The sequence below is a fragment of the Elephas maximus genome, chromosome 20, assembly GCF_024166365.1.
Source record: "Elephas maximus indicus isolate mEleMax1 chromosome 20, mEleMax1 primary haplotype, whole genome shotgun sequence".
Taxonomy (NCBI): Eukaryota; Metazoa; Chordata; class Mammalia; order Proboscidea; family Elephantidae; genus Elephas; species Elephas maximus.
Genome location: NC_064838.1, coordinates 43,145,396 through 43,216,290, shown reverse-complemented (window position 1 = coordinate 43,216,290; position 70,895 = coordinate 43,145,396). Strand labels below are relative to the sequence as shown.

Sequence of the window (70,895 nt, the reverse complement as noted above, 5' to 3'; positions counted from 1 at the left end):
TACCTTTTTTTTTTTTTAACTTAAATACAAAACTTTGGGTTCTCCTTATGAATACGTATAGATGCAATCAAAGTAAACAAGTAGAATTCTGCATCCTAAACTTCTTTCCTAATTTTTTTAATTTTGGAATAATTACAGAGCCACAGGAAGTTGCAAAGATAATGTAGAGAGGTCTCGTGTCACCTTCACGCAGTTCCTCCCAATAGTAATATCTTATGTAACTATAAAAACCAAACCAAATCTGTTACTGTGGAGTCGATCCTGATTCATGGCAACTGCGTGTATTACAGAGCGGAGCTGCTCCGTAGGGTTTTCTTGGCTATAGCCTTTACAGGAGCAGATTGCCAAGCATTTCTTCTGCAGTGCCTCTGGGTGCATTTGAACCACCAATCTTTAGATTAATAGTTGAGCGCAAACTGTTTGCACCACCCAGGGACCTTTTTATGTAACTGTAGTGCAATATCAAAATCAGGAAATTAACAGTGCTGTGATATGTGTGTGTAATCCTGTATCATTTTATCATATGTACAGTTGTGTAATCACCATTGCCTCAAGATACAGAACTAAGCCATTACCTCAAAGATCACCCTCTTGTCATCCCTTTATAATCATACCCACCTTCCTCCCCCAACATTTCTAACCCCTGGAAACCACTAATCTATTCTCTACATCTATAATTTTGTCATTTCAAGAATGTTACATACATGGAATTGTATAGTATGTGAACTTTTGATATTGGCTTTTTTCATTCAGCATAATGCCCTTGAGATCCACCCAAGTTATTGTGTGTATCAGTAGTTTGTTCCTTTTTATTGCTGGTATGGATGTAACACAGCTTGCTTAAATATTTACCTATTGTCTTAGGTTGAGTTCTCCAGAGAAGTAAAACCACTGAAGAGTATAAATATATAGAGAGACAGATTTATATTAAGGAAATGGCTCGCACGGTTGTAGAGGATGGAACATTCCGTCTGTGGATCAGGCTGGAGGTTTCTCCCGATTCACATAGCCACAGGGGCTGGTGAACCCAAGATTGGCAAGTCAGACATCAGGGCTCTGGCTCACAGGCTTCGAAGACTGATGAATCCCAAGATCTGCGGGCGAGAAGGCAGGTGAGCTGCTAGCTCAAATCTCAAGAACCCGAGGTCAGATGAACAGGAGCCAGCGGCAGAATCCAGTACAAGCGAAAGCCCCCAGCCTTGCCAGAAAGTCCATTTATATTCAATGCAAGCCACACCTCCAAAGAAACTCCATTTCAACTGATTGGCTGCTAACAGCAGATCCCATCATGGAGGTGATCACATTATATCAAATCTCATCATGGAAGTGATCACATCATCACACAACGGCCAAACCACTGAGAATCATGGCCCAGCCAAGTTGACACACAGCCTTAATGATTACACCTATCATAGGTAAATATTTACCTATTATAGGACATTTGTTGCCAATTTTTGGCTATTAAAAATAAATCTCCTATGAATAATTGTGTGTACAGGTTTTGTGTGTGGTTGTAAGTTTTAATTTCTCTGGGATAAATACCCAGCAGTGCAATTAAGAAACTGTCAAACTATGTCCCAGAGTGGCTGCACTGTTTTACATTCTCATAGCAACATATGAGAGATCCAGGTTTCTCCAAATCCTCGCCAGGTTTGATATCAACACTATCTTTTTGTGTTCTTTTACTTCCAACCTATCTATATTAGAAGTGAATGTCCTGTAGATAGCTTATAGTTGGGTCATGTTTTTTTGTCCACTCTGCTAATCTCTGTCTTTTAATTGGTGTATGAAACCATTTATATTTAGTATAATTGTTGATATGTTAGGGTTTAACATATTGCCTTGCTATTTTTGTTTTTTATTTGTTATTTGTATGTTATTTAACACAGCACCTTTTATTTTTTTTTATTTCCTCTGTTTTTAATTTCTGTTTTCTTTTTCCTGCCTTTCTGTGGGTTACTTGAACTTTTTTAAAAAATCCATTTTGATTTATGTATATTGTTTTTCAATGTATCTCTTTGTATAACTTTTAAAGTGGTTATTCTAGGTATTATAGAACATAACTTATTACTGTTTACTGATGCTGACATTTTATCAATTGGAGCGAAGCATAGAAACCTAAGTCCCTTTATGTCCCTATACTCTTTCAATTTATAATATGACTGTCAAATATTTCCACTACATACAATAACTGTCAAACATAATTTAGAGAACTCAAGAGGAGATGAAAAGTCTATTGTATGTACCCATATTTTGCTTAGTGTGTTCTTTCTTCCTTCCTGATGTTCTAAGATTCTTCTTTTATCATTTCCTTTCTTTTTAGTCATTTTTTTAGGGTTGGTCTGTTGACAAATCTCTTGGTTTTCTTTCTTCTGAGAATATCGTATTTCTCCTCTATTCCTGAAGAATATTTTCACTGGATATAGGATTGTGGAAGCCCTGGTGGTGCAGTGGTTAAGAGCTACTGCTGCTAATCAAAAGGTCAGCAGTTCAGATCCACTAGCTGCTCCTTGGAGACCCTATGGGGCAGTTCTACTCCATTGTGTAGGGTCACTATGAGTTGGAATCAACTCGATGGCAACAGGTTTGGATTTTTTTTTTAATAGGATTCTGGGTTGACTGCTGTTTTAGCCCTTGAAAAATGTTGTACCACTTCCTTCTGGTTTCCAGGGTTTCTGATGAGAAATCTGCTGTCATTTGAATTGTTATTCCCTTTTTATAGGTAGTGTGCTGTTGCTTTCTTGTTGCTTTTGAGTCTTTTTCTTGTTCATTAGTTTTCAGAAGTGTGTTTTGGCATGGATTTCTTTGGTTTCATCCTTTTTGGGATTCACTCAATGTTTTGAATTTGTAGATTTATGCTTTTTGCCAAATTTGGGCAGTTTTTAGCCATTATTTCTTTGAAAAAAATTTTCAGCTCCACTTACATTTTTTTTTTCAGAACTCTGATAGTAAATGTTAGATCTTTTGTTATAGTCCCTTAGGTCCTTGCGGTCCTGTTCTTTTTTTTAGTCAATTTTCTCTTTGTTGTTCAGACTAAGTAATTTCTATTGTTTTATCTTTAAGTACACTAATTCTTTCCTCTACCCCTTCCATTTGGCTGTTGAACCCATCCATTGAGTTTTTTATTTCATTGCATTTTCAGTTCTAAAATTTCCGTTTCGTTTTTCTGTATAGCTTCTATTTCCTTGCTGAGACTTTCTATTTTTTCTTTTGTTTCAGTCATGTTTTGTGTTGAAGCATTTTTGTGATGGGTGCTTTAAACTTTTTGTCAAATAATTCTAACATCTGTTTTTTTTCCTGTAAAATAGAAGTGTTGGTAAAATGAAAGTCCATTGTATTTGGCCTCATTCTCTTTTCACGTATAAGAACACTGAGGATCTACCAGGTAAGAGACTTGATGAATCAGGTCATGAAGAGCAGGGTCAATGAGCACTCAGCCCAGGGTACATGTGACAGCTTTATGGTTTATCCCCCATTCTCTACACCTGTGGTCCAAGATGACTGCTTGTGCTCCAGGATCACTTCTACTGTCTTAGTCATCTAGTGCTGCTATAACAGAAATACCACAAGTGAATGGCTTTAACAAAGAGAAGTTTATTCTCTCACAGTCCAACGGACTAGAAGTCTGAATTCCAGTGCTGGGCCCAGGGGAAGGCTTTCTCTTTCTGTTGGCTCTGGAGGAAGATCCTCGTCATCAGTCTTCCCTTGGTCTGGGAGCATCTCAGTGCAGGAACCTCAGGTCCAAAGGACGTGCTCTGCTCCTGGTGCTGCTTTCTTGGTGGTATGAGGACCCCATATCTCTCTGCTCACTTCTCTCGTTTATATCTCAAAAGAGATTGGCTTAAGACACTATCTAATCTTGTAGATCTCATCAATATAATTGTAGCTAATCCATCTTATTAGATCATAGTGATAGAATTTACAACACACAGGGAAATCACATCAGATGACAAAATGGTAGACAATCATACAATACTGGGAATCATGACCTAGCCAAGTTGACAGATACTTTGGGGAGACACGATTCAATCCATGACATCTATGTTCTAGCCAGTGGGAAGGTGTTCTAGCCAGTGGGAAGGTGTTCTAGCCAGTGGGAAGGTGTTCTAGCCAGTGGGAAGGGAAAGCATATCCCTTCTTTCTAAGAGCACAATTTGAAGTTGCACATATCATTTCTGCCCATACTCCATTGGCCAGCATGTAGACACATGGCCACACCTGACTGCAAGGAAGGCTGGGAAATGTAGTCTTTATTCTAGGAGCCCATGCACCTAGCGAAAAACCTAGGGTTCTATTTCTTGAGAGAGAATTTGAAAACGAATATTGGAGGATAATTAATAGGTTTTGGTTCATCTAATATATTCCTTATTTTGCTTCAATCACTTTCTATAGGTGACAAGTGCAGCACTTATCGTTATTGTATATTATACATTGGTTCAATTCAGAACACATCCAACACGTAATCTGTGTGAGCCTTGGCTTAGGCTAAAGAGAAATATGTATATGTGTAAGACTGAATGTCACAGAGAGGCCAGAAAAGGAAAAAAAAAAATCATTTATTGAAGATTTACCATGTCCCAGGCTAGGAGCTTTGCATACATTATGTCTTTTCATCTTCACAACTCTGTATGTCCATTGTACAGTCAAGGAAACTGAGTCTCAGAGAGATGAAATGAGTCTTGAGTCAGGTCACCTGGGGAACAGACTTTGAGATGGAGGTTTTAGCGAAGAAGGTTTATTAGGGAGTAGACTCAGGATCAACACTGATGGGAAAGTGAGTGAAGCAGGACTGAGTAGCAAGAAAAACTGAGCTGTGATGGCCCTTAACTCCTAATTGTCTTAACTCCTAATTAAGAGGTTGGGCTTTGTACCCCCTTATCAGCCAGTCATAGGATGTGGGATGTCCCCCAACCCCCCTGAGGAGCATATACTTGGGTGAGGCAGTTCTCATCATTTGAAATAATTCCCAGGGACTCAGCTGTGAACCATCAGTCTCTGTGGGAGTAAGTGGGGTCCTGGAGTGGGGATCTGGACTGCACATACTGTGTCCAGTACAAGATGGTTTACCCAAGCCTGTCTCCAAAATTCATGCTCCTTCTAATTTTTCTTCCTGGCTCCTGAGGGACTGCCCAGAGGTGGCTGGCACTGGCAGGGAAGAGCCTGGGGGACTGAGTTCTCCCATGCATGATGCTACTGAGGAAGGTAGAGACAAGGCCCCCTCAAATGTCTCATGGCCACCAGTGCCCTGGGCCCTGCCCGCTGTTCCCCTCACCTCCCATCACACCCCAGTTCACTGCCTTCATGATGCTCCAGCCTCTGGGCTGTGCCCAAGCTGTCCCTTCACCAGATCACCCCTCCTTGGCCTTCATATGGCTGGCTGCTCTGTGCCATTTGGGCCTTGCTTAAATATCACCCTCTCAGAGAAGCCCCCTGACCAAAGCATCCAAAGTTTCCCCTGCCCCAGCCCCTCTATCCTACCCCCTCTCGAATGTCTTCCTGGCAGTCAGGACTCTCTCACATAAAAAAAAAAATTCTTCATTAATTAAGTCCCTAGAATATCAGCTCCAGGTAGACAGGGACCTTGTCTGTCTTGCTCATGCTCTGTCCCTAGCACCTGTCCCAGTGCCTGGTAGGTAGTAGGTTACCAGCAAATATGAATGAGATAGTAGAATGAATGAATGAAAAAGATATAAATGACCCCAATCCAGGGCATAAAGAACTCAGGCTGTGCAAGGGACCTCCCAGACCTGGGGTCCTTGAGAAAGGGCAATTCCTTCCTTTGGTCAAGGGGTGAGTCAGTGTGGGCATCAGGGTGGATGCTGACTTTCGTCTCAGTTTCCCCAACTATGAGCCAAGGGAATGGCGCTGACTTCCCACCTTGTAAGAAAAGTTTGTGGAAGAGACCTGTCTCGTCTGGAAAGTGTGTGCAGAGGGAAGAACCCAGCTCCCAGAAATGAACTGACCTAGACTCAGCTCCCACCTCCAATCCTTCTCTCTGTGGCCCCTGGGCATGTTTCCTAGCCTCCCTGAAGCCCAGTTTCTGTATCTGTAAATGGTTTAATAATGACACAGCTCACTGTGGTGCAAATGAAGTGGACTGAGATAACACGTGGGTAACAGGCTTCACAGAGATTAAGAGGGCACTGCCACTTCCAGGTTTTCGTTTGTTTGTTTTTGAGAATCTTGGCATATTAAAAAATGAAGACATACCTCAACAGGTCTATATTTTAAATGTGTACCTTTAACAAATTAGTACTTTAAACACAAACGTCACACAAATAATGTACCACAATTGTGCTAATAACAAAACACTTCTAAGATTTATTAATAAAGTGTTAATTTAGTGCGTTACAGACAGATTGGTCTGGCTGTGGGACACATCTGTTAAATTTTATAATGAGCAGCTTATTCTTCTAATCTTATAATGCACCTCCTTGTATAAAAGGGTCTAAACTTTTGATGGCTTGAGTCTGGTCCTCCCCATGGGCTCACAGGTACAGAGTGGGTGTTGTACAGACAAGGGAACTTCTCTCGGTTCTCTTCTCCACCTCCTTCCCTCACAACTGGCAAAGCCTCTGCCTGGGCCAGTGGCCGGGCAGGAAAGCTGCTCTGCAGAGTGGAGTGGAGGGGAGCCAGGCCCCGCTTGGGTAGCATCACCATGGCAACACTCTCCTGTTCTGTTCCTTGCTAAGACCTGGGCATCTGTGGCCATGGCGACTGGTCCCGCCACAGGCACATCTGCATAGCAACCAGAGAGAGTGCCGCGCATGCAGCCGGCCCGCTTCAGGAGAGCAGGTACACTTAGAGCTTTTACAAATCATTAAGGAGAAGATGGGCGCCTGGATAAAAAACAACAAAGGACAGGAACAAAAGAGGAATGCACAAGTAGCTAATAAATATATGACAAGTGCCCAACATCACCAGCGATCACAGAAATGCAAATACAACAAGATACTTAAAAAAAAGGGGGGGGGGGTACCCAGCCAGTGCAGTTGGCATAAGAGGAGGAAAACAAAAAGATAAGGCCCAGTGTTGGGGGTGGGAGGGTGTGAGGAAAATGGGGACTTTCATACCCTGCTGGTGTGAGTGCCCATTTGTAGAACATTTCTGGCAGGGCAATTTGGCAATATGTATCAAACGCCTTTAAAATGTGCATACCTTTTGAACCAGCAGTTTCAGTTCTAGTCATTTATTTCAAGGTAATAATTAAGCAAGTAAAGATCTAGGTACAAGTGGGTTCCCTGTAGGGGCAATTATAATAGCAAAAATTTAGAAACAACCACAATGGGGCGGAGGGAGAAAAAAGAACTGATTAAATCAACTATTTTGCATTCATACAATGGAATGTTATGTAGCCATTAAGAAATATTGTAGAAGATTATTTAGCAGTATAGAAAGATATTTATAATCACGTGCATTAAGTGGAAAAACACCATATTATAAAGCAGGTGTATAACTCATGGCCAGTCCGGGAAACAGATTGTTACTCAGGGCTCTCCTCCCAACTCCCTGAGCCTTGAGCACCCACTGATCCCAGAGGAGGGATGTGTAGGAGCCGGAAAACACTATCCACCATTCCTGAAAAGACCTTCCAGAAGTTTCTGTGTGGGTAAGAGCATGTTTGAATGTACATCATGGAAGGCAGCACAGTGCAGAGGATGCACTGGAGTCCAGGTTGGACCCTAACACCACCACTACCTGTGTTACTTGGGGACACCCCTTCTTTGTGAGCTTCTCATCAGCACACTGGCTACCGTATCCAGGCCACCTGTTCCCAGACCAGTCACAATCTCCCAGTTGGAACAAGGGGATAAACCATGAAGAATCAAAGCCATTTTATTCTTTATTTTTTCCAGATTTGGGACATTACTTGCATGAGAAAATCAACTTCAGGGCAGGGCATTTTTGATGAAGAACCATTCCATGGAGTGAAGGTAGAAAGATTGCTGGGAATAAGCCTGACTGTCTTCATGTGGAGAAGCCTAGCACTGTAACAGCCAGTTGGAGAAGCACAAGGAAAACCAGGAGCGACATGTGAGAGATGTAGCATTCACTCAGAAAGGAAGCTTCAACTCATAAGAGAGTCTGGGGAGATAGTAACATTGCGGAAGAGAGTCTTGTGCACTCTGATCTTCCTACTTGCCTGGTCATTGTACATAAGGAGACATTTCATAAGCATACCCAGCACGCTCAAAGACTGCAACATAATTAAATTTAAACAGTCATCAGAAAAGCAAAAGGAGTGAGAAACCATGAGGAAATAATGAGGGTGAGAAAGTCTCAGAGCATTCTTTATTCACCAAAAATAACTCAAATAGAAAATAATCCCGGTAGATTTCATGGACTCTGTTCGATACATATGCATGTAGCCACTGTATATGCGTACAACAACAACAACCCACTGCCGTCGAGTCCATTCTGACTCATAGTGACCCTACAGGACAGAGTAGAACTGCCCCATAGAGTTTCCAAGAAGCGCCTGGCAGATTTGAACCGCCAACCCTTTGGTTAGCAGCCATAGCACTTAACCACTACGCCACCACATGAGACGATTCATAGGGAGGAAAAATGTTACATACAAGGAATGTGGGTAAGTATGGAACCACATTATATCCCTCAGCGAGCGACTGATGGAGTCCATATAAAAGATATGGAAACACTATCTGGAGAAATCCTTGGGATGCAATCATAGTGGGAAGTCTTTTGTGCTACCTATGATTTGCCTTTCCTGGTGGAATGTCCTGCCTCCTTTCCCAGCTTCTGCTAGCTCATGGACTGTCTTTTTCGTCTGTCTATATCTTTATTGAGCTCTTGTATCTACTTTGTACTCTTGTTTTCTACTGGCAATAATTTACAACAATGTTCAGTAATGTTCAGTACCTGTAGTCTGCTGCTCAGGAGCGATATTTTTTCTGTTGAATGATATTTGTCTACCATTTTTTTTTTCTGTGACAATTCTCATTTTCATTTGTTGTAGTATCTTTATATATATCTGGTACCCAATTATTTTTGAAAACTCATCTCTGCATAAGGAAGTTTTTCCCGGACTAGCTGTTTATAGGAGACTCATATGTAATGTAGGAGTGGCAAAGATTGTATCCAGAGTGGGCTGCAATCAGTGTGTGTGCATGCTTTCTTGTTGGCTCCTCCATAGCTGACTCACCTGTGCACTCACCTGCTTGTCTGCCACTGGACAGAATCTCTTTTTTACCTAGCTACATGGCTTGTTCCAAATATGAGCACCTATAGAGTATCGTTCCATTGTTTTTCAGAAACAATCTGAGTACAGGGAAGATAATGCATCTTTTTCCTTCATTACCCCTTTCAAGACCCAATTATTTTCTTCTTTGAATTTTTTATCGATACTGTGTGTTTTCACTAATGAAGACGTGTTGATTAAAGGACCAATTCAGAATTTTCGTTATGCATTATGGATTTTGATACCCATTATCTGGGATCCCATGTGTCCCAGTGGCTCCTGGATGATGTAAATCCTGCTGCTATGAATCAATGATAACATCGGGGTTTTTTAAATTTTTTTAATTTTGTTTCTTGAAAATTTGTAAAACATGAGGTAAAATATGAAGGCACCTGGCAATGACTGCACATCCATTTTATTCTAGTCTTTTTTCCTAGCCTTTTTATTATTTTTCATGAAACTTTCAAAACGTACAATGCATTCTTCCGTGGTACACATGCAGTACTTACAGCCCAAATAAAAAAAAAAGCCAAGGGACTTTTTATCTCAGGAAAATTACTGCTACAATGCTTTCTTCATTATTGCAAAAGTAGTATTTAGAGGTAAAATAAATAAAACTAAAGGAATTTGAATCCCATAAAAATTACCACTAGTATGTATTCTTCATTATAACAAAAGCAGTACTAACAGCTAAGAAGAAGAAACAGCTGCCCTGGAATACTACAGAACTGTTCACAGTGGTGCATTTCACCTTCTACACTTGGAAGCAATGAGTGGGCCCTAAGACTGAATGCAGGGTAAGAATAACTTCTAGGAGTTCCCATCTCTTGAAAAGTACTGCCGCAGGGCATTATTCCTCATTACAATGCATTATTTATGGTTCAGAAGCTAGAAAAGAAGGAGGCCAGTAACACCTTGGAAACAACGAATGGCATAAAGGAGAAAATGGCCACTATGACCGAATGAAGACTGGCAATCGCTTATTCTCATGAAAAGTACATCCTCACAAGAACATAGTAACTGGGAAACGTAGTGAGGGGGCTTATCTCACAGAAAGATGAATTTGTCAAAAGTTTAGAAAATTCACACATCTGAGATGAATCACCTAAGACAAAGCTCAACCTGCTCAAAAATGAGACTCTCACTCAGGATTTTTTAGTTTCATACATTTCTAAAGTCTCCTACCTTGAGGCTAAAAGCGTTAAAATCAGGCTACCCCCTTTCCAAAGAACTCCAGACACATAAAAAGTGGGTGGGTTACCCAATGTCCCACTGGTCGTGAAAGGGAAAGAAAATGCTCTCAGGGAAGACCAGTAAGGGAAGGGGAGGAAGCTAAGCAAAGGTGTGAGATCAGACAAAAGCCTGACCCTGCGGGAAACTCAGAAGTGTACTTATGCCCCAGAGTCTATTTCACTGGAGGCGAAGGAGCTGAGCCTTCAAATTCCTGCACCCTTCTGTCATTGGCTAAGGGCCGCCTGGGGGCCCATAAACTCCCAGGCACTTCCTGCTTTTTGCACATATTGGCAAAGCAGCTCCATAGCTGAGAAGTTGTCTTCCAAGAAGACTCATAGATGCAGGCTGCTGAAAGCAAAAGCACACAAGAGCTGGGGAGGGAGCTTGGGAAGGGCCAAGGGGATCTGGGAGAGTCTGGGCAGTGTCCTACTCTGTCATTCAAGTCCAGAACAAACACCATATCCTCTGCCTGTGTGCCCTGGCTGGAATGACCGCTGACCACAGCATAGGTGTTCTCACCATCACTGAGGTCAAATCTGTTAGCACGGATGATGTTGGAGTGGATGGTGTCCCTGAGGGTGGGTTCCCACTTGGAGAGGTGTTATTTGGGGGGTTATCTAGAACTCTGGGAATGCCCTCCCTTGGAGAATAAAGTCCAAAGAAAGCCACCAAGTTCATTTTTATCCTAAGTGACAGAGTAGAGTTCACATCAAAAGGGCTGTGATTCCCAAACACTGCACTTTTAGGCATCACACACTCTGTCTCCGTGGATGGGACAGTTTTGAAGATGGGGCACAAATGGACAGCCTCTGTCAGATCGGACAGACTCAAACATATCCTTGAACCTGGTTATGTCTGCATCCCTCACCAGGGCATTACTAAATGTAAATAAAAGGCAAAGTTGCTGGAAGATTCCACCGCAAATGGAATGACTGGTAGACTTTCTATCTCCCCTCAAAGATCGTGAGCACGTGAAGGTAGGGGCTTGGTCAGATTTCCCTCTGTACCACCAGAGACCAGCACTTTGCTGTCCATGAGGTCAAGCTGTTTTCAGAAAAGCAAGATAAGGGGGCATCTGTCTGCAGGTCCCCATCTCCAAAGCTAGAGGTTTGCATGATGCCTTATGAGCCAAATTGGGTCCAGGAAGCAGCTTGAAGCCCTTGGTTGCCTCCCTCCCTGGTCTGGGGGCTTTGGTAGAATGTAGGCCTTCCCCAGTGAATGTTACAGGGAGGGCTGTGGACAGGGAGACAGCTGGCCCCCTTTCCCTGGTGCTGGGGGGGGAGGCTCTATTTTCACCTGCCACTCTCCTCCATTCATTCTAGAAATTTCTACCAAGCCCCTTGTATATGCCAGGTGCTAGGGACACTGCAGCAAACAAAATAGGCATTTCCTCTACAGAGGGCGTGATATTAACCACTCTGTATGCCTCAGTGTCTTCAAGTGTAAAATGGAGGTAATAACAGTTCGTATTTCATATGGTTGCTCTGAGGGTAAAGCGAGTTAAAATACACAGAGGGCTTAGAACTAACTTCTTGGCACATAGTAAGTGCTAAATAAGTCTGGCTATTATTAGCTCATGAAGCTTATGTTCTAGTGGGTGAGACAGACGATATAAACAAGTCAATGAGTAAATAGGATCATTTCAGAGAGGGTAAGTGCTACATGAAGTAAACAAGAGTGGGGTAGAATGGTTGGGGAAGGAGGGTGCTTTGGCTGGGTCAGGCCTCTGTCTACAGAACAGACTAGCAGATGCTGCTCACGCCCTGATGCCATTTTGATATCACACTCAACCAGGTGGTTGGGGGGGAGGTGCCCCTGGGGGCACAGCTTCTGTGGGAGCCAAGAATGTGTGTGTTCCTTGGCCCTTGTCACTCTACCTCCTTGTGTCCTGGGGCTCAGAACAGGAGGAAGGTAGTATGGAGTGGGATGAAGAGCACTCTTCAAGGATGGGGATGGGCTAGAGGGGACAGACCTATGGGGCCTGGGGCCAAGAAAGTAGTTCTGCCTGGTCTAGATCTGAAACTCTCTGCCCCTTCCCTCCTCCCCTCTCCCCCTCCCTCCTCTCCCAGCACAACTCTTTCCTCACAGAGAGACCTGCTTTGTCTGCTGAGGCCGGCTGCAGTGTTTGCTGACTTGACTCCCACAGTTGCTAGGTGATGAGAACTGGGGGGTGCCCAGGGAGTGGGGAGCAGGGCGGGGCCTGGCTGAGCCCCCTATTTGGGGGAGACACACGAACCTCCTACACAGCCCTGTAGACACATGGTGACAGACCCGCACTCTCAGTGAACAGAGCCAGCTCATCACAGACACACCCCCACACTCACTCACAGGCCTCTACCTGTGGAAACACACCCACACCCATCAGACTGCACCAAAACAACTACATGCGCGTACACAAACACACACACCCCCGCACGAATGCAGACAGACAGGAGAAGCACTGTGGTACGGAAGAGCTGATTCACACAGCCTCACACAGGTGGTGCCCCCCACCCTTCCTGGTTACACCAGCCCCCCAGGGGAAGAAGGGCCTTTCCGTACTGTCTTGGCAGGTCCAGGGCAGGGGAGACTGGGGCTCCCAGGGACTACCTCTGCAGCCCTGTGCTCAGCCTGTGCCCACCAGGTACATTCCCATCCCCTGTACCCCCACCCCAGCCCCTCCTACCCTGCTCATCTAACCTGCAGGGCCCACCTTCAGCCTGGAACCCGGGCTGTACCCAGAGTCTTATCCCCATAGCGGGAGCACCACCAGCCAGCTCATCACTACCCCACCCACTCAGTTAGGTACACCTTAAGCAGGCATTCTCCGGGTGTTTGGGACACAGCCATTGAAGGACGGCCTTGTCTACCCTCGTGGTGTCTACAGTCTAGTAACAGATGACACAACTCCTTTGTAACGGGAGGGCTGGACCTAGTGGGAGGTACCCAGGAAGGTGGCATTTGACTGGGGGGCCACAGTAGAAGTGGGAGCCCTTCAAGCAGGTGCAGAGGCCTCAGGACTAGAGAGTGTGGAGTCTGAGGGAGGCAGCAGGGCTAGATTGGTGCATGTGGACCGTGGGCAGGGAGAGGATGTGATAAGGGAGGGCTGGGGCAGCCGGGAGGGGAGCTAATCTAGAGGTGTGTCCTTATCCTAAACTCAGTGGGAGCTGCAAAAGGATTTACACAGGGGAGTGGTTTCTTGGCAGTGGGGAGTGGTCTAGAGGAGGCTGGGAAGCAGAGCCCACAGCTTTGGTGCAGGAGAAGGAGTGTGGCCAAGATGGGGGAGGGGGCGGGGTAGAAGGAGTGGGATGATTTGGGATACATGCTGAGTTAGAGGGGCGGGAGGTGACAGGGCGGGTACTAAGTGGGCTCCTGGGTTTCTAGATGGTAGGTGGGGGCCTTGCACTACCACAGGGATCTTGGAGGAACAGAGGCATGGGGCCAGGGTGACCCCAGACTCCTTCCTGCCACTGCACCTGTTCCCACGCCTCTCCACCTGCAAGACCACCTTCTTCTATGTTCTGGGCAAATCTAGACTCTCCCTGTGTGCCTTCAGTAGGCCCCACGAAGTGGCCCCTCCAGGCAAGCCCTGGGTGGGGCAGTGCTCAGACAGAGGGGACAGTGGGCATGGCTCAGGGGCCTCAGTCAGTGCCATGTGGGAAGGAAGGACCCCTCACCCAGCCTAAGAGTGAGGCAGCCTTCCCAGGGAGGAGGCACAAGGCTTGAGGACTGACCAGTTAGCCCAGTCAAGCATGGGAGAGGCATAGGGGAAGAGTGCTGTAGCCCAGGGGTCCGCCAAATGGAGAAGCAACTCTCCAGGGGTGTGCAGGCCAAGCCACTGGAATAAGAGAATGCGCTAGAACTTCTATGCATACCCACGGGGTGTGGGAAGAAATTCCAGAACTTGTATTCATATTTTCTGAAAAGAAAGAAACCTCACGTTGTTAAAACCGGGCATAAAGACTGACGCAGACGCCCTCATGTGGCCTGTGTCACAATGGTCAGCCCATTCCCGTCACCATTAGGCAGGAGAGCTGGGAGGCAGAGGGCTGGCTCCACAGGTTCATTCTCTTTCAGCATATTGCTTGGCTAAGTGGATTTGTGGATTATAGTCTCTGGTTTTAATTAAGCTAACCCTAACAAAATGAACAAGTGGCTTAAAGTTCCCTGCAAAGGAAACGTGGATTGAAGATAATGGAAGTAAGAGCTTAGAACAAGAAAGAATAAAGCTGACACTTTCTTCACTCCTGGAAGGAGCACCTCACCAGACACTTCCACCCCGACAGGAAGTCAGGCAAAATAATGACAGAATTATCTAGAAGTCCATTTGAAGTGTGAGTTTGCATGGCAATCATGAACGATGGCCTGATGAGGAAGACGGCCCTGGTGCACGAACAGGTGGAAGAGAAAGTGCAGAACAGAGCTATCGATGGCCCATGCATGACAAAAAAGAAAATCAGAGGAAGAGGCATCTGTGTTAATATAGACGTAAGACCGAGACGGATGTATACCACACCAGGCTTCTCTTTGGGGGACAGGGCTGTCGCTGTCAACACTGAATGCCTTAGGTGATAGGAATTATTACAGTGCATGTCTATTATAGCTACAGTCAGAAGAACAGAAGAACAGCAAAGAATTTTTAAGCAGCTGGGTTTTTTTTTTTTAACTTTTTATTTTAAAATAATTTTAGTTATGGAAGGATTATAAGGACGGTACAGAGAGTTCCTGGACACCTTTCACCAAGCTTCTCCTAATGTTCCCATTTTTCGTAACCACAGTGCATTTACCAAAACTACGAGATGAACATTGGTAAACACTGTGAACTAAACTACAGGCTTTGTTCAGAGTTTATCAGGTTTCCGCTAGTGGTCTTTTTCTATCCCAGGCTCCAACCCAGGATCCCAATGGCGTTGGGTTGTCATGTGTCCTAGTGTCCTCCAATCTGTCACAGTTTCTCAGTTTTCCCATGTCTTTGATACCTTAGCACTTGTAAGGAGTACTGATCAGGTATTTTGTAGGATGTCCCTCTGTTTGGGTTTATCTGATGTTGTCTCCTGATTACTCTGGGGTTACAGGTTTTTGAGGGGAAGGACTACAGAGGTGAGGTGCCTTCCCATCACAGCATGCCAGGGATGCATGATACCAACATGGTTGCCCATTGGTACTGTTAACCTTGCTCACAGGCTAGTGTGATGTCTTCCGGGTTTCTCCACTGGGAAGTCTTAGCTGGCTTTGAAGCAGTGCAAGGCTTCACGGGGCAAGGGGGTGAGGAGAACAGGAGAGGCAGGGAGGACCAGCTCACCACCACCTTATCTGGGGAGCTTGGCCTTATCTCCCAGGCTACAGGGAGTCTGAGGCAGGGAGGGATGTGGTGGGGTTATAGGTGAGGTTTTAAAATGTCTATGGTGTCCACGTGGAGAGAGGGTGGAAGGCGGCAAGAGTGGAAGCAGAGGGCAGCTAGCAGTCTAGAGCAGTGAGGTCCAGCTGATGGGGTGGAGTAGGCGAGAGGAGAAGAAAGAATTCAAGAGCAAGGGGGGAAATAAGATGGAGGAGCTTGGTGACATCAAGGGCCTCTCTGAGTGCTGCTTCTCTCATGTGAAGAAACAAAGTCAAGGCCTAGAAGCTGCACTTTTGAGGATACCCACCTGCCCTCTTACCCAGCCCACACTCCCCTAAGTGTTGGGGATCTTCCTAAGGCTGTGTAGAAATAGAGCATCACACAGCAGCCGACTGCAGCTGGAATGAGGACAAGGCAGAGAGCCAGCCTGGTGTGTACACTCCTGTTTTGAGCAGGACTATAGCGCCTCAGGGTCACCATGAGTCACTATGAGTTGGAATCGACTCGAAGGCACTGGGTTTGTTTTGGGTTTGGTTTTTTTGACAGCGCCTCAGGATCAATGTTTGACAGGGGAAGATAGGGGGCTCAGGGAGGCAAGACGCTGGTTCGGAACAGCAGCCAGTTGTGGCAGATCCAGGCCAGGATCATGGTGGAGTCCAAACCTGAGTCTTTTCCCAACACCCTGCAGGCCTTTTCCTCAGTCCCAGCCATGCAAAGGTGGAGGGGACTACCCTCCTCTGCTCTGCCCCTCTAGCCCCCGTCAAGCCCAGCCCTGCACCCTCCCTCTTCAAAGGAAGTGTCTGCTGGCCCAGTGTAGGGAATGTGTGTGATGGGTGAGGAAAGCTAGAAGGAGCACTCTTTTCCAGTTATCTTTTGCTGTGTATCAAACCACTGCATTTTATTCCACTATCCCATTCCAAGTTGGGAATTCAGACAGAGCACAGCTGGATAGTTTATCCCTACTCCACAGGGTCTGTGGCCTCAGAGGGCAGTGACTCAAGTTGCCGGAAGGCTGGAATCATCTGGAGGCATCTTCACTCACAAGTGTAGTACCTGGGCTGGGCGACTGGAAGGCTGGTTGTTGATGGAGCAGCTACTCCCAGCCTCTCCACGTGGCTTGGGCTTCCTCACAGCATGGCAGCGAGTTCCAAGAGACCCTCTAGAGAAGGAATGTCCCAAGAGACTGAAGCAGAATCTCCTGACCTGGCCTCATCCCTACCACCACATCCGATCGCTGATAAGCACATCTGTAAGGCCAGCCCATATACAAAGCCAGGGGTGGGGCTGCAGGAGTTAGACACCACTTCTTGACAGGGGAGGGATGCAGTCACATTACAGAAGAGCGTGTGGGATAGAAGATGTTGCTGTGACCACTTTTGGGAAGTTTAATCTGCTCTAGTCCTTTAGCCCGTGTGACTGATGTGATTCCAAGGTCCCTGCTCTCAAGGTCACAGAGCTGTGATATCTCTCCATGCCCCCAACACCTCTTTCTTGTACAGTGTTCGCCCGATCCATAACTTGAATTCCAACCTCAGTTTCCTCACTGGATGCTCTATTCCCCAAAGCTTTGGAGACCAGGCCCTGGCCCTGGTTGGTGTTCTGTATTCAAGTTAGGCCGTGCCCACCACCTTGCACAGGCTGTCTCTGCCCTGTGAAGCTCGGGCACCAGCCTGACAGCAGGCACTTCTCCAATTCTGCACCTGGTGCTGCACTGCCTCCCCCTAGACCCAGCCCTGCACCTTGTCCCTCCCTGAGCTTCCCCTCCTCCTTCAGCTGGAAGCATGTGACCACACTGCGGGGCCCAGCCCTGCCTGAGGCCTAAAGCTCAAGGGAGGCCCTGGGACTCTCACTCTGATATCTCACTGGGCTCTGCCCCAGCCCAGTGCCAAGCCCTGCCATAAGCCCCAGTCCCGTGACTTGCCTGAGGTCCAGTGTCCCTGAGACTCCCAGGACAAAGGTTTCCAGTCCTGTCAGGATGCTGGAAGCTAAGGCTGCTGCCACCCATCCACACCATCCCTCAGCAAGTACAGGCACTGTTAGAGGCGCTGGGGGCACCCCAGTGGGCAAACCCACCCAACATGTCCCTGCCCTGGGGTACACGGTCCAAGGGGAGGGGCTGAATGATGCAGACAACCAAATCCATAGGCACATGTCAAGCAAAGAGCAGTGTGGTAATAAAAAAAACAGTGTAACTATGAAGCCAGATGCTGGCCCCAGCAGGGTGTGGGGCACTGCAGGCTGAGACGGGGGCAGGCATGAGGGAGGTGAATTTGGGGCCCTTGGATCAATGTGTGGGGCCCTGGTGGTACAGTGGTTACGAGCTACAGAGTGCTATGGCTGCTAACCAAAATGTCAGCAGTTCAAATCCACCAGCTACTCCTTGGAAACCCTATGGGTCAGTCCTATAGTTGCTATGAGTCAGAATCGACTCAACAGAGACAGGTTGTTTTTTTTTTTTTGGTGGCAGGGGGTGATTTGGATCCATGCAGAAAAGGAACGGGTGGAAGTGGGCTGGGCAGCAGAAGAGTTTGGCTATGATGCGGTCTCCACAGAAGCCATGGTGGCCCTTCAGAGATTTTTCAGAGGGGCAGCCTTCAGAGCCGTCTGAGGTGGGCAGATCCCCATCCACCAGTCAGGGTGCAGCCCCTTGTGGGGCGTGACCTCCGGAGGCAGCTCTCTGCCGACTCCCTCACTGGTAGTTTTCATAGGAAGTCTTCTCTGGGGAGGTGGCCTATGCACAGAGAGCTGATAGAGAGAGGGTGGGAGCAAGCCACACAGGTACCTGGGGACCAGGGCTTCCAGAAAAGGGAGCAGCAGTGCAGGGCCCCAAAACCAGCTGTATGAGAGGTGCACAAGGGACAGGGAGGGGCTGGCGTGGCCTGAGGGGAGGGTGGGAGTGGACAGTAAAGCCAGAGCAGAGGCAGGGCCCAGACCAGGGGTTCTGCCCTAGGAGTCACCAGCTTTGGCAAGGTAGCAAAGCTTCCTCTGGTTGCCAGTGGGGACTGGGCATTTAGGGCCTGGGGAGGACAGGGGCCAGGACGAGGCTGTGGCTACCATCCAACTAGAGGGACAGGTGCCCGAGTCTGGGGACTTTGGGGCAGGGTCATTGGGCCTAACGCTGGCCTGGATGGCATGGAGGGACTCAGAGTCACGACAGGAAGCCAAGCCCTGGAAGCAGGTATTCTCAGGCCTGACAGCCCACGCACTGTTCTGCTCTGCAGGGGCATGGTCCTTTGCAGGGGTGTGTGGAAGCCCACTTCCCCCAGGAGCCCAGGGGCTCCTAGAGTGCTGCGAGTGGCTGATTCATCTGCTGCTGTATACCCTGCCCACGAAGGACCAGGACTGAACAAGCTGGGAGGAGTGCACGGGCTCCTCAATCCAGCCTGCGGCCACTGGGCACCAACACCAGCTCGGCCACCCCTGCCCACTATGACTTCGAGGACCCGGGAAGGAGCAGGAGGAAGGCATCTCTGCCCTTGAGGATCTCAAGCGAGAGAAGGAGATAAGGCACAAAATAATTAGTGAGCAGAGTGTATAATTAAGTGCTAAATTGTGTGTTTCAGACACGCTGAGCTGTGGGAGTGCAAAATGGGGGGAGTCTCGCAAGGCTACAGGGGCGGGAAGAGGGGAGCAGGAGCCGCGGCTGGGGGTCCACAGAGGTGATGGGTTTGTGGGTGGGGCGAAGTATGGCTGCCTGTGCAAGGACATGGAGGGGAGCAACAGGGAAGGCCCAATCCCACAGATGAGCACCAACAGGTCAGGCCCCATCTAACACTCACTGGCTGTGTGACCACACAGGGTCTCAAGTGACCCATCTGTAAAATGGGGACAAAATTCCCTAATTCATGGGGTTGCTGGGAGTATCCAACAGGACAGTACATGGGCAGATCGCAGCACAGGGCCTGGTGCCCTGGGGAGGCTCAGACAGACAGGAAAACAGTCAGAAAGACACACAGACATAGGGCCTCACAGACAGGGAAAAGGGTGGACACACAGACAGACACCCACAGACAGGCAGACAGGGAAGTAGTCAGGCAAACACACACAGTAAGACACACAGACAGACAGACAGACATGCAAGCAGTCAGGCAGTCATGCTGACATGAGACACACAGTTTTGAGATAGTCGCCAAGAGACACTCAAATAGATAGACAGACAGACAGTGGAATTTCTGTCTTTCAACTCCAGGCCTGGCAGGGAGTCCTGTCCAGAGCAGGTCCTGCCTGTCTTTGTCTTGTTTCAGGAGAGCACCCCATTGCTGGCTGCAGGCCCTGGGGAACCAGGGGAGAGGGGCTTCAGCAAGTGTTAGTCAGAGCTGGAGCAGGGGGTGGCAGGAGAAGGCGGGGCACACCCTGGCTGGGCTGAAGGGGGCCTCGGGTCCCCAGCATCTGCGAGGGAGCCTGGCGGCAGCGGAAGGCTCCTGAGCTTGGCAGCTCTGTGTTTGCAGCCAGGCTGAGTGTGTCGCTGCCTGTTAAACAAATATTGTGACAGGCCCACTCCACACACCCAGGGACAGACCAGCACTCGGCTGTCACCAAGGGCAGCCCATAATGGGGGAACTCTGCACCACAGCACAGCCTCTCCTTCCAGCTCCAAAGCAAAGCCGCTGGCTGAACAAACACCCCGTGTGGCCACTGCAAAGCAGCTTAGCCGGCTAAATGAGACACAACTGGGAAAAGAGACATATTTGTGAGGGGTCCACGGACCTCATGTGGGAGTACAGAGGTAGCCCTGCCCTGCTGCCAGCACTGTTCGCCCCAGAGCCAGGCACCCAGGTCCCTCCTGCCCCACTAGGCATCGATTTGTCCTTTTAATAACTATTTGTGGAGCCCCTTCTATGTGCCAGTGGAGTCCCTGGGTGGTACAAATAGTTAACTACTCAACTACTAACCAAAAGTTTGGTGGTTCAAACCTATCCTAGTGGCGCCTCGGAAGACAGGCCTGGCAACCTTCTTCCCTATGGAGCGGTTCTACTCTGCACACATGGGGTCACCATATTTTGGTTTTAGTGTGTGCCAGGTGAGTCCTAGAACCTGGGATACAACAGAAAACCAAGCAGCCAAATGTCCTACCCTCATAGAGCTTGCATTCTAATGGGGGGAAGCTGACAATAAACGAATAAATAGGTAACATGCTGGGTGGCAGTAAAGTGCTAAGAAGGAAAGCACAGAGTAAAGGGATGGACTGTGACAGAGAAAGAGTGGTCAGGGAAAGCCTCTTTGAGACTTGGAGCAGAGACCTGGAAGAAGTAAAGGAGCCACATGGGGATCCAGGAGAAAAGCATCCAAGCTTTGGGAAGAGCACATGCAAGGGCCCCGGGGCAAGACTGTACTTGTGTGTTCTAGGACCCGTAAGGAGATGGGAGTGGTTCAAGTTAGCGCCCTGGGAAGGGAGGCAGGTGATGCAGTTAGGGACATAACAGGGACAGATCATGCAGGACCTTGGAGACCCTTGGGCCCAGTCCCTCCATCGAGACCCTAGGATGGGGGCGTTTAAGCTTTTCCTCCGAATTAAGTGGGAGCCATAAACAATATAGAGCAGAGGAGGGACAGAGTCTGACTCCACTTGTTTTGTTTTTAATTTGATTTTTTTTTTTTTTTGGTGAAAATATATACAGCAAAAGATACACCATCTCAACAATTTCTACAGGTACAATTCGGTGACAATGATGACATTCTTCCAGTTGTATAACCATTCTTACTACCTTCTCCCAATTATTCTACCACAATTAGCATCAACTCACTGTCCCCTAAGCCTCTGCTCTTAACAGGATCCTCTGGCTGCTGTGCTGGGGTGGGCGAGCAGGAAAGGGGGCAAGAGCAGAAGCAAGGGGACCAGTGGGATGAGCTGCTGCAATAATTCAGGAGGAAGGGCAGCTCAGACCAGGGCAGAAGCAGTGGGGTTGAGGCGAGAGATCAGATTCTCGGTGTATCTCGGAGGTAGAAAGGGCAGGATTTCTTTACAGACTGGATGTGGATCTGAGAGAAAAAGAGGAAGCAAGAGGGGGCTGGGAAACCCACTGAGTCACAGGCTTCCCAAACAGGGCTAAATTTCCTTGTTCGTTCATTCATTCTTTTCTTTTTTCTTTTTGAAGGGGGAGAGGGGAGAAAAACGAAGACATTTGTTGCAGCATAAGAGTAAAATTGGACATAAGCTACAGGCCTTAACGATGGGGTAATAAATAACCTGTAATTCAGCCATACAGCAGAAGAATGAGCAGCTCTGAAGTTCAGGTCTGCAGTCTCCAGCCCACCAGTCCTTCTTTCTCCAGGCCTAAACCCTCCCTGGCCATGTCCAGGCCCTTGGGGACCCTGAGACACAACAGACCAGCCCACCCACAGTGACAGCTCAAGGCAGTAGGAGCTGGAGATGGCCCCTGTCCAGCCTGGAGGAGGAGGTCAGGGAAGGCTGTCTGAGGCTGTGACATGGAAACCCAGTCCTGAAGGATGGGCAGAAATGGCTGGGAGACAAGGGTGCCGCAGTAAAGGGGAGCAAGAACATGGAACATTCCAGAAGTGATGGCCCATAGAGAGGGAGGGAATGGTGGGCCAGGAGACTACAGGTCCTGGGGGCTTTGCACACTTGGCTAAGGAGGTGGACTTTGTCCTGAGGCCTGCAGCCATTGAATTGTCATCGTGAAAAAAAAGGATTGTAATCTTTAGGGTTTCTATTTGAGAAAGTGCCCCCCCTCCCCTGGGGACTGTGTGGAAAGTGGACTGGAGAGACACAGAAAGCCTGGGACAGGGACAGGGGACGTGGCCTGAGCTAGGGCAGGAGGAGGCTCAGTCTGTCACCATCACCCCCCAAGAGCACAGAGGTCCCGGTGCCCCCTCACACCCTGGCTGGGCCCTGGCCCCACCCAGGCTCCCACCTTGCCTGCTGAGCCTGTCCCTGACCTTATGCTCACTCAGGCCTGCTGCCAACCTCACTCTGTGGCCTTGGGCCAGCCCCCCCCCCCCGCCCCGGGCCTCGATGGAAGTGCTAGACCCAAGGGTCTGTCTCCAAGGCCCTGTCTGCCATCCTGACAGCTCATGATCTTGACCCAGCCAGTCCTAAATCCAAACTCCTCCATGACAGCCCAGGGACACTAGGCTAGGGTGGGGGGGATGCAATCTCAGGAGAGCTGTGTCCGCGATGGTGGCAGCAGCTGAACAGCCTGGTTTTCAGCATCTTTAAACAAAGCCTCCAGATGGGCCTCGGCTGCCGGGGAGGGCTGGACTGCTGCTGTGCTCACCCGGCCGGCTGCTGCACCGCACCCCCAGGGACTTGCCTCTAATTGGATCCCTGGGGAAGAAGAGCAGCTTCCATTCCCAGCCTGCGCAGTCATTCATTCATTCATTCACTCATCCAGAGCTTACAATGTGCCAGGGAGCCCACAGAGCCCAGCTCAGGGGACCCTGCAGTGAATAAGAGGATAAAGTACAGGCAGTCCCCGGGTTACCAACATCTCTGACTTACAAACCACCTGAACAATTCATACTTAAAAACGGACTTCCATAAATCCTACTGCATTAGAAATTTGAGTTAAATACATACAATGGTTCGTAATAAGGAAAGCGTGCACTGCTTTGTGACATTCATGAAAACATTGCATGGTTGCAAGTGTTTAAGTGTTTTATACGCATTGTTGTTGTTAGGTGCCATCAAGTTGGTTCTGACTCATAGCAACCCTATGGGACAGAGTAGAACCACCCCATAGGATTTCCAAGGAGCAGCTGGTGGATTTGAACTGCCGACCTTTTGGTTAGCGGCCAAGCTCTTAACCGGTACACCATCAGGGCATAGAAAGGTAAAATATATACTACATATTAAGACAAACATTTAACTGACAGTAAATAAGAACCGTATGTACTGTGTTCTGACTTAACTGCAAATTCAGCGTAAAGACAGACTTAGGAATGGATCCTGTTTGTAACCCAGGGACTGCCTGTACTGCACAGACGGAGTTCACGGCCGCTGGCGGAGGCCACAAGAAACGCCCCGGCTGAGTAGGAAAACAGTGATAGAGGGTGTTGGGGGCTGTTTTAGGTAGTGTGGTCAGGGAGCGCTTCTACAAGGAGGTGACATTTAAGCTGAGACCTGCATGACAAGGTGAAGTCAGCACGCCACAGCATGAGGGAAGGGTACCAGGCAGAGGAAACAGCAAGGAGGCCAAGTGGGCACAGTACAGAGAAGGGGTGATTCAGTGGGTGATTTCAGTAGGTACCAGCCAAGTAGGGCTTGTGGCTGTGGGAGGAAAAATTTGGAATCCTGGAGGGAGAGGGGGAGACCCAGGCTGTGGGCTGACGTGCATTGCTCCGTCTGCTGTAGTGCAGATATGAGGCCACTCTGGCCTGCACAGTCCTCTATAAGGAGCCCTGTCACATCCACAACGTCCCCACAAGAAACGTTATTATGCCCACTGAGTGGATCAGAAACTGAGACTCAGAGAGTTGAAGACTTCCAAATCAAAGTCCCTTGACCAGACCTTGATGGGGCAAGCGCTCAGTTTCAGCTGAATCCAACCCCTAGAAAAAATTTTTTTTAATCTGCATTGTTTTGAAATTTTCAACTGATTTGCAGCATTTACAAATAGGGAGCTTTCACATCAAAGGTGTTTTGGCTTTCCAGCTCCTCTTGAAAAAGCCCACGCCCCTGCAGGCACTAATGGCAGGATATGAGTCATGACTGCCCCTTGAGATGGTGCCAGCATACCAGTTTGGCACAGTCCTTCCTGTCACTCTTGTAAACGATCAGTCAGTCACTCCCAGGGGCCTTCTGGAGAAACACCATAATGAAATGCACTCTTCCTAGAACCCTGGGCCAGAAGCCAAGGGTCTTGGCTCAGATCCCCAAGCCCTACCTCTGTTTAGCTGTGAGACCTGGGCAATAGGCCTCAGTTTCCCCATCTGTCCACTGAGAGGATGGGGAGTTTGTGTGATTGATATCTCTTTGAGGCCTCTCTTATCTCAGGAACTCCTTGCTCAGGAGAGAAGCAACTTAGCACTCTGGGTTCAAACGCAGGTGCCTCTGCTTCTAGGTATGTGACCTTGAGAGGGGACTTAACCTCTCTGAGACTCAGTTCCTTCATCTACAGAATGGAGATGCAATTTGGGGAGTTACTATAAGGACATGATTCATGAGAAGCACTCAGCAAACAGCAAGGGCTTAGTAAGAGTGAGCAGGAGGTGGGAGCTGTAGGCTGACTTGGTCCCTTCCCCAAAGGCTTAGGCCGAGGTCACACCAACAGCCCAGTGTCCCGGATGATGGCATGGAGGGCAGCTTCCAGAAGGCCAGGCCTCGGGGCCACCCTCATCAGGGCTCCACTGGCCTGGGTGATAGGCCAGTCTGAGGTCACTCTCCCTGTCACAGAGTCCCTGCTCCATGCCAGACACCCTTCTCAGCCCTGGGGAAGGTCGGTGGGGACTGAGGCTGGGGAGGTGAAAACCCGGGAGTGGAACAGAGACATCCCGGTGGGAACTGGGGCCACCTCAGATCCAGTGGTCAGGGGAGAGCTTTCTGAGAGGGGGTCCCTAGCAAGAGGTGGGGGGGGGCTGGAAGGAGGAGCATTTCAGGCTGTGGGGGAGGGGACAGCCTGAGTGCTTTGTTGCTCGCGAAGAAGGTGGGTATGTCCCCGCTGTTGTGCACCCAGGGAAGAGAATGGTGAGGTGATGTCCACTACGTGAACAGGGGGCCTTCGTGCGAGGCCTTTCAGCCGGATATGGGATACAGGACACAGGATGGGGCCTTAGGATTCTAAATTAAGAGGGACGGGAGTCCCTAGAGGGTTTATGGTCTGGCTGACTGGCCGGCTTTCCATTTTATGGATCAGGCCAGGGCTAAGGACCAGAATCAAGCCCTGGAGTATAGTCCCAGCCCAGGGCTCCAGGTAAGAAACTGAGGCCAAGGGAAGACCTGGGGGCCTGGGAGGCGGGGGTGGGGGGTGGGGGGCGGGGGGACGCGTGGAGTGTGTGGAGGAGGGTTGGAATCTGGGGGGTGCGGGCTGTGGTGTGGGGGAGGGACTCAGGTGGGGGCGTAGGGGAGGAGCGCAGGCTGGAGGTCTTGGGGCGCTGAGTGAAGTCGGAGTGGGTTGGGGCGTAAGCACGGGTAGCGCCCCACGAAGACGGGCTGTGGCAGCCTAGGCTAGCCAAGCAAGCGGTGGCCGGTGCGGCACCGCCCCCTGGTGTCCGCGCGGGGCATCACGCCGCTGCGCTACGCCCAAGGCTGCGTGAGGAGCAAGGGTCTGAGGGAGCCCCTGCAGCCGCCCGAGGCTGACGCGGGGGGCGCAGAGCGTCGGGACACCTTGGGACTGCAGGAAGCGGCCGTCGGCAGGACACCCGCGGTCCGCCTCAGGCCTGTGACCTCGGGGAGCCCCTCCCTTCTCTGGATCTCGCTACCCTGTGGGACTCGGCCGAGGTTACCCAGTGGGAGTGGGCGGTCTGGCAGCGCTGTCCACCCCGACAGCCTCAGTTTCTGAGCCGCAGTTTCCCCATCTGTAAGACAAGACCATCATTCCCCCACCTGGGTTAGACTCTTCACCTCTCAGACCGTTAAAACATCAGTGGTAAGAGGGCGAGCGCTAAGTCATCCTACAGTTCTAGATAGTTGTGGTTTAAATTAGACTTTTGTCATTCATTTCTTTATAACACTGGAATGAAACAGTACATTGAGCCACAGGATCTGATGTGCAAAAAGAGTGCGTTTTGTGAAGCAAACCTTCCTTAAGTTTTTTAGCACAATTAAAAGATAGCTAAGGAACTGTCTTAAATGTAAAATACACCTTTAAAAAAAAATGACAAACTAGGAAAAATATTTGTGACTCATATCACAAAAGTCCAATCCAGAAGTCAGCAAACTTTTTGTAAAGGGCCACATAGTAAATATTTTCAACTTTTCAAGCCACGTGGTCTCTGTTGCAACTCTTCCTTGTAGCACAAAGGCAACTATAGACAGTCAGTGAGCATGGCTGTGTTCCAATAAAACTTTATTTACAAAAACAAAAAAGAGGCAGCCTACCAATTAGCCCACTAGCCACAGTTTGCCAACCCCTGGTTTAATCTGGCTAATATACAAAGAGCTCTTAGAAGTCTAGAAAAGACCAAAAAGCCAATAAAAAAATGGGCAGAGAACACAAAAAGATAGTTTACCAAAAAAAAGATCCCTAAGTATATGGCAAATGACCAGCTTCACACATAATAAGAGAAATGGAAATGACACTGAGATCCCATTTCTCACCTATAACAATGGTGAAGTGGCCTGCCCAGGTGAGAGCCAAGATGGCAAACCCAGAGTATGAGCTTTGGCCCACACCACACTGCCTGTCCAGTTATTAAAGCAGGAGTCACCAACATCCCCACGGGAGCCCCCCGGGCCAGCAGCTGGAAGAGATTCTCTCAACTGGCTGCCAGCTTTGCAGCACCTCTAGGACGGGAAGCTCACCGCCCTGCACAAAGCCATCCTGTTGTCAGAGGGTGCCATGAAAAAGCCCCTCCTCACAGCCAGGGATAGCATCTCCATCCCAGCCCTGCCCTTTCCCACTGGCTCCCACTGCCAGGGGAATTGCGTGCTGGCCTGCCACATGGAGACCAGGCCATCTGGAGCTGTTCCTCAGGCTGAGCCATCCAGCTCCTTTGGCCACTGTCTGCTGTGGCCACTCTTTGACCCCTGCCCCGGGCCATCCAAACAAAAGGGGCTGTTATTACCAAGAAGAGGAAATCTCAGTCTGTGTATTGAGGACTAGAGATTCATGAAGATCTCTAGTTACTACTTGTACAAGGGGTGTGCATTTCTCATATCCATGTGAAAGCTGGGCAATGAATAAGGAAGACCGAAGAAGAATTGATGCCTTTGAATCATGGTGCTGGTGAAGAATATTGAATATACATACCATGGACTGCCAGAAGAACGAAAATATCTGTCTTGGAAAAAGTACAGCCACAATGCTCCTTAGAAGCAAGGATGGTGAGGCTTCGTCTCACGTACTTTGGACATGTTATCAGGAGGGACTGGTCCCTGGAGAAGGACGTCATACTTGGTAGAGGGTCAGCAAAAGAGAGGAAGACCCTCAGTGAGGTGGACTGACACAGTGGCTGCAACGATGGACTCAAGCATAGCAATGATTGTGAGGATGCTGCAGGACCAGGCAGTGTTTCGTTCTGTTGTATTTGGGGTTGCTATGAGACAGAACCAACTCAACGGCACCTAACAACAACAAGGGACCAAGTAAGCTGATAGCACACACTGCCCAGGCCATTGTCACCCGCAGTGGGACCTCCACGAGGTCAGGAGTCCTCCCACTGGAGTGTAAGCGGCCCAGTGGAGCAAGAGCTGCCTTCTAGTAAAAAGGCTCAACCCCAGCTCTAAACGGATGCGCTGGGTGATGTTCCCTCTCTGAGCCAATACAGATAAGATATCCCCTTTCACAAGGTTGCTGTGAGCATTGTAGGAGCAGTGCCAGCATGCAGGGAGGCCCCGCCTAGTCTCTCTGACTCCATGCTTTAGCTTTCTCTTGCCCAAATTAAGGCAAGCCTAAGCACACCTCAGGGCCTTTGCACTTGCTGTTTGCTTTACCTGGAAAGCTCTTCTCATGTGTTCATCTTCCCATCCTTCAGCTTCTCAGCACAAATGTAACCTCCTTAGAGAGGTCTTTGCTGCCTACTCTAGCTGGCACTTTAGAGTGTAGGGACCAGCCAGGAGGGGCTGCACTCCTATGGGCCACAGGTCCGGTGTCCATCTCTGGAGTCTGCCCTGAGCAGCCCCCACAGAGGCACTCTCATCACCCCCTGCTCTTAAGCCCTTCTCCCCTCCCACCCACTACACAGGGCAGAGGTGAGGCTAGGAGGCCGCCTTCCCAGAGAAATATCAGGGCTTTAAATTCAATTTAAAACAGTTTAATTGCCTAATTGCTCAGCTCTTCAGTGCAGTTTGTTAGCAGAAGTGATTCTGTAGCAGCCAGGCCAGCCTAGCAGAAAATTGGCATTTCAGCCAGAGGGAATTAAAGAGGCAGAGCGCTAAACTGCCACCGTTCCCAGACGCCCTGCGCCCCTCTCCGCCACCCCAGCCTACGGGAGACCTTGGCCACCTGTGGGATTGCGATGCGGGGGGGTGTGGGAGGAGGGCTCACGTTGAGTCCTTGTCCATCGCACGTGGACGTGGGTGGGTGGGCAGTGTTTGTGTGTTTGGGACGAGCAGATGTTTTTGCCAGAACGTTTAGGCATCTTTGTTATGTGCTCACCTAGGCAGATCTGTGCTTTCTTTTTATTTTTAATTCATGCTTTGGAATAGGAAACACATGTAAATAATGTTTTAATTCAAGGTATAAGAGTTTTCGGCTCAAATAAGCCTCTCTTCCGCACCCCACCCTGATCCCAGACCAGTGGTTCCCTTCCCTAGGGAGGGAACTGCGATCAGTGTCCTGGGGTCCTCCCAAAGATATTTCTGTTTAAATATGCATACAAGTGTTGCTCTACAAAGGTCATACACCTTAAGCACTGCTCTGCACTTGTCTTTGAATTACTGTACCTCGGAAACTGTTCCTAATCAGGAATATCCGGTGCCTCCTCACTCTTTTTAACAGCTGCATAGTATTCCATCTGATGGCTGTACCTGGAGTTCTTTAATCAAATCCCTATTGCTAGGCATCGAGGTTTTTTTCTAGCCTTATGCCATTATAGGTAATATCACAATCTCAACCTTTTTACAGACTTTGTTTTCATACCTGTGAGGGTAGAAGGGTGTAGAACTCAATTTCACTTTCAAAATGAAGTTTGTTGTTTTCTCATCTGCAAAGCCAGACTTGAGTCCCACAGGAACAGAAAGAGAACTTCAACCTCACCAACTTAGAAACAACCGCTGTTACCCCCTGGGGTGAATTTTCCAGTCCCTTTTCCAGGCTGATACAGACTTCTGTTTTACCCAAATGGGCATGTACTGTTCAGACTATTTTGCAAGCTACTTTTTTGGGGGGGAGGGGGGCATGTAACAATAAGTGAGCTCATCTGTCCACTTAAAAAAAACAATTCTGCATCATGTTTTAAGGGCTGGATAGCATGCCATTGTGTCCTCTTACCACAATGGATTTAACCACTCCCTTATTGAAGTCTAGATGGTTGCCAACTTTTTATTATTACAAACTGCACTGCAGGGAAATTCCTTGAAGCTAAGTCTTGGCACTCATCCTTAATTCTGTGCTCAGGGCGGTGGCTTCCCAGAAATAGAATTTCTTAGCTCAAAGGGCATGTAAATTTTTTGTTTTGGGGGCACATTTTTAAATCTTTCAAAACGTGTGTATGGTGCATGTGTGTGTGTTTCTGGTGTGTGTGTGGTCTGTAGATTCATGCAGGTACCTGTGCAAATCTGTTGTCTGGCTTGGCACAAATGGGTGTGTGTGCCTTCTCTCACCCTCATCTCTAAAACCACAAGAGCTGTCCTTCATCTGCTTAGTAACTAGGAAAACACTGGAGCATTCCAGTTCTCCTCCTCTCGGTGAAACTCACTGGTTCCTGGGCTGCACCGGCTTCCCTCTGCCCCATCCTTTCATCACCTTGTCCGGACACTCAGCCCAGCCTGGCTTACCAGCAGGGGCATCCATCCAGAGCCTCAGGCCCTCTGGGTGCAGGTGTACAAGGAAGGCCCTTCAGAGTCTGTCTTGTGACCTTGCTTTCCTAAGTCACTTCCCTCAGGTCGGTGCTCCCACATGTTGGCAGAGACAGCCCGCAACCAGCTCCAGCCTCCAGTGTCTCATTAGGGTCCAGCACCTCTTCTTCCTGCAGCTCTGACAACAGCTTGGGATTCCCTCCAGTGGATTGGCCACAGCCACATGCCCACCCTGAACCAGTCACTACATCCAAGGGACCACAGTGCTGTTGCTGGCTAGCCAGAGTCTCAGGCCAGCTCTGGACTCAGGAGTTGGAGTCTATCCCACCTGACCCACATGGGTTGAGCTGGTCCATCTTGCCCTATCTTTGCCCCAGCTCTGCCAGCACCTCTTCTGGAGCTGAGCCTGCTCCCCATGCCCTCAAAGGGCAGAAGCTTCTCAGGGCAGAGACCACATCTGCCACAGTGTCCATCCCCTGCCCCCAGCTCATGGCCTACTCCTGTATACTGGCTCACTGTCTAAGTGGACTTTCACTCTCAGCCCTTCCTGGACCACTTCAATCCTCCACTCCTTCCATACATCTGCCTCTGCCCATTTCTGCTCACCTGTCAGCAACCAGAAGCTATGATGGGTTGCCTCATCCCTAGGACAGCTGCTGATTCAAAGTAGATGCCCAGAAACTGAACAGGCTTTCTGCCCAAGGAGGGGAGGGGAACTGGGGGCCAAAGAATCCATTTCAAGTGACAGCAGTCCAAGGGAACAAGGCTTGGCTTGCTTTCCTTTAAAAATCACAAAATGGTTTGTCAGAAGGGACAACTGAAAACATTAGACTGTTTTCCTGGTACACGGTCATCTGTACATTTCCCAGTTGCTGTTCCTATTTTTCTGCTTTGCCTCTCCCAACCTGAAGGAATGGGGAGCTGTTCGAAGCTGAGGCAGAGCCTTCACCACAGTGATACTTCCAACCCCAGATCCCATCAGTCTGGATTTCTGTGCTTCAGTGAACTTCTACTCATCCTTCAGAACTATTCCAATGTCACATCCTCAGGGAAGCCTTCTCTGGCTCCTTCAGGCAGAATTGGCCTCCCTGTCTTCTAGCCGGCCCGGGAGACTGACTTCTGCTCTCTGAGCACCCATCATCCATCAGTGTCCTGGGCAGTGGGCCTGGTCTAGAGCTTAAACCACTAGCCTTAAACCAAAAACCCCATTGCTGTCGAGTCGATTCCAACTCATAGCAAACCTATAGAACAGGATAGAACTTCCCCATAGGGTTTCCAAGGCTATTATCTTTACGGAGGCAGACTGCCACATCCTTCTCCTACAGAGAGGCTGGTGGGTTCAAACCACCTACCTTTCACTTAGCAGCCGAATGCTTAACTACTGCACCACCAGGGCTCCCTTTATTCCTTGAAAGGGGAACTTGGAGTGGGGTGGATATTTTCATCAGGCAAAGGGAGAATGATTGTTTTTATTCATTCATTTATTTAACCAATATATTTTGAGCACCTACCCAGGGCCAGGCCTTGTGACCAGAGGTCACACTAGTCTACTAATACCAGAACTAAATATAGCTTTACCAAATGTGGTGCAGGAAGTACCACAAGGCAACATTATATGATGACTAAGAGCGTGGACCTGGAGCCACGCTGTCTGGGTTGGAATCTCCACTCTACCACTTCCCAGATGGATGAGCTTGGCCAAGTCACTAAACCCCTGTGGGCCTCAGTCTTCTCATCTATAAAAGAGGGACAGTAATAGTCCTGCCCTATTCATCCGTTGGGAGACTTGAATGAGCTATGGTCTGTAAAGTACCTTACAGTAAGATCTGTATTCATGTCTGTTCAACAACAGCTCTCGTGGAGTACACGTAGCAGGGGCACTGACCTTACTGGTCAAGGGAGGCTGGCGGCTGAGCAGAGGCTGAAGGATGCATAGGAATTAACTACAGGAGGGAGGGGAAGAACATGACAAATGCAGGAACTCCATGCATCCCCAGGCTGCACAACCCAACCTTTTTCACACCACTGTCCCCCTAGAAAAGCCTGAGCAGGAAGGGCAGGAGGGGACGTCCACATGAGGCAGGGTGAAAACAGCATGATACTGCTTTCATAGTGCAAAGTATGACAAGAAGAATAAAGTGCAAAGTATTTAAAGATGATATTCAATATTGGACTTGCATTAAATTTCCAAATAACTTTTATTAAACCGGTAGATCCGGTTCCATGCTTGAGATGGCTAAGCAGTCCCTGGCCAAGGACCGTTTTCACTGATCGGCTCCTCCAGCGCTCACCGGTGACCATGGATGAGAAGCTGCCAGGGCAGGTGGTGGTGGACAAGGGGCTCAGCCTCGTGTGGCCCCTCTAGCAGCAGGCAGCAAGTCTGCAGGGCAGAGTCAACATGGAATTAGAACAGGGACAGAGAGGTTCCAAAATGGTACTCAAACATAATTTCAACTGTTGTACAGTTTTGAATTGTTTTAAAATGATTATTTTATAGCTATAAACAATCTACAAGCCTCAATGTCTACAGCCCACAGGTTAGGGTTGGAAAGCTCAGTGTTGGAGGAACAGAGACTGGGATAGCTGGGGTGTAGACAGGGGAGCACGGTTCTAGGCCAGGCAGGGCAGGGGCGGGGGCGTTGGGAAGGAGCGCCGTGGAAGGGAACCAAGTGACAGAACCATTTCCACAAGATCTCTCTGGCTCTGCCCAGACAGGAGAGGGCAATAGACGGCAAAGTGACAGAATGACAGTCTTGGTCTGGAGAAGAGAAGGCGGCAGGTGGACAGGGTAGCAGCTGTGAGAGGGATGGTAGCTTGAGGTATCTGGTGTAGAATGGATGCGGGGTAAGAAGTAGAAGATGTCAGGAGGCCTGGCTTCCAGAGCTGGTGGCAGGGACCCCTTTGGAGGGGAAGTGACAGCTCTCTCCTAAGTGGCAAGCTAGCTGGGGGATGGAGCATGTCATGCAGGCACACACCTCCAAGTTTTCCAGGGACAGGCCTGGTTTATACCTACTGCCTCCAAGTAATTACGAAATGTGCCCTCTTTCACTCTCAAAAGTGTCCCTGTTTTTCTCTGAATAAAATAGGAATCCATGAGTCCTTCACTGATATAAATAAACAAGCACATGATAGAAGAGAAAGGGATTTCTTCCACTAGACACTAACTTGTAAAGGTAGAAAGAATGAATGGTGGAGCTGGAAAATTGCCGCCTGCAATCACCTTGGTAACAATTGTTGCAGGCAAGAATCAAGAGACTAAAACTAGCAGGTAGCGGGTAGAAAGCAGATAAAGAACAGGATATACACATAGTCTCAGAGCTGTACAAAGAAGAGGCCTGGCAGACACCGCCTTCCAGAAGTAAGTGGCCAGAGTTAACAACACCCACACTGAGGCAAACCAACCCTCTTGGCCAGCTGGGAGGAGCAGTGAAAAGAAAATCAAAATCCAACCCACTGCACTCGACTGCTCTATAGGGTTTCCAAGGCTATAAATCTTTCATGGGAGCAGACTGCCACATCTTTCTCCTGAAGAGCAACCGGTAGGTTGAAACCACCAACCTTTTGGTTAGCAAACAAACATTTTAATCACTGTACCACCAGAGCTCCTGAGAAAAATATAGCATCCCAGAAACACACAACCTGATGTAATTGTTAGGACAAGCCCAGGTTGAAGGCCTTTCTATAAAATAACTGTCATCAGTGGTCAAAGTATCCAAGTTATGAAAGGCAAGGAATGACTGGGGAACTGTCCCCAACTGATGGAGACTCAGAGATGCTTACCCAACCCAGACCCCATGGCCAGGGCAGCAGGGTCATGTGACAGAGAGTGTACCCTGTGGGCAGAAGGACTTCACCCTAGCAGAAACCAGACTGGTCCTCAGCTAGGCTCCAGATCCCACACCGGAACAGGAATCAGGGGACTGGCCTGGTCTTTTCCCCTCCTTAGGCCTCAGTTTCACCATCTGTAAAATGGGCACACTTCACTTGCTTCACAGATTTCAATGTGAGAGTCCTTTATAAATTAAGTGCCCCTCAAAGGCAAAGGGAAGCTTGTTCTTATGTGGATTTCATAAACAGATGCCCCTTCCAATGAGGAATAACTGTCTTAACAGAATTTAATTCACAATGCATCAATCAAGGCTCTGAACTACAACAGAGTGGACTCTGGCTGACTTAAAAAAAAAAAAAAAAAAAAAGCTGATCTGGAAAAAAAAATGAAGTTTATTAAGACAAATAATTATAGGCTCATATATGTGGACAACATATCTGGAAAGATTTACAAAAAGCTCGCCACACTGGTTGCCTCCAGGTTATGAAAAGGGGAGGGGGGGCAAAAGGGAGCAGGGGCTTTTAATGAATACCCGGGTATCTTTTGAATTTGAACTATATGAATGTGTTTCTGATTCAATCAATCAATATGATTAAGATAAATAAAAACAAAATTGAGGGAACGGGGGTACCGAGAGCTCACAGAACCCGACTTGAAGCTAAGCCACTCAGAGCAACACTAGATCAGGCCTGGTCCGCTCCCACCCTGAGCGCTAGATACCCTGCCACCACTTCTGCATCAGGATCTCAACCTACAGCAACCACCGCTGCCGCCAATACTGCCCTCTGCTGCTGCATCACAGGCCCTAGCGGCAAGGGAGGCTGGGAACGCAAGCACCTCCCATTTTCAGCTTCTGTTTTGGAAATGGTCTCCACCTACCACCAAGGTTTCTAAGGTGGCAGGGGTGGGATTTCCCAAGTACAGAAATAGGGTTCAGATGCTGGGTAGCCAAAAAATACTAAGAACTGTCCACGAAATACATTTACTGAATAACCTCTGTTTACCAGCCCTGGGCTGAGAATTTTCACAGAATGCCAAAGGAATGAGTATCTAATGGTTGGATGTGGGACCAAAGACAACTAACCTTAAAGTTGTGAGGAGCTGAGACCCTATCAGACCCCACGTCTCTGTTTTATAAATGAGGAAACTGAAGCCCGGAGGAGAATGGGGACGCACTGACTCAAAACAGATCTCCTGCTCCGTCTTGCTCAGAAGTTCTGAGGCCAAAGGGTGAAGGAGAAATTCGGAGGCAGTGAAGGAATCGGGGCCCTGTCACCTAATCCCTTCCACTTGGGATAAGCCCAGGAGGCTCCACACTCACAAGGAGCTGGCCTTCTGCCTCCCAGTTACCCTGGAATCAAGGGCTTCGTCCCCTACCTGGAGCCCCTGTCACCACTGGTCTTCTACAGACCTTGGTTGCTGGGTTAGCAAGCGCAAGGCTCTGGGAGGGGGCATGTATGAAGGCAGCATCCCAAAGCGGAATGGCAGGACATCAAGTTTACCCCCAGGCACTGCAGGCCTCTCCCCTTTAATAAATATCACAGGGAAGGTGGGGTGCCAGCTGCCGGCTTCCAGGAGGGCAGCTCAGACTCTCAAGGGGTTTCCAACATCCACCTGGCCCACCCTCTGGCTTCTCATGCCCCAGTCTCCCCAGGCCCCTTAGGAAGCATGAGGTTTTTCTGCTGCCTCCCAAAACAGTGATTTGCAAACTTTTTAAATCATACCCCCTTTGAGATGATGAGAGCTACAGATCCTCTCCCTCTCGAAAGGGGACCCACATACAGCATTTTGGAAGCCCGTTGGGAGCCCCTGATTAAGAACCTCTGCACGAGTAATAGGGGTGCATCCGATCATCATGGAAACCATTGCCCAAAAAAACACCCACAAAGACAGCAAAGCTCTATGTGGTCCACTGAGAAGGGTCCGGTCTGCCTACCCCCTGAGTGGGGAGCTGTCTCCTCCCCAGGTCACCTGCCCCACTGAAGATCAGCTCTGACAGTGAGATAGGGCAACCTGGCCTGCCCCCAGATCTCACCTCCCTGTGGTGACCTAGATGGCCCTGCCCTGATCTCAGGCTCTCAGGCCTGGCTGCCAGGATTTTGCTGCCATTGCTCAGGGAAATGTTGGAATTAGCCCCCAAGCCAGAGCCCTCTAGCCACGGGTGCCCCCCATGCAGCACCTATTCAATTGTCCAGTGGTAGCTGAGCACCCAGTAAGTGTCAGGCCATGGTCTAGGCACCAGAAGAGAGCAGGGGGCAACACAGACCAAGCCATCCTGGCAGAGGAGGGGAAGGGTCCCGTGGGAAAACGGCACCACTGATCGCTGCTGCCTCAGGGGCTGAGCTCTCCTCGGGGTGCTTGCACGGGCTCCTCCTCGCTGCCTCAGGCTCTGCCTCGAGTCACCTTCTTCTAAGCATCCCTCGCCACTTGCCTGAGCCCCAACACTTCACACCCCTCCCTGCTGTGTGTTTTCTCCTTACACTTGTCACTACTTAACCTGCTACTGGAAACCTTTGTGGTGTAGTGGTTAAGAGCTACAGCTGTTAACAGAAAGGTCTGCAGTTCGAATCTACTAGGTGCTCCTTGGAAACTCTGTGGGGCAGCTCTACTCTGTCTTATAGGGTCACTATGAGTCAGAATCAACTCGATGGCAGTGAGTTTGGTTTGGGTTTTAACATGCTATGTATCTTATGTAGCTGTCTTATTATCTCCTCCTACTGGGACATCACTCCACTGCTGTTCCCCCTGCACTGACACTCACACACTCAGGGGAAGCACCACAGAGCTTTGCTAAATGAACAAAGGGGGCTGCTTACCTGGAGTGGGCAGGGATGGCCTCTGGGGAGGTGACAGCAAGGAGACACCAAGCACAGAGAAGATCTGGAGAACGAAACAGAATCAATCCCTGTGATGTCACCCTCGCTGGTCCCGGCTCAACACTGATTCTTCTCCTTGGATATGACCCACTCCATGGAGCCGCCACCACCATCAGCTCTAGCCCTGGGATGCCGACCCTTCCCCAAGCCAGGCCACAGGCCTCCTCACGTTGTGTATTAGATACAAAACAGAAGTCATATCCCCCAACTGCCTCTAGATACTTCCAAGTGAAATGGCCCCCTTCTTTCCACCCTTCCTGCATTTCCTGTTTTCTAGACCACTGAAACAGCCTGTGGTCACCTTGGACCCAAAGATCGTTTTTAGATGGAGTGCTTTGTCACCAAGTCTTCCCCACCCTGCATGCAGATCACCAGCTTCCTCAAGACCCTTTCAGCCCAGCAGCTGGCAGCAGCATTGCAGCGTGCTGGTTGTGATTTGTCACCACAACACACACAGATATTTACAAAATAACCCACGTTCTCAAACTTTTCTAGAGAACTCCCATTTCTCAAGAATTTTCTGAGTGCTGGGTGTTTTACCCATCAGCTAATCCTCCATAGGGAAGAAGGCATTGTTGTTCCCATTTTACAGAAGAGGAAGCTGACACCCAAATGGCAAAATGACTCACCCAGGGTTACTCCTAGGAGCGGAGAGTCAGGTTGGAACTCCAGCTGCCCAACTTCTTTCCTGCACACGGCGCTGCCTCTCTATGCAGGGTGCTGGCTTCCCAGCCTGGAAAGAATGCTCTGCCCAGATTCAGCAGCAGCCTTCTGGTCTGAGACACCCGGTTCCCCAGATAAGAAACACCCTCAGCACCATCCCAGGTCCCTGAGATGAACGGAGAATGTGAGTGACTTCTAGGAAGATGGTTCTCGGAGTACAGGCTCCCCTCCAAGGGTCTACACGGCCAGGTAGTCAGCAAAACGGGGTTTGTTCCCTTCTGCAGCATCCCAGGAAGCCGACATGGAAGGAGGAGCAGGCAAAAGGCGTGCACTGCTGCAGGCACCCATGAGGCGACATCACCTAGGAGTGTCTCTAAACACACCCCAGCCCTGGCTGCTGACCTGGCTCTACATGAGGGCTGTCTCCCGGCAGGCTCCCTTTATGCTCAAGAGTTATCGAAGACCCCAAAGAGCTTTTGTTTGTGGGAGTTTTATCTATCAATGGAGTCCCTGGGTGGTGCAAACAGTTACCACACTCAACTGCTAACCGAAAAGTTGGTGGTTCAAGTCCACCCAGAAGTGCCTTGAAAGAAAGGTCTGATGATCTGCTTCCAAAAACTACGGAGCACAGTTCTACTCTGACACACCTAGGGTCGCCAGGAGTCAGAGTCGCGACACTCCACGGCAGCTGGCTTTTTTTTTCTATCAATATTTGCCATATTCAAAATTAAAATGAGATTTTAAAGCACAGGAATGTGTAAGCACACATGCCACCAGCTGTCACAGCGGTGACGCCATCCACATCACGTCTGGAAGATACCACTGTGCATTGTGAGAGAAGGGGGGCGAATAGTTATTAGGAAACTGGCTTTGACTTCAAGGAGCCCATCAAAGAGTCTCAGAAACCGCCAGCATTCCCAGACCACAGTTTGAGAACCAGTCGTCTACGCCACGCCCCTTCTTCAAAGGCTGCAGTGACTGGTATGACCACTTAGAAGGAAAATTTGGCAGCAGCCAGTGAACTTAAAGACGTGTACGGCCGTTGTTGTTGTTAGGTGCCGTTAAGTCGGTTCTGACTCGTAGTGACCCTAAGTGCGAAAGAATGAAACACTGCCCAGTCCTGCGCCTTCCTCACAATTGTTGCTATGCTCGAGCCCATTTTGCAGCCACGGTGTCCATCCATCTCGTTGCGGGGTCTTCCTCTTTTTCACTGACCCTCTACTTTGCCAAGTATGATACCCTTCTCCAGCGTGATAGAGCAGCTAAAAGAAACCAGGGGCATCGATAACACCGTGGTGCCCTGCGACCAGCCCTGGACCGCCACCTCCTAGCTTCATAGCACATCAGGGAAAAATAAATCCCTGTTCATTTGCACCACTTTGGGCCTGGTCTCTGTTGCTTCCAGCAACGTGTCTCCACATACCCTTCACTCTAACCCAGACATGCTCAGAACGTGCTTTCTCTCACTGAAGATGCAAATAACATATGCCCCAGATTTCATTACTTTCTAATGCTATTCTGCTCTTGTCCTCTCCACGGTCTAAGTTTTGAGTGTGTTGAGCCTGCTTTTTTCCCTCTTGGTGCCAAATAATGAAATTTCAGCATTTAGCCTTGAAAACTCTAAGCCTTTCTTACCGCTGGTAAAAAAAAAAAAAAACTCAGCAAGATAAGAGGGGGAAAAACGTCCCCTCTTCCCCTACAGCTGCAGAAACGCGGGCGTGCTTCCGAGTCACAAAGCTGGCTATGTGAATTGAAAATGTTCACCCAAGAAAAAAGAAAAATTATTCTCATCTGCAGTGTGGAGACTGGTGTGAGGATGTGAAATCCTGTTCTATTTTCTGTGAGTAAGAAATTGTCCTGAGGAGTGTTATTTGTACAAAGTTTTTTTTTTTTTTTTTCAGACTTGGGCCTTGCTGGTGCATCCTTGCTGGTGCGTCCTACGAAACGTGCCCTACTGCCCTCTCAAAGCCACCACGCTGGTGGGTGTCTCCTGCGATAACTGCTTGCCTTGCTACTCATCTTTAATTTGGCACCTCTAATTTTCTGAAATTTTTTTGTCAAACCATAAGAGGGTCATTGTTACTTGCATGGAGGAAAAATCAATAAAAGCTATCCCTTTGTTAAATGCCTTGTTTGAACCCAGAGCCCTGGAGCCTGCATCGACCCTGGTTTACCAGTCTTTGTTCCTGGCTCCCTCTGGCCAGAATGTCCTCCTCCCTCTCACCCCCATTTCCCTTCATTTCTGATACTTGCTCCCCCTCATACTCAGCTGGAGGGCCTGCCTCCCCATCCCCCTGCCCCTGGAGCTGGCCTCCTTCCCCTGCCTGAAGCCCGCTCCTTAAGCATCTCAGCCACAGCTCTTCCCTGCTGAGGACCAGTCGGGCTCTTCTAGTTCAAGTGACAGAACTGGCTTGAGCAGAAGTGGAGGTGTGTAGGTTCTTGTGCCTGCACCCCCCTGCCAGGTGCAGGGGATGGTTCCCTCCTGTGCTCTGACCTGGCTCTCAGCTCTGCTGCCCCCTGGGGGCTCCATGTCAGAGAGCTCTTCCAAAGGGGCGTCAGCCGCTCCCCAGGCCCCATTCCACCAGCTCGGTAAAACCTGCAGAAAGACACTTCTCGTTCTCAGGTGGTCCAGAAGCTGCATGGTGGTTCTGATTGATTCGGCTGGACCCTATGAGCACCCCTGAACCATTCACCACGGCCCCTCCTGGCAGCCAGGTGCCCACTAGGAGCCAGGGAACGGTCAGGCCCACTTCAACTGTAGGGCCAAAGGATGGGGGAGAGTCAGTCCCCCAAAAGGAAATGGGGGGGTGGTCCTTATCAGAAGACCAAGAGGGCCAAAAAGACACATGTCCACAGCCACACAAGCTATAAATTGTCCGTGGCCCCTCTCGAGGGCCCCTCTGGCTCTGGACCACCAAACCCAGAGCTGGCACAGAGGAGGTGCTCAGCACAGGCGTGTGGAGAGGCATGGGGGGGAGAGGGACCTGGGAGATGTCACCTGGGTGCCAAAGCATTAAACTTCCAGAGACACTACAGGAACCAGGCAGGAAATAGCCCATCAGTGCAGGCCAGGGGGTATAATGTGCCCCAGCCTGGGATTGTTGAATTTTGCGGGGTTTTTCACTCGTTTGCTTGCTTGTTTGTTTGTTTTGTTTGTTTGAGAAGCTGTAAAATCTCCTAATATTTAAATTCTGACAACTAATTAAACATTGTGCAAGCCAAAAGTCGGTAGGCCGGAATTCAGCCCCCAGGACAGCTCTGTTTATGGGAGTCAGTGCCTGAAATGAGAACCTGAGGGGAAAGCAGCAGCCTGCTGGGGGCCCCTTCACAGGATGAGGAGGCCTGTCACTCCCACCAGTCAGTAAGCCTCCCCCACCCCCACCCCCACCAGCCTCCCACACTCCCATCCCCATGGTATGAGTGCCAGGCAGGCTCCTTGGAGCGAGCGGCTCTCGTGTTCCTCACTTCACATCAGGCAGACTCCCCAGAATGCCATTCAGCCCTGGCCAGGCGGAACTGATTCTGTATCTCGGAGCCCCTAACGAGATCTTGACTGAAGCCAGGGCTTAAACATTCTTCACAGTGGGTTATTGGATCTTGATTTGCTGGACGCGTTCAGCTGAGTCACCATCTCCAAACAATATGAGAAATAAAACTCTCGGCACGCTCAGGCACCGTCAGGTGCCTCCAGTTCCACAGGGGCTATTTCACGGGCATCTCTTCCTCCCCAAAACAGCCCAGCACCAGCTGAGGGTCTTGCTTAGAAAGGAAGGGGGCAACCCCCTCCTTGGAGAAGTGGTGAGGTGCCAGGCCCTGCAGGGGAAGGAGGGAAGTGTTCTAGAATGTTCCACATTACAAGTGGGGAAACCGAGGCACAAAGAATGAGGGGCCTTGCCAAGGTCGAAGGCCAGGAAGTGGCAGAGCTGGGCTGGGAGCCAGGTTGTTTGCTCCTTGCTCAAAAGGTGTTCATTCTGGACCCCATCAGGCCATAATGCCCAAGGCTTTGTCTGTCCTATTCAGTCAGTCCCTTAGGGGCTTTCTGTGGACACCCAGACTGACTGTACAGTGGCTGCAGCACCTCACCTTGGGTTCAGAGCCCATCCCATTTGAAAGGTGTTGCTGTGAGCCGTGGTAGTGCAATGATTAAAGATCTGGACTCTGGAGCCAGGCTGCCTAGGTTCAAGTCCCACCCTGCCATGCATTTAGCTGTGTGAACTCTCTGTTCCCCAGTTTCCCCATCTGTGAAGTGGGCATATTGACACCTGTGTGGAGTGTTTAGAATGGAGCCTGCACACAGTGTTACCTACCATGACCATCATGATGCCCCTGGATAACAAACCAACCATCATCAGCCCCCGATGCACAGCCCTGCTGGATAACACTGACTTCTTCTTCAAGGTGGCACCTAGAAGTCAGCTCCCATTCACACTGGTGTTGCTGGGGTCCAATAGGGCAGAGCTGCCCTCTCCCTCCCCTCCACCCCTTTAGGTCATCCTGAGAGGGCAAGGAGTCTGCTCACAGCTTAGGCTGCAGCTCTATTGGGACCTGGCCTAATGCCCAGCTCTGTTTCCAACAGGCTCTGGCCTGGGACAAGCAACCGCATCTCTTGGAGCCTCGGTTTCCTCAGATAAGAACACTACCTACATTGCAGGGTAATTATCAGAACCTTACCAGGGGCGTGGAACTGCCATGCGGATGGCCTGTGGGTGTGAACTGAAGGCCAGTCACTCTGGAGCCCAGACAGCCCTCTGAGAGCCACAGCCCCAGGAGATCTTGAAGAGCCTTCTGCTGCCCTTGGCCAGGGTAGAGGTGTGCATACTAAAGGTTGCATCTCCAGGGGCGTAAGGTGCTGAGGCCCACTTCCTTCAGCTACACTCAGTTTTGCAGTTCTGGCCTCTGGGGAATGTGGATCCGTCTCTGGCCAGTTCTGCTGCAAAGCTGTGGGGTGACCAAATGGCCGCTCAGGCTCCTGGCCCTGGCAGCAAGTCTATTTCTTGGGACTCAGTGACGGAGCAGGCATCTCTGAGCCCTGTCTCTTCCGAAGCCCACTCCTCAAGCCAGGGGAATAAGTGCTCACAGCTGCAGAACCCCTTTCACATCGTTCAGGCTTCACTCCTCTGGGCTGGCTGTGCCCCATTTTACACACCTGCCCTGGGTGGGTGAAGGGTCTCCAGGGAGGAGGAGAAAGGGATTCTCTCTGAGCAGCTCCATCTGCTGGCAGCTCCAGTGACATGGCATGTCCCACATACCCCGGTAGCAGGTGCAGCAACCTGAGCATGCTGGGAGGGCACCCTGCTCCATAATCATGAGGAGAGGAGCACGCTTGCTCCTACCAGCTCATGTCCTACACGCTCTCACACCCTGTGCATCAGGCCTTCGGCTCCCCAGACCTAGGCCCCTGCTTTAAAAACAGCACAGTAGTGACAGCTTGTCAGGACTAGAACACAGCTTCCCAGGTCAGCATCCCAGAAGGCAGCTCAGTGTAGATACCTTAGGCTCCCTCGTAAGCAGTGGCCATGAATGTTCATACTGCCTCAACATCATAGGCCTTGTCTCAAGGACAGCCTGTGCCACCAGGAGCATTAGCTCCTCCCAGGACCACACAGGCCCACTGTGGTCTGCTTTGGAAACTGAAGAGAAGGGGGAGGCTGGGGCATATGAGCCTGGTCTGGGTGTCTCTAGGGAGTAGAAGCAATGAATGACAGGGAGCAACTTGTGTGAAGCTGACAGAAAGACCCACAAAATCTGAAAATGAGGCCCATGAGACAGGGGATGAGGAGATGGCCCTGTGAGCCCCAGAGCTACTAGCTCTCCAGTCCAGGCCTGGCTTGCCCTCTTTGCTGAAAATCAAATTAGTTGAGCACCTGCTATATATTAAGCGGTCTACCTCACTTAACCCTTGTGTCAGTCAGGATATGGTAGGTTACAATGCAGTAACAAACAACCCCAAAATCTTGGTGGTTTGAAGAACAAGGCTTATTTCTCATTCGGGCTGCATGTTCAGTGCAGCTCAGCAGAGGGCCTCTTCTCACTGAGGTCACTCAAGAAACCAGGCTCTATCTCGATGCATGCTCTCACCATTACCATGGCAGGATGGAATAACACACTGGCAATTAAATGCTTCCACCTGGAAGAGATGCTTGCCATTCTGCTCACATTTCATTGGCCAAAGTCAGTCACATGGCCTTGCCCATCTCCAGCGGGGGCAGGGAAATGCAATCCTACATGTGTCCACAAAGATGAAAAAAGAAAGTGTGAGCAGCCCCCAAGATGACCACAACCTCTCACAGGTAGTATGAATCCTGGTCCACAAACTTAGGAATTGTTTTCTAGAACCCTGCTTAATTTCTGATGTGGCCTAATTCTGCTGAGTGGGTGGAAGATTTCACCTCAGTCATTCTTGGGGTGTTTCTGCCTGCTCTGTGGATCTGGTCAAGGCCCCAGATGCTGCAAGGCCAGGATGTCAGGGGGGATCTCTAATGCCCCTGGTCATGTGTTCACACCTGCCATCAGGAGGCCTCCAGTGCCCAAGCCACATGGACCCTACAGTCTCAGAGCTCTGCTGGTGGGCACTCCTTTGCAGCTGAGCCTGGGTCCCCACTGCTCAGGGACACACAAACCTCACTCCCTTCTCTAACCCAAGGGAATCCCCACCTGAAACTTCCCAAGAGCCCCTATTCCCTGTGTAACCTGAGGCATCTATAAACAAAAATCAGGAAGTTGTGGAGGCTAGCTCTGCCATCCAGCCAGCTGTAGGCTCCCCTGATGGTAAGGAAGCCAAGGACCAAGCTCCCACTGAAATGGGAGGGAGGAGAAGGATAAAGTAGAAGAAGGAAAAGACACAAACTGGCATCTCGAATTAGCCAGCCTTACATAACCCCTTGCAGGACATATTATTCTCACCACATGTTTGCTGTAAACAAGATAGTCGCTTTCTCTCTCATGTGAAAGAACCTGGTGGAGCAGCCCAAGCATCATCAGGGAAAAGGCTTGTTTGTCTATTTGACCAACCTTAATGAATAGCTTCCCATAGTTACCTCATAGTTCAAGATGGCTGCAAGAGATTCAGTCACCACATCTACATTCCAGGAAAGGGGAAGAAAAAAGGCGATAGGATCAAAGAGCATACCTCCTGGCAGAGTGATCTCCCTTCAGGCAGCCTCTGCTAAACAAAGTCTCGTATATTTCTAACATCCCACTGACCAGAACTTAGTCGCATGAGTGCCTCGCTGCGAAGGAGTCTGGGAAATGTTGTCTTTTAACTAGGCACTCCACAAAACACCAGGATGTGGTTACTGAGGAAGAAAAGAACGGATATCAGGTGGAAACCAGTCATCTGCTATCTTGTATTACAGATGAGGAAACTAAAGGTCAGACAGAAAATATGACTTACCCGAGGTTCATAGCCAGTGAGCGGCAGCAGTGGGGAGCTAGGACTAGAACTTGGGTCATATGCAGTGAACCGCATCACCACATGAGGTTTCCAGAACCCTCCACATGCTGCCACTCCTCTGCATGACATCTGTTCCTATCCAGACACAGCACATGAGGTGTGGTCCAAACAGAACAGACGTGAGCTGGGCTCTTCATGAAGATTGAAAATGTGAATGGCACACGGTGCCAGTGAGGATGTGCTGGTTGGAGTTAAAACTGACACAGCCTCTTTGAAGGGTGTACTGATTTATATCAGGTTCAGCTATAAGAGGACAAACCCAAAATAGCTGAAACAAGATAGATGTTTCTTGCTCACATTCAAAAAGTCACCTGAAGGTAGAAAGTTCAAGGATATTTTGGATGCACCACAGAGTCGGAAACACAGGCTCCATCTATCTTGTTGCACTGCCATGAGCGGCTTCCAGTCCCAAGATTACCCTATGGTCCAAAGTGGCTGCTAAACTCCAGCTATTACAACCACATCCCAGCCAGCAGGAAAGAACAGAGCCTACTGCTCTCTTAAAGAAGTTGTGGACATGCTTACATCCCCCTGGCCAGATCTTAGTCACATGGCCACACCTACCTGCAAGGGAGGCTAGGAGATGTAGCCTTGATTCCAGGCAGCTGTCCATTCAGTTAAAAATCAAGGATTCTATTACAGCAGATAAAAGGCAGAACAAATACTGGGGGACAACTATTAGTCTCTGTCAGAAGACGAAGACTGTGTGCCAGCAATTCCACTTGCAAAAGTTACCAAAAGCATGCTTTTACGGAGATCTGTCACTGCAGCGTTTGTTGCTATAAAATATATTGGAAACAACCTCAGTGTCCATCATAAGAGGACTGGTTAGACAAACTGCTATGCATCTATAATGTGCGCAGCTGATGAAGAGTGAGGCAGTTCTCCCAGCCGGACATGGAATGATCTCCAAGATCATTTGGCAAGTGACAAAAGCAAGCTACAGAACATTGATGTAAAAAACAGCTGTAATATGCCTCCACATGTATGTGGACAGACACAGGATATCTGTGGAAGGTTATGAAGACCCTGGTCTCAGCGGTGTTTCAGGGAGGGAGACAGGGAAACTGAAGTTCGAACTGGAAGTTTCCTGTATACCTTTTGTCTTATATGATTTTTTTTTTTAAACGATGTACATATATTACCTATTTAAAAAAAATGTTGTAAAACAAAAAAAGCAGGCTTCTACCCTCCTTGGCTCACCCCTGCAGATTTGGCTGCTGCCTCAGTGATCACACACTGTGCCAGCCAAGGCTGAAGCTGTGACTTCTTAGACCAGAAAGGGCTAAGGAAGGTCTAGCAAAGGTCAGGGCTGCTGATATTGAACTCAGCTCCAGGATTTGACATCAAGCCCTCCTTGGCCTGTTTTCAGAGCTACTGGGGTCCTTGCACCCACCACCTATGCTGTCTGCCCCTGCTCAGAAGGCTCTGCAGTCTGCCCTTCCCTGCCTAACAGGCTCCCTGCACGCTGAGGCCCTAGCAAAAAGCACCATGCAGAAGCAGCCTTCTAGGAGCCCTGGCAGCCCTCGCCTTTCCTCTCCAGCTCTTGCCACCCAGGAGTTCCACTCACTGGCTCTGCCTTATACCTGCCCTTAACCCCTGTCCAGGTCAGCCTGTGCTGTGGGAGCCAACAGCATCCCCAGCACTGAGCTGGGGCCCATGCCTGCCAACAGTCCCCCGGGCCCTGGATCCTGGGATCTGACACATTCATGTAGGGCAAGCTGTGTTGGAACTGGTGCCCTTGGTGCCCTCCTGAGAAATAGGACCAGCTGTGGAGCAGGCCCTAGCCTCAACCCTCAGGACCCCCATGGCCCCAAGACCCCCTCTAGGCTCTGAATTGTGTGGCTTGGTTATGTTCCTGTTTATGTCCTTGATTATGTCCTCTTCTTGTGGGGATCCTATATGTGTCAGAATAGAACTGTGCTGCATAGGGTTTTCAATGGCTGAGTTTCAGAATTAGACTGCCAGGCCTTTCTTCCAAGGCAATTCTGGGTGGATTTGGACCTCCTACCTTTTGGTTAACAGCCAAGTATGTTAACCATTTGCACCACCCACGGGCTCCCCTCTCTGACAGTAAGAATTATATAACTAGCAGCAATCCCTTTTCACTCTGGCCACCGGGAAACTCGAAGTCAAACTCAGGTACAAGTGCAGCAATATGGATATGTAGAACCTCTTGCCTCTAGTTGTATTTTATGGGCCCCAATGCTTTGTTCCAATTTATATCTGTTTAGTTCATCTTGATATAAATATCACTCCCCAACATCCTACCTTTTCAGTGCCTACTATGTTCTAAGCACTAGTTGGGAGCTAAAAATAAAAATGGCTATTATTTATTGCTCCATTACCATACACTAGCCATTTATACTTATGTTCTAACCCTTACAGAAATCTCTGCAAGATTGGCATTCTCATCCCCATTTCGCAGATGGCAAAACAAGCTGAGGGAGGGGAGAGGCTGGCCCAAGCTCACAGAGTAAAGAGCTGAAAAAGGACACGCCCAGCCCAGCTCATTCCAAAGCCTGTGCTCTTTAACAAGGTGGGGAAGAACTACAGCTCATAAAAATCTCGTTCTTGGTCCATGTCTGTCTCCACTCCACACATAGGCTCTGAGGGCAGGGGTAGCTGGACTCCCTCCTCTCTACTTCCCAGCAGCAGCCCCGAGCCACACACCAGCCAATTCCTTGGCTGAACAAAGTAAGTGACACTGAGCCTTCCCCAGGGCTCAGGACATCCAAGGGGACCAGCCTGAAGCGACCACCCAAGCATTCCTGCACAACCTTCACATTGATACCTTCTGCTCCTTTTTCTTTTTATTAAAAAATAGATCAAGAAAATATACATACTTTAGCCCATCACCACAGTGGCTCTGAGGAGACCAGAGCCCACAGGGATGGGAGCAGAGGGTAACGAGGGCCAGACTAGCCCTGGGCGCCAAGGCTTTGGAGAAAGGAGGTACCCTCAGCCAGCTGAACCAGGCCTGGCCCTGAGGAATTCACCTCTGGGGCCAAATGCTGAGCAAGGTGAGGGATGAGAGAGGAGGAGGGTCCCAGGCAGAGCAGGGGGCCAGGAGGGCAGGAAGAGGCCTCCAGCCCAGAGTGAAGGGGCCTGGCACAGAAGATTCTGGCCTTGTCCTTTTCCACCCTGAACTCTGCTCCTAGGCCTCCTCTCCAGTCTGTCCCCCACAGGCCCTTGCAGGTCCCCCACCCCAGCGGCCACCCTCAGGCATTGAGAGTCTTCCAGCGTTCACTGTCTGTGCTGTTAATACTGCCTGTGTGGCATGGCATGGAGGCCACGTCGTCCAGGTAGGCAACACCACTGGCCGAGTCAAACTGTGTGCTTGAGTACCAGGCGGCAGAGGCCCCCACAGCTCCTGGGGCTTCCAGGCCCTCCCGCCGGGCCACCGCATAGGGCTGGGGCAGGTGCATGTCTGGCTCCTCTGTCTCATCCACTTGGCATTTGTAGGAGAAGAGGATCTTGGGCTCGGAGCTGGTGGAGGAGAGAAGCAGGGGGAGCCTCGCCATGTGGCTCAGGAAAGGCCTCCCTCCCTGGGCAAAGAGGCCATCAGGTATGGAAGGAAACACAGTAAGAGCTGCCTAAACACCCACCCCAAGAAGTCCCACATTGCTTAGACTCCAGAGTCAAACCGGCCTAGTTATGAAACCCTGACCCTCCTACTCCTGGCTGGGTGAACTTGGGCACAAAACGTCTGTGCCATCAAATGGTACGCTCTGACTTCATTAGCCTCTTTGTGGAGGATGAACACAGGTAAATTACAAGCTTAACCAGTCTCTGGCACAAAGTGCCCAGTAAACACTGGCTGTGATCTCACGCTTGCCTCTGTGACCCCTGCAGCTCTTACTACTATACACTTCAGCTTAGCCAGCCACTCAGTTCCCAGGATGACTCTTTGAGGTAGAGGTCATTGTGCCCATTTTACAGAATGGAGCCTGAGGCTCAGGGAGATCATTGTGTGTGCAAGGTCACACAGAGCTCACAGGTGCGGCTGGGGCTCAGTCCCCACTCTGAAGTTGGTGCTGACCCACCTCCAACGCCCTCTTCCATCTTACCCACACGGGAGGTAGATCCCCTATCAGCCTCAGACCTGGCAGTAGGGAGGCCCAGAGTCAGAGCCCAATGCCACAGAGCCTCAGCATCCTTCTCCCTGATACTCCCCCAAACACAAGCGCACAAGAGCGCAACCCACCCATATACTCAAAAACACACGGACTTCCCACCCAACCCACTACCCCAGCTGCAACACCAGCTCCTGAGGGCAGGGATCTGTGTCTACTTGTTCCCTGCTGTGTCTGATGGTGGCACCAGTGCCTGGCACCTACTCGGTAGGTTCTCACTGAACGCTTGCTGAATGAATGAGTTAACCATGCTACATGAAAACCAGCAAGTGCAGAAAAATGTGCACAGCCGCTATTTCTTTGGTGGTTAGGATGTACATGCGTGTGGGCGTTGCATATGTGTACATGTATACGTGCACACACATACACACCCGCCGTCCGCTTTGTTCGGCTCCAAAGCTCTGACACGCGCATGCGCAACCTGTCCCCTGCGGAAAGCGTGGCTACGCCGGCAGCCACACGGGGGAGCCCACGAGCCTCTAGGCCAGGAATCCAGCCACAACCCCAGTTCCCGGCCCTGGTTCCTGACCTCAGCACCCCCGCAGGGGACTCACCCAAAGAAGCCTCGGAGAAAGGTCACATAGATGAGGGGCGCAAAGAAGCTGAAGTAGAGGAAAGTGGTGGCGTCCACACAACTAAGGGGTAAGGGGAAGATGGCTAGTCAGGGGCGAGTCCAGGAGGTGGCCCTCACGCCATTGTCCCCTCCCACCGTGCCCCCATCCGGGACTGGACCGCACACCTGGGTGCCCCGGTCAGACTCAGTCGCCCCACCGCCCCCATCCCGGCCTCACCCCTACACGTGGATGGATGCCCCCCTTCGCCACCCCACCTACCAGAGCCCCTCGATGATGTCAGCACAGAGCAACGCGCTACCCAGTCCTTGGAGCAGGTTGAGCAGCGCCAGGATGCCCGCGTACACGTAGAAGCTCCTCCGTGCTGTGGGGCGGGGGCGTGAGGTCCTGCCCTTGCCAGGGTGAGGCTCTGCCTCCCTCACCATCCACCCTTCATCCCCAGTGTGACGCCTGGGACTCCCTCTCCCCCCACCCAGTTCTCCAGCTCCAGATCATAGTGGCCAAAATAGAGCCCCCAACCCTGCGCCCAGCAGCTCACAAGGCAGGGAGATGCGGTCTTTCAGTGGGGTCTTGGGGAGAACAACCACCAAAGAGTAGACCTGCAGATACAGAGCAGGGCTAAGACGGGTGTTAGGGACCACCTGCCCACACCCTAACCCCAGGGCCAAGGCACTGCCCCCAAACCCCAGGTCCCAGCCATAACCCAGCCACTCCAGGGGGCCCAGGCCCAGACCTCAGCCTCTGCCTCACCAGGAAGAAGAAGCAGGAGCTGACCAGCCAGAACTGGCGGCCCCCGTGCCCATAGATGTTGAAGTCCTCAGCTGAGAGATGAGCATCAGGGTACAGGATCTCCAGCGTCCCCTGCAGGGGCAGGAAGGGAAGGAGAGAGGAGAGAGAATCTTACCAGGCCCCACCACCTGGAAAGCCTTCCCTTCATCTAAAGCCCCCCAGCTCTCCATCACACCACACCCCAGCCCCTCAGCCTGGCCTTTGAGGCTCAGGGCACCTCAGAGTTACCTGCTGCAGCCTATTCTCTGGCCATGCCTTGACCACCTAACTCCAGTGCCCAGAGCCAGTGTAGCCTTGGCCTATGTCCCATGGGCAGGGGAGGGCAAGAGGAGGCAGAGATGAGTAAGGTGCAGCCCCTACTCCCACTGAGAAAGGGGCCACTAGACCCAACCAACTTGACGGCACCTAACAACAGACCCATGTTTCTCGGTGTGGCCTGCAGACCTGCATTTTCGCCACCTGGGCTGCTTGTGAAGCGTCTGGTTCCTGGACCCAACTGACCCTCTGGACCAGAATCTCTGGGAGAGGCTGGCAAACCTTCCTTGTTATCAAACACCCAGGAGGTTTCTTATGTGCATTTAAAGCTCGAGAAACGTCCTTCTGATAAGCCTGGCCCCAGCCCAGGAGGCCTGTGTATGGCCCTCAGTGACCCACTGCCTCCGCCAGGAAGTCCCGTTACCTGGGTGACAGAGTAGGCTAGGGACAGTACTGTGGTGATGGCCAGCACCCGCTTGATGCTTGACTTGCTCTCCAGATGGCCTGGAAGAAACGTGCCGGTCCGTCAGCTTAAGTGGCTGTGTCAGGGTCCACCCCCAGCTGGGGGAGGAGAGGAGGGCATTGGCCCCGTCCCAGAGCCCCAGGGGCACACGTACCAAAGGCGAGGCCCAGGATGACCACACTCAGCTCGATGGCTAACAGGAAGAAGCGGGTGATCTCCCACAAGATCTGCGCACACAGTGGGCAGAGCATCAGCCTGGGTGCCCAGTCCGCCTCTCCCTGTACCCAGCACCCCTCCCTTCTCGTCCATCAGTGGGCCCAGACACACCTTGTCAGCAACAGTAGCAGCATCCGAGGTGCTGACCGTCATGGACACCACAGCCCGGGCAATGCCCACCAGTGCCACCACGAACACCTGGTAGGGCAACGGAGGGAGTGGAGGGGCAGAGTCGGGGACCAAGAGCCCCTGGGTACTACAGACATACACCCCCACACCCCACACCCTACACCTACAGGAGCCTCTGACTTCTCCAGAAGGGAGGATTTCAAACTAAACAGAACATCACCAAGGGGAGAGTCAGGTGGGGATCAGGGAGGCAGGCAGAGCTCCAAGAGCTGGGATTTCCACAGCAGGAAGACCCACAATGCTGCGAGACCTCAGCCTGGCCCTCCCTCTCCTGGCTCAGTTTCCTGGCTAGCACTGATGTCCACAGCTTCCAAGGCCCTTGAAACAAAACAGGAGCCAGAGTGGTTAGGAGAGTTGGGCATGGGGCGAAGACTGCTCAGGTTCAAATCCCAGCATTTGCTCCCTGGCTCTGTGGCCTCAGGCTAGTTAAATGTACCTCTGTGCCTCAGTTTCTTCAACTATAAAATGGGAGTTGTTGGAAAGATCAAATGGATTAATATATATAGCAGAAGAGTGCCTGGCCCCAGTGAGGACTAAGTACATGATGACAGTTAGTGTTATCACTCATGGTTTTAATTCTGAGACCCCTGGGGCTCAGGAAAAGGTGGCTACTGAGAAGAGGCTTCAAAGACCCTGGGGTAAGCTGCCGGCACCAGGTTTTGTGAGAGCATTCTGTGCTCAGCATAGGATTTTGTCTGTGTGGTTCCAAGTGAGGCTGACCCCTTGACTCCTGGCTTCAGGGACTGGCCTGTGACCTTGGGCTGGCCGGTCAGTGCATGCCATTCTCCTAGCCTCAGGACAGCTCAGGGATGGGGTGGGGCCCAGAGAAGTCTAGGACAAGTCAGACCCAGGACATGTGGTGCACTCAGAAGCTGGGCTGCTGGGGCTGCCTTGCTGCCTTGAGGGCAGAGCCTGCCAGAGAGAAGCTAAGCTGAGAGGGAGACAGACTGGAAGGCCTCGCTGAGCACCTAAATCCAGCCAGGCCTGAAGCCCTTGAACTTCTCAGTTCCCAAGTCAGCACTTTCTCTCTGACCCCTGTGATTTAAGCTGGGTTTTCTTTTTTTTTTTTTTTTTAACATTGGGTTTTCTGACACATACAAACCCAGAGAGCCCAGATTCATACACATGCCAGCCTCTGTGCCATGAAAGCAGGGTCCAAGCCCTGGGGAGGCTACCTCCACTCAGCAGGGCAGGCTGCAGAAAGCAACAATGGCTGAGTGCTGACTGTATGCCAGGCTCCCGCTGGGCTGGAACTCTGCAGGCTGCCTCATTTGGTGCTCACAACAATGCCACAAGCCAAAGCACATTCATCCCATGTTACACAGGTGGGCATCGAGGCCCAGAGAGGCCAAGCCACTGGCCAAAGTCACTTTAGGGTAAGGACCCAAGAGCAAGCAGCTGAGGCAGCACGGACTCCCCTGGACCTGCCATATGTTCCTGGGCATTAATTAGCCCTGGGTCCCTTCTTCCTGCCCATTCCCCCAGAAAGGGCATCTGTCTAGCATCCAATGAGTGCTCAATATCTGCTGAATAAATACGTAAATGAGTAAACGGTCAGAGGGGCAGCAGAAGAGAAGCAGGGAAGAAAGTAGGCCTCAGTTCCCACCCCTGCCCCTCCACCTGCTCACGAGAAGGGGAGGGGCTCCAGTGGGTCGTGGCCTCCAGGGTCCCCACGCCCCTTCACTTGCCTCTCTGCCTGCCCACTGCCCACTCTTCTGACCTGGTAAGTTCTGAACCAGACCACAAACAAGGCTCCATGGGAGCCACACAGCTCTAGGGGTGGTTCCTAAGGGTCGCAGAGAGGGCTGTGGTCAGGCCCTCCCCTCCTAAGCAGGGAGGAGAGCCCCAAAGGAAGGGAGCTGGACAGCCAGCACCTGGAGCCACCCTCTCAACCACAGCCCTGACATCAGCTCAGGCAACATGCCACAAGATCACCAACAGAGGATAACACAGGCTCACCCAGAGGCAAGAAGTCTGCACCAAAGAGGTCTCAGGAGCATGGGGATGGATGGAAGGACGGGCAAACGGCTAGATGGAGGCTAACCGAAACCAAACCCACTGCTGTTGAGTCGATTCCGACTCACAGAGACCCCAAAGAACAGAGCAGAACTGCACCATAGGGTTTCCAAGGCTGTACATCTTTACGGAAGCAGACTGCCACATCGTCCTCCTGTGGAGTGGCTAGTGGGTTCGAACCTCTGACCTTTGGTTAGCAGCAGAGCATTTTAACCACTGCACCACCAGCGCTCCAGATGAAGGTTCCAAAAGACCAAACCCATTGCCACTGAGTCCATTCCGACTCATAGCAACCCCATGGGACAGAGTAGAACTGCCCCATAGGGTTTCTAAGGAGCAGCTGATGGATTCGAACTGCCAACCTTTTGGTTAGCAGCCAAACGCTTAACTACTGTGCCATCAGGGCTCCAGATAGAGGCTACAGGGGCCTTTTTTCCCCAGCCAGCATCCATTCTCCTTTCCTCTAGGAATAATTTCCCAATTTTCTTTCAGGGACCACCTCCCCTCCCACCCTTCCAGTCCATGCAGTCTGGCTGAGTTGACCGTACCCTCCCAGCTCCAAAGTACCCCTTTCCCTGCTAGCCACTGTGACTGGTTCAGGGAAAAGCATGTGATCCAAACTGGGACAATCAGAGAGAACTCCAAGTCTACACCGGAACCACCAGGAGAGATACTCTGCTGGAGTGGGTACGGAGGCAGGGTGGCCATATTTGACTCCATATGGGGAGAGATCATCTGAGATAAGGCCAAAGCAGAGCAGAGATGCAGAGACACAGTTCTGGTGACATCATTTAATCCCAGGATCCCTCCATACCTGAAGCTGGAGTTTTTCATTACAGGAGGTGGTTAATTCTCTTTTTTGCTTAACACAGTTGGAGTTGAGTTTTCTGTTACTGATTGGGGTGAACTCACCAGGATATAGAAGGTGATAAAAATGGGGCTGGAGGTAATTCGGATCTTGGCCCGAGCGAGTGGAAGCTTCCAGAGCAGGAAGATGAAGAAGAGCACATTGGGGATGAGCAGCAGGAGGTCCCAGTACCGGACCCTAGCAGATGGGTACAGAGGCTGGCTCACCAGCGGGTTGTGTATGCACCCTACCCCCAACACACGCCCTGGGAAAACCCACTCACGCACACAACCAGCCCGCCAACAGGGCTGTGACCCCTCACCTAGAGGAGCCAATGTCTTCATAGAGGAGCAGCAGACAGCGGTGAGGCACGCTGATGTTCGGTGCCAGGGGTGGGGCCAGCGTTGTGCTGCCATTGGCCCAAATCACCTCCTCCAGGGTGACCATCCCGCCAGCAGCCAGCCCTGGGGGAGTGAGAGGCGCTCTGTTAGCAGTGCCAGAGCCATGTGACCCTGGGCCCTGCCCTCCTGCCTCCCAAGTCAACACCCTCCCTCTGACCCCTGTGATTTCAGTTGGGTTTTCTGACACATACTCTCTGGCCCAGAATAAAACACTCTCTCCCATTCTGGACAAATGCCCCCGCTGCCCTACCCCTGGGAGCTCTGCTCCCACCTGCTGGGTGGGGGGCAAGGTGGGGAGCTCCCACACCCATCATGACCCAATCCTTTGGACGGGAGCCCAGTCTATGTCTCAGACTCTATCTAGTGACCCCAAATAATAGCAAAAGCCACCACCATTCACTGAACATGTCTGTGTGCCAGGCATAGCAGCATGAGCTACTTGGCACCACCCCATTTAATCCCCTCAGTCCTGGGTGCCAGGGGTAGAGGGGCAGGGGAGAGAGCTGACCCTCTCATACCCCAGCCAGGCCTTACCACCTTGACCTCTCTGTGCCTCCGTTTCCCCCTGTGGAATGGTGGCAACCACAGTGTCCACCTCACGAGGTTGTGGTGAGAATGGAGTAAGATAACTGGTGTGAAGCACTCCAACTGCACCAGCATGTGTTCTCAGGAACTATTAGCTGTGGTCCCAGCCCCCCATACAGACGCGGAACTGACTCAGAGTGACTTTCATGAGGTCACATGGCCGCCACGTGGCACAGCTGGGCATCGGACACAACTCGGTTTGACCCTCAAGCCCTTGTCCCTCTATGCTGCTACCCTGGTAAGGCAAACACAAAGGAGGGGATGTTGGGCTGTGCCCAGGAGATCTCCAAGTGGAGACGAGAGCACAAAAGCTGGGGCGCAGCTGGAGCAGTCAGGGCTGAGCCCATGGGCCAAGTACCCACATGTGCCTGTGCTCAGAGAACGAGAAGGTCAAGAGTCCAGCCTGGAAGACAGCGAGCTGGCAGTCTGGGGTCCTGGGAAACAGTACAGAGTCACCCTGGGATGGGGACTGATGGAGTGGCTGGAAAACCAGGACACAGGCTCTCGGGCCACAGAGGACTCTTGTGGACAACAGCAGAGGAGCTGCACCCACTCTGACAGCAGCAGGGCTGAGGGTGGGCAGTTCAGGAGAGAGCACAAGGCAATCTAGGTGCCAGGACACAGCAGGGAATAGGACAGCCCAGGCCCTGCTCTCATAGGGCCTTCACTCTGGGAAAGGCAGGCTGACAATATGCACAAAAACCCGTATGTAAAAAGACAAATTTAGTGGTAAGAAGGAAATAAAACAGAAGAGTGGAACAGAATGACGGGGAACACAGTAGAGACAGCTAAGGGTCCCCCAACACCCACCCTTCCCTATAGTAGCAGAACCCTTGGATTTTAGCTAGCACATGGTTTCCCAGAACAATGACTACTTTTCTCAGCCTCCCTCATAGCTGGGTGAGGCCACATGACTGAGTTTTATCCAATGGGACATGAGCAGAGTGATGCAATGCCCTTCTCCCTTCCCATTGGCTGGAATAAGGATGTGGTGGTGGGTGCAGAAGCAGCCATCTTAGACCATGAGATACAGGCCACATGGTGAAGAGAACAGCAATATGAAAGGTGGCTGGGCCCCTCCACGATGAAGCTGCCATGCAAGTCCTGGGCAGCTGTACCCAGGCTGTTAACTGACAGACAGAAGTCATTTCCTACCTTGTTATCTTGGTCTTGTTTCAACAGCTAAACCTTAATCTCAATGTATATAGGGGTGGTGCTTTGGACTGGATAATCAGATAAGGCCTCTCTGACAAGGTGACATCCTCACTGAGATCTAAGTAATTGAGGAGCCAACCTTGGGAAACTCTGAACAAAGAGCATTCCAGCAAGAGGACAACAAATGCAAAGGCCCTGAGGTAGAAACAGGCTTGACCTGTTCACAGGGCAAAAAGCAAGCCAGCGTGACTGGAGATAGGATTAGGAAGGCTTCCAAGCCAGGGCAAGGTCACAGGGGGCCGTGTGACCACATATAGTATGATCTCATTCTGAGCACAAGGTCAGTGTTACCGGAGGGAGGTGACTGGACCTGATTTACACGTGAAGGTTGCCCTGGCTGCTGTGCAGGAATGGGTGAGACCAGCGAGGTGCTCCTGTGACAACAGTCCAGGAGAGATGACAGTGGGGTTGAGTAGAGGTGCCTTTGGGACCAAATGTAGGGAGGGAGAAAGGAGGGCAATGAGGCATGGGATCTGGCCGAGCCCGTGGATATTTATAACCATGAAGCCCACACTGTCAGTGGCATCCCCACCAGACACTGTCTTCTTTTCCCTTGCTAATAAACTATTCTGTTCGAGGATCCCTGCATAAGGCCCTGTGTTCAGGGCAAGGCTGCTCCCCTGCCTCAGAAGCAAATCCATTCATTTATGTCTGGGGGTGGGGCAGGTAGAGAGCAGCGCGATATACTCAGCAGGACCCAGGTGCTGGAAGCCCAGTGACTGTGGTAGGCTGCTATGGAGTTTTTGTGCACAGGGTCCTGGGCTGCCCAACATCCCACAATGCATGGGACAGTCCACAAAGTGAATTGTCACCCTCCCAGAGTGCCAGCGGCACCAGCAGAGACGCTCTGTCAAAGCCAAGAAGGAGCTGGTAAGGCCAGGGGAAAGTTTCTGTCCAGGAGAAAGGCCCTCTTTCTGTATCTGGATGTGGCTGTTGAGGACATGTTGTCTGGAACTGGAGCTGCCACCTTGCACCCACATAAGACCCACTGTGCAGAGCATGGGGAAGCTGAAGGGTGAAGGAGGTACAATGCCTCCTTACTACTTCTGGTGATTATTGAGAACATGAATGGCCCCCAGGAAGGAGAGAGACCCTGAAGCCCCCTCCCCTCCCCATCACCTGTTGTCAGGCCAAGCCCAGAGGAGCGCACTTCTGGTCCTAGCAGCCCAGCATAAGGTCTGGCCCAGGACAGAACACCAGGGAGGCAAGGAGCGGCAGGGTGGGGGATGCATGCCAATCACCCAGCAGCCACCCTGAATCTAAGCCGTCGCTTGTGGTTATGCAGATAAACAGGGGCTGTGAGTAGGGGAAGCGGGAGGAGCCAGGTAGAGTACGGAGTGGGGGGACAGCGTGGGCTTCTCTTGGTTTTGCCTGTCTAGCATCCACTCCCAACTGCTTTCTTCTAGGGGAGCCTCCTGATAGTACCCTGTTTTCCTGTAGGGGAACCTCAGCTCCCCTAGTTTCATCTGTGAAGTTTAGGAAACTTTGACTCCACCCCTTTAGAGTACCAGGGAATGTGCATGTGATCCAAGACTGGCCAATCAGGATGTTCCACTGCCCTGGCCAATGAATATTAGCAGAGATTTTTGTTGGGCTTATCCTGCAACTGATACTGTCTTTCTGCTGAGCTCACTAAACCAGAGCTGCACCACTCTGATCCCATATAAGGAGACCCCTCCTGAGACTAAAGCCAACACAGAGGACAGCAGAGCAGAGAGACAGGTAGAGATAGATACTGATGAGCTTATGTGGGCCCCTGGATCCAGCCACACCTGAAGCCAGTCCCACTCTTGGACTTTTTTGCTTATGCCAATTTTAGCCTGATTTCTCTAATTTACAATAAAAAAAAAAAAAAATGTCCAGCTAAAACAGGTCACAGAGTTGGGCAGACCTGAATTGTACTTCTGGCTCTGCCAAGTGCTTGCTGTGTGACCATGGGTGAGTCATTTCACCTCTCTGAGTCTCACTGGGACAAGAACACCTACCTAACAAGGCTGTCGTAAGTATCAAAGAAAACCAGAGACGTAAATGTCCACAAAGCATCACCCATCCAAGGGCAATTGCTGTTTTTCTTAACCAGAGCAGAGATGGGGGATCAGGGGTATTTGGTCCACAAGTTCCAGGGCTCCTTTTGAAGCTGCAATTGTTGTGGGGTTCTGAGATGAGGCAGGAGAGGGGTCACTGATCCCAGCCTGTGCCTGACCCTGTGCTAAGCACTTGACAAGCTGTGTCTCCTTTAAGCCTGACAAATCTCTGAAGTGAGTACTTCTGCTCTCCCCGCTGAGAGGGTCAGGGAGAGGAAGTCATCTGCCAAGGCTCTCTGTCTCCAGAGCCCAGGCCCCCAACCAAGAACTTGCCAGGCATGCTGCTCTGGGCCTCAGTTTCTCCACCTGTGGTGCAATGCATCTGCCTGATCCAGCGCTGGGCTTCTCAAACCTGAATGTGCATGGGTTCACCTGGGGGCTGTTACAAGGCCAATTCTGATCCAGCAGGTCCGGGGTGGGGCTGCAAGTCTGTATTTCTAACAAGCTCCCAGGTGACCCCAATGCTGCTGGTCCACAGACCACACTTGAGTTATGATATCAACCATAACTGAACTGCCACCGTCAGTGTTCATAATATCACTGAAGTGATAATAAAAAATCATGCAATAACAAATACTTCCTATACGCAGATACAGTGCCAGGTGCTTTATGCGTGCTAACTCACCTAATGATCACACCAACCTGTGAGTAGAGGGATCAATTACTGGCCCCGTTTTACAGAGGAGGAAAGCAGAGGCACTGAGGGGTTAAGTTCCTGGCCTTCTCTCTTTTCTTAACTCAGCTAGACAAATGGTGCTGTACACCCATACCATCCCCTGCCCCCCAGTGGTGTTCGCTGCTCTTCCCTTGGGTGAGCCCCTGGCCGGAGGGAGGGACAGAGAAGTAAGAAGGGTTGGCAGGCTCCAGAAAAAGGGGAAGGTGGGAGGGATGGCAGACATGGGGCAGGGAGGGATGGATCCTAGCCAGTCAGAGAACAAGGTGCTTCTCAGAGGAGGTGGCTGTGGTATGTTAGTATCCATGGGGCAACCCCAGGACTCTGGGCAGGGAAACAGGAACGCACTGTTTCTTCACCCAGGAGAGAGTCTCCGACCTCAATAACATACCAGAGGCCAACTCCCCACCCACTGTGCCACCTTCCTTCTCCCTCCATGGCCCACCTGTGGGGCAGGATGACCCTGTGGTCATGCATGTGCTGGACCTGCTGTGGGCTCTGGGACAATAGCCTCCCCTCTCTGGGCCTCAGCTTTCCCATCTCTCATCTGTGCAATGGGCCTGAACAAAGCTGGCCCAGAGCTCCTGGATGGGAAAACCCTGGGGGAGGGAGAAAGCCCTGAGCAGAGGAGGGGGCTGTGCTTATTCATTATTGCCATAACCTCCCTCAGTGCTAACGACCCCTAGGAGACTGATGAGCTTTCAAATCTTGGAACCAAAACAGGATAAGGAAGGCTTCATAGAACAGAGACTAGCTTCCCTTTGACTCCGCCCCCCCCACCACCCTTATCTTTCAGCCTATGGATGAGGGGGACACTGTCCTGGAGAGGCTGCCCCCTTGTAAACCTCCAAACGCAAGGGCAGGGGTCCCCAGAAGGAAGCGGAGGAGCCTGACTCCTGCCCCACTCAAGGCCCAGCCATGTGCAGTCTAACCAGGACCCTGCCTGGGATAGACAGACAGTAAACAAGTAACCAACAAGCAGGGCCAGTTTGGACAGAGGCTGAGTGCTGACAAGAAAGCACAAGGTGGGGTGGCCTTGAGATAGCTGAGGGCTTCTCTGAGGAGGTGACAACAGAGCTGAGCCTGGAATGATAAGAAAAGGGTGGAGGCGAGCAGGCACAGGGTGCAGCAAGCACTGAGGCAGGAGTAAGGTGGAAAGTGGAAGAGTGAGGCAAAGGTGGCCAGGGGCCTGTCTAAAGTGGCCCTGCTTACTGGCTACTTGTTTACCGTCAGTCTACCCCAGGCAGGGTCCTGGTCAGTCTGTGCATGGTCTGACCCCTAGAACAGAGCCTAGCATTTGATAAATCCTCGGTAAAATTCTACATACTGAGCAAATGAATCTGCAGCGCAGAGCAGCCAAGCCCTTCTGGGGAATGAGGGAAAGATTCGTCGGCAAGGCCACCCCGAGTCCATCGGAAGCAGAGTCCTGAGCCCTCAAGATGGCCCCTCAGGAAGAGTGAGGCCCTGGCAGAGCTGCAGCCTCTAGCTTATAAATAACATCGCCCTGCCCTTTGAGGCCCTGCCCTGTCACCCCGTTTGCGAGTAGGGACACTGAGGGTAGGAGGTTTTCAGCGTAGATCTCTCCCAGCACAGCCCAAGCTCCAGGGTCCAGAAGCAAACCTCACCGGGCACGGCCCAGACCCCGCTGCCCTGGAGGAAGCAGGCGCCCTGTCCTCGTGCGCTGTGTGGATGGATGGGCACTCGGCTCCCTGCGCCCGCGCCTCTGGGACTCCGGCCGCGCCGCCAGGGCCCTTCAGCCGAGTAGAGAAGGGCCACTCCAGCAGAGAGGAGAGGGGCACGAGGCCCCACTCAGCTGAGCAGCAGCTCCCCACCAGCCTTGGAGGCTGTCGGTGCCACTGTTGCGGGAGAGCCTGGAGGCGCCGGTGGCTCCGGGGCTCCCCGGCAGTGCGTATCCGGCGGCGCCCCTGCGCTTGCAGGAGCTGCGGGGTCCCTGTTTGCTTTGGGGGCTCACCGCCCAGCAAGGGTAGAGAGCAGGTTGTAGGGGCTCATCCCGTTGCGGGGGGCGGGCCCCTCTCTAGCTGTGTCACGAATCGGGCGAGAGGACCCCCCTTACCTGAGGGCCCGGGTCGGGCCGCCCATTCGCCGCCGCCGGTGCGCGGACCGGGCCCAGGCCGGGACTCCGGCCTCCAGCGCCCGGGGGAGGAGCCGGGCCAGGGAGCGTCGCTCAAGAGTCGCGGGTGGCCGGCTGGCTCCGCGGAAATTGAGGAATAGACTGGGAGGGAGCAAGACGGTCAGCGCCCGGGGTCCGCCGGCCCCAGGACACCGTGCAAGCTTTCGCGGCAGCGGCGACTTGGAAGGCAGGCCCGTCCTTTTCGTCCAGCCCAAACTGTGAAAACAGCAGTAGTCCCTCCTTGTAACAGAGGTCCACCACCCAGCCCCCAGTAACCTATAGGAACCGATTTCCACCGAAAAGAGGACGCAAGCAAGCGGAAGAAGCCAATCAGACCTCGAAGGGGCGGGGCGTCCTGTTCACCTCTTAAAGAGACAGCGCGAAGACGAGGCGGGCGCAGGAACTGTTTCGTTTCTCACCCGGAAAGCAGGCCAGGATCCCGGGCCCGAGAGCCGAGGACGCTGCCTCCTCGCGCCCCCGCGCTTTACAGCTGTCAGCAGCTGTCAACGGGCCAGATGACTGTAGCCGGCGCTCCTCCTCCTGGACGCCGGGCTGTCGCAGGACTGGAGGGTAGAAGGTAATCCTGCCCTCAGCTGTCCTGGGAGGAGCCTCCGGGGACCGCCCCCTCTCGTGGCACCGCCTCAGAAACCCGGTGGTGCCAGCCCTTCCTGGTGACCCCTGGGCGCCTGGGCGAAGAAGGAAGAGAAGAGAAAATCCTACCTTGTGAACGATGCATTTCTATTAGCGTGGCACGCTGCCTAAACGTCCACCATCAAAGGGCACTGGCCTTTACTGAGCACCATCAGGCGCTGATCTTCACAGCAACCTGCGGGAGGTTATTATTAAGAACCTGAGGCTTAGAGAGGTTAAGTGACCTGCTGAAAGCCACACAACTAGGAAGTGACAAAAACAGGACACCGGGGTTTGACACTTTCTCCCTGCCCCCATCTCTGACTTCAAAAATTATTCAGGCCTCCACTCAAAGGCAGCTGCCTCTGGGAAGCCTTCCCTGATTGCCCCTGTCCCTGCTCCACTGGTACCAATCCTATGTTAACTACAGTCTTAGCTCTTCTCAGCCTGCCACTGCTTGATCTGGCCTCCCCTGCCTCTTAGTCCTCATCTCCTACCCAGATGGCCCTCATTTACCATGCTCAGACCACTCTGGCCCAGCTTCTGTTCCTTGACTATGTCAGGCTTGGTCCTGCCTCTGAGTCACTGCACCTGTTCCCTTGCCTGAAATGTGTTCCTGCAGAATTTCCCAAAGCTGGCTCTTTCTTGTCACATCCTCGGAGGGGGATTTCTCCACACCCTGGCTAAAGCAGCAGTCCAGTCTGTATGACGTAATGCTCTTTATTTCCTCCAGAGTACTTACCACTACCTAAAGTTTATTTAATGTACTTGCTTCTCAGTTAACCATCCGTCTCCCCCACAAGAATGTTGCTGTGATGCTTGTCTTACTCCCTGCAGCATCCTGAGGCTATGAGCGCTCCAAGATACACATCCTGGGATAACACAGTTGGGTTGGAAAGAGATTGGGCCTAGTTCCTGTTGTCAGACAGGAAGGTTAGGAAGCAGCCAGCTTGCAATCATTTAGGACTTGGCTTACCTGGGACTTTCCCAGCTGGACGGTGGTCAGGTGTACACAGTATAAGTTTCCGTTTCTGTATTAGCTGGGAAAGACTGGCTCCATGTTGATGCCTGCCTTTATTAATGACCACAGCAGATCTAGCCATGGGAGTCATGGTCTTAAAGCTTTCTGCCAGAACGTTCCGTGCATCACCTCTGCTCACATGTAATTGGCAAGAGTCACATAGCACTGCTTACCTCAAGGGGGCAAGAAACTACCATCTGACCATGGGCCAGGAAGGACGGGAAATGAAATACTTGTGAACCGGCCTAATACCTCCAACTACCTTTACTATTATGCTTTTTGAGACATATAAGCTTCCTGGAAAAAAAAAAAGTTTTCTATTATTATTGCAATACATAAGCCTGTATTTCATACTCAACTTTTGGACCCCACATGTAGGTTTCTGTGGGATCTTTTTGTATTTGTGGGATAACTGAGTGTATCCAATACCTCCCCTCCCACCCTGAGGGCAGAAGCAGTGGCTTATTCACTGCAGTATCCCCTACACACAGGACAGAGAGTGACATCAACAAAGATCAATAAATGATAGTTTAATAAATGAAGATCTGATTCCCAAGCTCTGTTCCTTGCCCTACACCAGGCTGAGTGGTGGTCATCTCCAAATCATGGCTGACAGTAGGAGATGCTGCTACAGAGCTGGACTCCCTAACAGCAATGGGGATGAGAGTAATGGGGATCCCAAAATAATAGAAGCCAGTTAGTAGTGTTTAGCCATCATTACGATCAAGGTCAAAGAGGCAGCCAAGAAGGCTGACTGTATCATTGGAACGGACATACCTGGAAATTGGCAGAATGCCTCCGCTGGTTCCTTGGTCTGTAGGATGAGAGTTATCTTAGTGGGGAAGGTTAAGGGAAATCCCTGAGAATCCTCCCTCCCGTGACCCACTGCATCAAAACAATATCACACCAGAGAAAATGGCAGAGGGAATGCAGAAATTATCAAACAATATCATTACTATCACAAGCAAGTAAAATTTTGCTGAAGATAATTCAAAAACAGTTGCAGTAGTACATCAACAGAAAACCACCAAAAGTTCAAGCTGGATTCAGAAGAGGACATGGAACGAGGGATATCATTGCTGATGTCAGATGGATTTTTAAAAAATATTTTTAAATACTTTTTTTAGTCAAGTTGTGCTGACTTTCCTAGTATTGTGTACTGTCTTACCCTTCACCAGAGTTACTACTTACTTGCTATATAGTTAGTGTTTTTCCTTCCGCATCCCTCCATTCCCTTGTAACCATCAAAGATTATTCCTTTCTGTGTGGAAATATTTTCATGTGTTTTTGTAATAGTGGTCTCATACGATATTCGTCCGTTTGTGATTGACTGATTTCACTCAGCATAATGCCTTCCAGATTCATCCATATTGTGAGATCATTATTCTTTATCGTTGCGTAGTATTCCAGTGTGTGTATCTACCGTAGTTTGTTAGATGGATTTTGGCTGAAAGCAGAGAATACCAGAAAGATGTTTACCTGTGTTTTAATGACTATGTAAAGGCATTCGACTATGTGGATCCTAACAAATTATGGATAACATTGTGAAGAATGAGAATTCCAGAACACTTAATTGTGCTCATGCAGAACCTGTACATGCACCAAGAGGCCGTCATTCGAACAGAACAAGGGGATACTGCCACGGTTTAAAGTCAGCAAAGGTGTGTGTCAGGGTTGTATCCTTTTATCATACTTATTCAATCTGTATGCTGAGCAAATAATTTTAAAAAATCCAGACCATATGAAGAACAACGGGGCATAAGGATTGGAGGAAGACTCATTAACAACCTGCAATATGAAGCTGACTCAACCTTGCTTGCTGAAAATGAAGAGGATTTGAAGCACTTCTTGATGAAGATCAAAGACTATAGCCTTCAGTATGGATTACACCTCAACGTAAAAAAACAAAAATCCTCACAACTGGACCAGTAAGCAACATCATGATAAACAGAGAAAAGATTGAAGTTGTCAAGAATTTCATTTTACTTGGATTCACAATCAATGCCCATGGTAGCAGCAGTCAAGAAATTAAACGACATATTGCATAGGCAAATCTGCTCCAAAAGACCTCTTTCAAGTGTTTAAAAGCCAAGATGTCACTTTGAAAACAAAAGTGTGCCTGACCCAAGCCATGGTATTCTCAATCGCCTCATATACATGTGAAAGCTGGACAATGAATAAGGAAAGCTGCAGAAGAATTGATGCCTGTGAATTATGGTATTGGTGAAGAATACTGAATACACCATGGACTGCCAGAAAATGAACAAATTTGTCTTTGGAAGAAGTACAGCCAGAATGCTCCTTGGAAGCGAGGATGGTGAGACTTCGTCTCACATACTTTGGATGTGTTATCAGGCAGGACCAGTCTCTGAAGAAGGACATCATGGTAAAGTAGAGGGTCAGAGAAAAAGAGGAAAACCTTCAACTCTTGGGTGCAACAGTGGGCTCAAACATAGCAATGATTGTGAGGATGGTGCAGGACCGGGCAGTGTTTCGTTCTGTTGTACATAGGATTGATATGAGTCAGAACCAACTCAACAACACCTAATGACAGTGCCCCCTTGAAGACCTAAAGCATGTAAGGATAGTGGGCTCCATCATATTCCTGTTTAATTCACCAGCCTGACCTTTAAAAACACAAATAATAGCTCTGGTTTGCTGTAAACTCAACCAAGTAGAAATCTCAATTGCAGCGGCTGTGCTGAAGGTTGTGTCATTGCCAGAGTAGATGAACATAGCCTCAGGTACCTGTTGTTAGGTGCTGTAGAGTTGGTTCCAACTCATAGCGACCCAAAACACCACCCGGTCCTGCTCCATGCTTGATATGCTTGAGGCCATTGTTGCAGCCACTATGTCAATCCATCTCACTGAAGGTCTTCTTTTTCACTGACCAAGCATGGTGTCCTTCTCCAGAAACTGATCCCTCCTAATAACACGTCCAAAATATGTAAGATGCAGTCTCGCCATCCTTTCTTCTAAGGAGCATTCTGGTTGTACTTCTTCCAAGACAGACTTGTTTGTTTCTTTGGCAGTCCATGGTATATTCGACATTCTTCGCAACACCACAATTCAAAGGCATCAATTCTTCTTCAGTCTTCCTTATTCATCCTCCAGCTTTTGCAAGCGTATGAGGCAACTGAAAATACCATGGCTTGGGTCAGGTTCATCTTAGTCTTCAAGGTGACATTTTTGCTTTTCAGCACTTTAAAGACGTCTTTTGCAGCAGCTTTGCCCAATGCAATGCATCTTCTGATTTCTTGACTGCTGCTTCCATAGGTGTTAATTGTGGATTCAAGTAAAATGAAATCCTCAGCACCTTCAATCTTTTGTCCATTTATCATGATGTTGCTTATTGGTCCAGCTGTGAGGATTTTTGTTTTCTTTATGTTGACATGTAATCCATACTGAAGACTGTGGTCTTTAATCTTCACCAGTAAATGCTTCAAATCCTCTTCATTTTCAGCAAGCAAGGTCGTGTCATCTGCATAACACAGGTGGTTAACGAGCCGTCCTCCAATTCTGATGCCTCGTTCTTCTTTCATATAGTCCACGCATCTGTCAGTTTGTTGTACCGTGGGGAGTTGTATGTTGCTGTGATGCTGGAAGCTATGCCACTGGTATTCAAATACCAGCAAGGTCACCTTCTGTGGACAGGTTTCAGCTGAGCTTCCAGACTAAGACAGACTAGGAAGAAGGACCCAGTGGTCTACTTCTGAAAAGCATTAGCCAGTAAAAACCTTATGAATAGCAATGGAACATTGTCAGGTATTTAGTATGCTTTTTTCCCATCCCAGTCAAGAACCATTTGCATTCATGGGGAGAGGCAACAGTATACATTTATCGTCTTCCCCCAGACCTATGTGAACTCCCCAGCCTTTGTCATAATATAATCGGAAGGGGACTGGACCATCTGAACATTGTGCAGAACAGTGTTCACTATATTGGTGACATCCTGCTCGTCAGGATGAATGAGCAAGAAGTGACAAGTACTTTGGTAAGGCATAGTGCTCCAGAGGGTGGGCGGTAAACCCTATGAAGATTTGGGGACTTACTACATCAAGTTTGTGGGAGAGCAGTGATCTGTGGCATACCAAAACATTACCTCCAGAGTAAAGGACAAATAACTGCATCCTCTAAATGGAGAGAGCCTGAAAGCATTTCCCATGAGAACGAGAACCAGACAAGGATGCCCTTTATCACCGCTCTTATTCAACATTGTGCTAGAGGTCCTAGCCAGAGCAATTAGGCTAGACAAAGAAATAAAGGGCACCCGGATCAGCAAGGAAGAAGTAAAATTATCTCTATTTGCAGATGACATGATCTTGTACACAGAAAACCCTAAGGAATCTTCCAGAGAACTACTGAAACTAATAGAAGAGTTCGGCAGAGTCTCAGGTTGCAAGATAAACATACAAAAATCACTTGGATTTCTCTACACCAACAAAAAGAACATCGAAGAGGGAATCACCAAATCAATACCATTCACAGTAGCCCCCAAAAAGATAAAATACTTAGGAATAAATCTTACCAAAGATGTAAAAGACCTATACAAAGAAAACTACAAAGTACTACTGCAAGAAACTAAAAGGGACCTACATAAGTGGAAAAACATACCTTGCTCATGGATAGGAAGACTTAACATAGTAAAAATGTCTATTCTACCAAAAGCCATCTATACATACAATGCACTTCCTATCTAAATTCCAATGATGTTTTTTAAAGTGATGGAGAAACAAATCACCAACTTCATATGGAAGGGAAAGAAGCCCCGGATAAGTAAAGCATTGCTGAAAAGGAAGAAGAAAGTGGGAGGCCTCACTCTACCTGATTTTAGAACCTATTATACAGCCACAGTAGTCAAAACAGCCTGGTATTGGTACAACAACAGGCACATAGACCAATGGAACAGAGTTGAGAACCCAGATATAAATCTATCCACATATGAGCAGCTGATATTTGACAAAGGGCCAGTGTCAGTTAATTGGGGAAGAGATAGTCTTTTTAACAAATGGTGCTGGCATAACTGGATATCCATTTGCAAAAAAATGAAACAGGGCCCATTCCTCAGACCAAGCACAAAAACTAACTCCAAGTGGATCAAAGACCTAAACATAAAGACTAAAACGATAAAGATCATGGAAGAAACAATAAGGACAACGTTAGGAGCCCTAATACAAGGCATAAACAGAATATAAAACATTACCAAAAATGACGAAGAGAAACCAGATAACTGGGAGCTCCGAAAAATCAAACACCTATGCTCATCTAAAGACTTCACCAAAAGAGTAAAAAGACCACCAGAAGATTGGGAAAAAATTTTCAGCTATGACATCTCTGACCAGTACCTGATCTCTAAAATCTATATGATTCTGTTAAAACTCAACCACAAAAAGACAAACAACCCAATCAAAAAGTGGGCAAAGGATATGAACACGCACTTCACTAGAGAAGATATTCAGGCAGCTAACAGACACATGAGAAAATGCTCTCGATCATTAGCCATTAGAGAAATGCAAATTAAAACTACGATGAGATTCTATCTCACTCCAACAAGGCTGGCATTAATCCAAAAAACACAAAATAATAAATGTTGGAGAGGCTGTGGAGAGATTGGAACTCTTATACACTGCTGGTTGGAATGTAAAATGGTACAACCACTTTGGAAATCGATCTGGCATTTTCTTAAAAAGTTAGAAATAGAACTACCATACAACCCAGAAATCCCACTCCTCGGAATATACCCTAGAGAAATAAGAGCCTTTACACAAATAGATATATGCACAACCATGTTTATTGCAGCACTGTTTACAATAGCAAAAAGCTGGAAGCAACCAAGGTGTCCATCAATAGATGAATGGTTAAATAAATTATGGTATATTCACACAATGGAATACTACGCATCGATAAAGAACAGTGACGAATTTGTGAAACATTTCATAACATGGAGTAACCTGGAAGGCATTATGCTGAGTGAAATTAGTCAGATGCAAAAGGACAAATACTGTATAAGACCACTATTACAAGTTCTTGAGAAATAGTATAAACTGAGAAGAACACATCCTTTTGTGGTTATGAGAGGGGGGAGGGAAGGAGAGTGGGAGAGGGTTATTTTTTTAGTAGATAATAACTACTTTAGGTGAAGGGAAGGACAATACTCAATACAGGGAAGGTCAGCTCAACCCAACTGGACCAAAAGCAAAGAAGTTTCCGGGATGAACTGAATGCTTCGAAGGTCAGCAGAGCAAGGGTGGGGGTTTGGGGACAATGGCTTAAGGGGACATCTAAGTCAATTGGCATAATAAACTCTATTATGAAAACATTCTGCATCCCACTTTGAACTGTGGCATCTGGGGTCTTAAATGCTAACAAGCGGCCATCTAAGATGCATCAATTTGTCTCAACCCACCTGGATCAAAGGAGAATGAAGAACACCAAGGTCACACGATAACTATGAGCCCGAGACAGAAAGGGCCACATGAACTGGAGACTTATATCATCCTGAGACCAGAAGAACTAGATGGTGCGCGGCCACAACCAATGACTGCCCTGACAGGGAGCACAACAGAGAACTCCTGAGGGAGCAGGAGATCAGTGGGATACAGACCCCAAATTCTCATAAAAAGACCAGACTTAATGGTCTGACTGAGACTAGAAGAATCCTGGCAGTCATTGTCCCCAAACCATCTGTTGGCCCAGGACAGGAACCATTCCCGAAGACTACTCATCAGACATGGAAGGGACTGGACAATGGGTTGGAGAGAGATGTCAATGAAGAGTGAGTTACTTGTATCAGGTGGACACTTGACACTGTATTGGCATCTCCTGTCTGGAGGGGAGATGGGAGGGTAGAGAGGGTTAGAAACTGGCAAAACGGTCACAACAGGAGAGACTGGAAGAAGGGAGCGGGCTGACTCATTAGGGGGAGAGTAAATGGGAGTATGGAGTAAGGTGTATATAAGCTTATATATGACACACTGACTTGGTTTGTAACTTTCACTTAAAGCACAATAAAAATTATTTTTTAAAAAATTACTGCATCCTTCATACCCCACCACAGAAAAGGAAAAACAATGCTTAGCAGGTCTTTTTAGATTCTGAAGACAGTATATTCCACACTTGGAAATAATGATATGAGCCATATATCTCTGAATGACATAGAAGACTTTCAGCTTTCAGTGAGACCCACAACAGGAAATTGCTGCCCATTTAGGCCATAGGATTTACAAACCATGTGATATTAGAGGTATAAAACCAAACCCAACTCATTGCTGTTGAGTCTATTCTGACTCATAGTGACCCCATAGGACAGAGTAGAACTGCCCCATAGGGTTTCCAAGGAGAACTTGGTGGAGTCTAACTGCAGACCTTTTTTTAGCAGTCATAGCTCTTAACCACTACACCACCAGGGTTTCCATTAGAGGTATAGACAGTGGGAAAAGATGCTGTGTAAAGTTTATGGCAAGCCATAGTGGGAAAACCACAATATAGACTTCTTAGGGTTCTGGAGGAAGGCCATGCCATTTACCT

General features: G+C 50.0%; 1 protein-coding gene and 1 long non-coding RNA gene across 7 annotated transcripts; both read right to left on the bottom strand.

The window, feature by feature from the left end:
• Positions 1-32,603: 32,603 nt before the first annotated feature.
• LOC126064101 (uncharacterized) lies at positions 32,604-37,857 on the bottom strand. The gene is made up of 4 exons (XR_007514446.1): positions 37,659-37,857; positions 36,970-37,033; positions 34,105-34,286; positions 32,604-32,704 (listed from the first exon to the last, which is right to left on the bottom strand). It is a non-coding gene; the product is annotated as an uncharacterized LOC126064101 (long non-coding RNA).
• Positions 37,858-41,106: 3,249 nt separating this feature from the next.
• TPRA1 (transmembrane protein adipocyte associated 1) lies at positions 41,107-62,325 on the bottom strand. Of its 6 annotated transcripts, none has more exons than XM_049862796.1 (12): positions 62,054-62,324; positions 61,661-61,933; positions 54,951-55,092; positions 54,694-54,826; positions 51,688-51,774; positions 51,515-51,587; positions 51,322-51,401; positions 50,604-50,714; positions 50,392-50,452; positions 50,115-50,217; positions 49,836-49,916; positions 41,107-48,634 (listed from the first exon to the last, which is right to left on the bottom strand). In XM_049862796.1, the coding sequence occupies exons 3-12, from the start codon at positions 55,073-55,075 to the stop codon at positions 48,367-48,369; spliced, it is 1,122 nt and encodes a 373-aa protein (XP_049718753.1). In that variant the 5' UTR covers positions 55,076-55,092; positions 61,661-61,933; positions 62,054-62,324; the 3' UTR covers positions 41,107-48,366. The 6 variants fall into 6 exon arrangements, with proteins under 6 accessions (XP_049718753.1, XP_049718754.1, XP_049718755.1 ...); XM_049862797.1 differs by having other exon boundaries at positions 62,081-62,323; XM_049862798.1 differs by having other exon boundaries at positions 62,137-62,323.
• Positions 62,326-70,895: the final 8,570 nt, after the last annotated feature.

Coding starts and splice junctions, on each gene's coding strand:
- TPRA1 (XM_049862801.1), bottom strand. CDS start 55,075: ATGGTCACCCTGGAGGAGGTGATTTGGGCCAATGGCAGCACAACGCTG. Junction 54,827..54,950: donor GAAGACATTGGCTCCTCTAG/GTGAGGGGTCAC, acceptor CCCATCTGCTAG/GGTCCGGTACTGGGACCTCC. Junction 50,715..51,321: donor TAGCCTACTCTGTCACCCAG/GTAACGGGACTT, acceptor CTGCCCCTGCAG/GGGACGCTGGAGATCCTGTA.